We start from the raw sequence: 72,089 nt of genomic DNA on the forward strand, positions 1-72,089 counted from the left end.
AAAAGAAGAGAAAACTAATAATTATTATTATAATGTAACAAAATGTACCTGACTGGAATTGGAAAATAGTTCAAATATCAAAAAATATGCAAGTATAATAGCATTTTGAAATTTTAACATTATTCAACACGTAGAGACCATTATTAAGACTCTTACAAGATACCCGAATACTACAGTTCACAACTGTTTGATTTTATTTTTAAAGTTTTTTTTTTTCATTATTTTTATATTTCATTTCGTAAGTTTAATTTTTAAACACAAAATTAGTTGTTCGAAGACGTTAATTGCATTTTATTTTCGAGGCGCAATTGAACGTCTAATATGATTTATATATTTTCTGCAGATGAGTTTCTCGGAAGAAACAAATAAAACTTTTGGCATTTTTTTTTTCTTATCCAAATAGCAACTTTTTCGACGGAAACTCGTTTTGTCAGGAACGAAACGAACAAATAGTGCACTCGGAAGACGGACCGGGCAAACAATAATATAATTTATTCGTTCCGCGAAAACGTCTGCGGGAACCAATTATCACGGACGAAGTGTATTTGCCACGGCAGGTGCGTATCCAACGGCACGTGCATCTCGTGGGTTACCGGCTGTTAGGGAACAAATCAATGCAACGACGACGATGCGGAAATCGAAATTCGAGGGACAAGATTTAATTTCCCACTCGAACCGTTCCGCACAAGACATCTTCGATTGAGGAGATAGCAAGTACCCAGTGCTGGCCCGACGGTTTTCGGGGCCCGGTGCAGAATTTTGCGGAGCTCCATACAGGTACATTAATTTATTAATTTATTAATCGTTTATAGAAATCTATGTCTAAATCTATGTCTGTTCATCTTATTATATAACTAAAAATTTACTATAACTAAACTTCGAATCGTCGTCGATGATAAACAATTTTACAAGTGCATACAATACTTTAAAGTTATGCGTGATTGGGACCGTCTTAATATTCGTCGATAACAACCCGTTTCCTGAGAAAACCAAACGGATTGAGATTTGCGTACTGGGACTATATAGTTTTTTATTTATAGATAAAGTAATATTCGTATTACATAATTTGTGGAACCGGCACTGGTAATGACGATCGGTCGGGAGCGGTGTGTACACATTATTGCGTATTGTGCATAGAGGTGGAAATACGAGGAATTTTTACGCCCGGAGAAAATGTTGAAATTACGCCCTATCATAGACCAATAATCAAATACATTTTTCTAATAATTAATATACCTAAAATCATACTTAATCAGTTTTAACCTAATAACAGTTTTTAACAAAGATAATAATATCAAATTAGTTGTTAATAATTACACAAATTACACCCTCTAACTTTTTACGACCTGGGATGAATCCCCTTCTTCCACCTCTAGTTCCGCCCCTGATTGTGCACGTGCTGCACTCCACGCCAAGAAAAAATTTACGTTACGTAAGCACGCAATATACATACGCACGATGTAGTCCGGTTACACGGGATAAGTGTGTATCGAAAAAATGCCTTTATCCCTTAAATGCATTTCGTCGTGGCACGCGTATTCTATCATTCGGCTGGAGCCTTTGGCGACTACCCTCCTTTCCCAACCCCCTGACCCATCGCAAAGTCCGGACACTTATTCTGAAATGACCCGTGTGGTGCGTGTGTGTGCGTGTGCGAGTGTAGGGGTAAAGGCATAGGGATGCGTGCAGTGTATATAAGCCATCACGTTTCACCGCAATACTATTCCGCCTCCGCAGAAGGATTTTATAAGATTAATTGTTGTATTATGCCCCGTCCGCGTTTGTTGGACGAAAATCCTATTAATTCAGCACCGTTGCAAGGGGGGGCAGCGCTGCTCGTGGTATACATATACACGATCATCGTTTTAAGGAGTGTTTTTATTTCTCCTTCTCTCTCCCTTTATTTCTTGATGGACGGCGAGTGCGAAAAATGTTTTAATTAAAAACCCGGCAACGTACGGTACGTTGCTTGTGATATAGGTGTACACTTAACCCACGAGAGTGAAAAATACATATTGCGAAATAACCATGTGATTATACCTTATCGTGGGCGCCACGAAGAGAGTGCTCTTCCACATCCCCGATTTTTTTTAAAAAAAAAAATAACATTTAAAAATGTATGATAAAAGCTACTATTATCACTATCGGATTTTCTAGTAATCCGTAGTGTTTTGTAGCCGTCGAAAAAAACTTTAATAACTTAGCAATACCATACAATTTGAAAAAATATTCTTATGTACTTAACTTAAACAATTTAAGCATTAAATCAGCGAATATACACTATGCACCCCCCGAAAAAATTCCCAACGGCACCTATGTACTTATGGTAATACATGTAGGTATACGCCTTTAATTCGGCAACTAATATTATATCACTTTACTTATTAATATAGTACACGCTGGACTACTGCAACACGCTATATTTTCCAACGGAATATTGTATTATTATTATTTTTATTATTATGTTGTATTTTCTGCATCGCATTTGAATATATATTGCTTAATTTGCAGCCGCCAGCCATTTATCGAAAAATTTAAGTCTACGATACAGCCACTAAACATTTCTCTTAAACGCGTATATACCTGTATGTATAAAGGTGTACGTGTGTCATGTTAATAATTATCCTGAAAGTGTACTCGCGAAATATAATGACGTTGTTCGGTCCATTTCCGATGACAATCTCATGATAAATTATTTTTATTATTATTTGTTGACAACGGTCATATACTCGTATTTTTAATTAATAAATATCAGGTTTTTCGACAAACGATACAATTGTTAAAACTTTATTTTAAAAGCACGATGTTCTCGGCGTATACATTATATTATCGATGTCGTAAAACTAAACAAACTATCGTGTAGATATCCATATGCATACACGTACGTAGTTCGAATTAACTTGATACGCGACAGTACGATACTTCGAATAACAAAAACGGACGTATATGTATGAATTCATTTGTTGTTACGTCCCGTGGGGCGTGTTCGCTGATCGTCAGAACCCATAACCTCGTTAGTTTTTTTTGTTTTTCCAACAAGTATGATGTCTAGCAATGTTGCCACGCGTCTACAGCGGTGGTTGTCCACAATTTCCCGTGTATTTGTAATAATATGCTACATTAGTTTTTATTTTTGTCGAAAATAACTGCCATATAGACGCGGTTGATGGTCGAAAGAGTTCGGGACACAAACCTACGAGCGATTGTCAAGTTCGAGGTCAAAGGCAACACGCAACGTACATGGGCTAAGTCTTACAACCGCACAACCAAAGCGCTGATGAGCGAATCACGATATTTTATACTATACAAAAATTAGGCGATGTTGAACAAATTCGTGTAAAATATACAATAGAATACGTTTGGAATCGATGATAAAACGTAATAAAAAATGACTAAGAAAAGAGCCAGGTTAATGTTTGATGTTATTAATATCATCATAACTAATATAGATCAAAATTAAAAATGTTATTTTTCAAGACTAGTGTGCCCGTATACATTTCACAGTTTTTATTTTTTTCTTCCGCATACAGCTTTTGGAATGACTAGGACAATAAAAAATGAAGGTCAAACTCCAAAGTACAATCCGTGTTCGGTTTCTAATTTATCGATAGAACTATTTGTGGAACTGCCGAAATTGATTTTACTGTGGTCCAAAATGGTTTTTCGTAAAAAAAAAATAAAAAAAAATACATATTACGTAGCACATTGCCAATTGTTGTTCCCTCGCTTTGCCAACATCATAAATAGAATATTGTTAAAACTGAATACAGTGTTATTTTTATCAAATTTTTTTTCCGAAAAACAAAAGTAAAGTTCAAGCCGTTTTAGGGATGACTTCAACCCCTTGTAACACTCATTTTTAAAAAGTTGATATTTATTATAGGAACGCGATACATATTTTAATTAAACTAAAATAATAATTTGAGCTTTGATTTTATTTTGGACGCGTAAATCCAGATAAATTGTCATTAGAATTTGTTTCTTTATGAACACGTAAATTTAATAATACAATTAGATGAAAAAATTGTTTGCGAATTTCGATGAACATTAGTCATTATCACACAAATATTTTATAAATACAAACATGAATGTTGGTTTTTTTTCTATGAAAATACTATATTATTAATAAAATTTACGGAATTTCATTCAAAATAGCATTTTTTTTACGATCATTAATTCTTTCAGGCACGGTGGGATACCGTACGTCTTACCTCAAAAGTCTCATTTCCGTCACGGTGGAACAACAAATAACCCACTTTTTAAATTTTCTTTTTTTCCCCGGAAGTTAAAATGGATTTATACCAAAACTTAAAACATGTAGGTTTAATAGCCAATTACACATATTGTTTTCTCAATATAAAAATATATAACTTTTTTATTTTTATTTTTACATGCGAACAACAGATTTATGATTTTTTTTTAAGTCGATCTTCTTCCTCGAAAATACATACGAGAACAATCATAAAACAATCCTATTAACAACATCCGTGGTTGAAAGTTGGTGATAAACTAAATGTTTATTTGACTATATGCAGTCAACTGTACAAACAAAACTAGTAGTATTGGCGTGTAACAAAGGCAGAAGCAACTGAATGCAGCCATTAATGTAGTCGACTACAGAAACGAAACCAAAATAACGTAAAAATACATTTAAATTATATCGAGTATACTATTGTAATATATTATTCTAAACTGTAATAAATATTAATAAAAACTTATATTATAATATTAAATTCAATTGTATAATAGTAATATTGTGAAATTGTTTAATTGCAGAAACTGTAACATAGTTTTATAAAATATTATAAGATACCTATTCTCTTGGAGGGAGAGGGAATAGCCCCCTTGCCACGCTTTAAAGCCACCACTGATAACTATTTGAAAAATATCGAAGGAGAATATTATTATTTATAATTTACACATTAACCTACACATTTTATTATATAAATTAAAAATAATATACTTATACGTAAGACGGCGCACCGCATAGGCAATTCAGGGGCTTTGTGTTGGTTTTTATATTATTTCTGGTTAAATTTCGTGGGCGATTCTATACATGCACATAAATATATCAACGAGTACATTGTTATTTAATATTTATTATACATTTATTAGAGAGCTTTCTATAAGTTATTTTAAATTATATAAATATATAACCTATACTTAATAATTGAACAATAAAATAAATAAACAATAGAAAGACCAATTGAAGATCAAAGAACATTTACTAAATTAAAATTTTTTATGATCAAGTAAGTGCGTCTATTTTGGCAAAGTAACTAATATTACAATATATTCAACTATTTCGAATTGAAACGCGAATAACATCCAAAACGCTATTTCAGCAGGTCTGGATCTGGGTCGTTCGAGTTGAATTAAAAAAAACAACATATTATAAGTATCTTAAGGTTCGTTAAAAAAAAAAGTGAATCGTGAAGATGATCAGAAACACTAAAACAAATCATTATGAAAAAACATATATTCTTTAATAATTTGAAATTCATTAATAAAAAAAAATTAATAAATTAAAATTGTATTTAATAATATATTTTTCTTATCATCAAATAAAATTGAATCATATTATAATTTATATTATATTATGATTTATGATTTTATTGTTATACACAATAAAACCTACCACTTTCTGTACGATGGGACATATTTCATCTCACTTATGATGACTTTATTTTAAAACTATTTACATTTTTTTGAACATCAAGATTGTATTTTTATATTGTGTATATTTATATGCTCTAAATAATAGCTACATATGGTTAATACTCATTAGGATATAAATGTTCGTCAAAATGAAGGAAAACATATGGGTACTTTTTCAATCATATTAATCACATTTTTTATTATCGAATGTTACAGTCGCAGCTACCCAGGCGAAGTGCAGAAAAATCCCCGAATTCCCGAAGCACTTGAAATATTAACTAACATATATAATTTTACATAAAAAAAAAATATCTAGATAAATGAATAGTAGATAGTTAAAGTGTTTATCTAAGATAGATAAGTATATAAAGTTTATATTTCTATCTCGATTAAACGATGCATAATTAATATTAGTATCCAGACACTACTTATATGTTCATAAAAAAAAAAAAAATGCGTTAAAAAAATTTATTTTTTCACTAAATACCATAATGCGTATTTATGAAGAGGGTCTAAGGATTATGATAGGGCTCATATATTTCTAAAAAGTAAACAAAGTACTTGCACGCAGTACAACTGATATTGCTGTAAATTTAAACGCCAAATTATTGGTTTGTTCTTGTGCCGAAGTCGTACAATGAGGATCATTAACGGCAAAAAAGCACCCACCATGAAAAAATACTATATAAATATTAAGGAGATAAAACAATCAATAGGAGTGTGTCCCGACCGTGTGACGATGTGTCCGCACCATGGGCGTATCCAGAATTTTATTTCGGGAAAGGCTGATCAAAATTTATAAACATAGTCAAATATTAAAACAAGAAAATTGAATTTAATTACTTAAATGTATTACAATCTATACAATATATTAGCTATTAATTACTAAATAATAAATTTTAAACGTTGTTTAGAGCAAAATCATATATCATCAGTTAAAAAAATATTTCTATGAATATTTAACAATGCTAAACTAACAAAATGATTTTCTGAAGTTGAATTTCTCAAATATGTTTTTAACCTTTGCAGCGTTGAAAAACTGCGTTCAGCAGATGCAGTTGATACAGAAATTATGGCAAGTATAGTAAGTTGGTAGAGAATAGGGTACAATGTTTTATCACAAGAAATTAAAGCGTCTGTGGAAGTAGTAGGTCTTGATGATGGTATTACTGAGGTGTCAATTTAGAAATCTATAAATCGTGCCATTTTGTGCATTAAGCTGCAGCTTTTTACTGATCGGCGATTGTTATCGACAGGTTTGTAAATAGTATCTATGATTCTCAGTACATTTTGTTTATGAGCGGTGAGATAAGCTAACAAAATAAAAGTACGAATTTAAAATCAATTAAATGAAATTTAAGACTTTTGCAACGACTTCATAGACCATGAAAATATTTTTTAGATTTTCTTAAAATTTCTGGGGGAAGGCTGACGTTTACTCAGCCCTCTCATAAATATGCCTCTGGTCCGCACGTTCGCTATTTCTTCAAAATCTTTACCAGCGTCATTTGACACGCACGATTGTAAGTGCGCGTTGATGACATAAACTGAATAGGCAACGGTCGACTCGAAATTTGTTTGACCATCGTTCCCCGTGCAAAACGAACCCCTAGACTTTGGTGTAGACCGTACGCCCGCTAACAGCCCGAGAGGGGAGGGAGTGGATCGGTGAAATCAACAACGGCGTGCGGTCGAGTTCAACAAGAAACGCGTCCGTACGGCACCAACATCGTGCGGTGTGCTGTGCTCATACTTGTTCGGCGCCGCGACCATTGATTCGGACGACGACTTCGGGGGCAAGACAACTCCGTCCCTCCCCTGCCTGCCCCTCGCCGCCGTCGAGTACCGTTGCTGGTGGCAACCGGGACGGATGACTTGCACGACGCGCCTCAGCTGCCGCCGCCGCCACGTCGAGTCTTGCGCGCAGGTCCGTTTGATGGGGGGAGGGGGATCAGCAACGGGACCATTTTGCCCCAGGTTCCAATGTTGGAAAATTTTTTTTTAGGGGGCCCTCGTAAGGTTTTCATGTAAAATAATTAATAATAAGGCCTCGATCAACACTGAGCAATTTTACACGCTGCGTGTAGCGACTTGTCCCATTGCATTGAGCGATTAAATTATAAATAAATAAATATATAAATATAAATAAATATCTGAATGAGCTGGATTGGTTAAGGTTTGGAAAAATACGTTTGCAAGAATTTCGTTATTCTCAGGGAGTATTTTGTTTATCATATTTATTATTATGGTCGGAGGGCCTCCAAATTAATTTGCTCCTGACCCCGAAAAAACTTGGGACAGCCCTACTTGCGCGCGCCGACTATGAAAATCGGATCGGTTCCGTCGGCCAAGGTGCACCATGAGAACGGTCCACCGCATCGGCGCAACTAAGGGGGACGCAATAGGCTTTTTAGCACCCCTGAGTTCAAATGTAGCACCACTGTTTCTTTTTTCAGATCGAAATAATCTATAGTGATTACAGTTAAATACCATTTAATTTAATTTTCAGCAATTTCAGCACCACCAATATTTTGGTTCTAGTTGCGCCCATGTTCCTCTGTCCCCGTCACCCCCGCCCGCGCGCCACAGTGTGTCATTAATTCCAGAGGACTTCCGCGTCGTACGTTTTCAATTTGGTACGCGACATGCGGTACTACGCCGTTAGAGTGGACAGACATCAAAATTAACGCATTTCTTGTGGGGGGATCGATTTTCTTCAAGATTATAAGCACACGAATGATGTCGATCATTGGGGGAGGGGGGAGCAGTTGTCCCCCCTTGGAATTACGTACCGGACCGGAACATCGGGTGGAGCGTTGCGCCGGTAACGTTCCGAGATGTCTTCTACAATCAACGTTCGTTTTGTCCGTTTCATAACCGTCGACTACACTTACCTATGTACTGTCTTACACCGATCGCGCATGTACAGCGCTGTAAAGTATTTGAGTAAAAGTATTCAAATACTTTACGGTATTTTAAATACTATTGTTTCTATTAAATACTTATTTATATTGAATACCTACTTTTTTTTCGAATATTTTATTTTTATTCAAAATATTTGATTGAAAAAATATTATTGCCAACCAGTGGCGTAACTAGAAATTATTTAAGGGAGAGGGTCTAACAGTTTTACTTAATTTGTTCTCTAAATATAATCTTAGTAAAGGGTGATCACATGGGTAAGGTAATATTGTGCACTTGCTTCCCTCCCTTCTCTAGAAAAATAATATTAACATAAAATTAAATAAGTGTTACCTCTTTTAGAATATATAGCTCATAATTTGAAAAACAAAATTAGCTTCTTTTTAAAGTTTTACTTATGGGCATACTTATTTTACTTATGATCATATTTTAATTTATAACCAGCAGAATACTATAAAATATAAAATAAATAATGTTATAACTAAAGCTAGGATTTTAATGCCCTAAAATATCTCAAAAAATGCACTTCAAAAATGCATTTAAATTATATTTATTATAGCTTGAAAATTAGAAAAAAATTTAAAATCATACCACGTTGTGTATTTTTTTTTTTTTGTATTATACATTGTTACTAGTTTAGTTCTGTTATAATTCTGTTTTCTTTCATTCATTCTAAATCATACTTTAAAATATTTTTGCTAGTCATTATTACTAACCTGAACAAAATTGCTATTACATTGTACAATGATATGCTTTCTTATATTTTGAAACAAAAATGATTTTCGTTAGTTGAATAATATCCTTTTTTCGTAATTTTCATTCATTTTTATGAACAAATAGTTAAAAATGCACTAAAAACTAAGAAAACTCACTAAAATTGTCAAAAAATGCCCTGGAAATGCATTCAAGGTTAATTTTGTCAAAAAATGCAAAAAAATACAAAACTTTTGCAAAATGCCAAAGTTTTTCGAATTCATAATAAAATTAAAAATCTCCAAAAAAATATGAAAAACACGGGTCACAAAATCCCATAAACATCAATTGACATTTAACAACTGACAAGTTATGTGGGTATAGCTCCATTGGTCATTTTATCGTTTCTCATTATTGATTACAACTATGATAGCTGTTATTAATAATTTTTGTTTTAGATTTCAAAATACGTTTATAATATTAATACTATTTTATTTTTAGGTTTAATTTGAATCACGTTAAAAATGTTAACGTTGAAATTATATTGGGGGAAGAAGGTGGTCCGGACCCGAAATCTCCCTCTTGGGTATGCCTCTATTGGCAACTACAATAATAATTGAATAATAGTTTTATTGAATACTCTGTACTTCTGTATTGGCCGTATCTAGTGCAGAGACGTCATTTGGGGTGGGCCAAAGGCATATTTTATGGGGAGTTCGGGGCGATCACCCTCCCCCCCGCATCCATATTTAAGGAATCGATCATATGTGAGATAAACATTTCAAATTTTTTTTAATGTGGATTATTTTATAAAGATACTTAGTGTTCATACCAGGGAACCAAAACGTTTTTATACCGTTATAACTTACTCGTATATGTATAACGTTAAATTATTGAAAAAGCGATTGAAATCGATAACAGATAACGAAACAGAAACGAAAAACCATTAAAATTAATATCGAATAACATAACAGAAAAAGATTAACGATTAAAACATAAAAGAAATTGCCATGTAAAAATATTTATAACTATTAGTAAAAAAGATTTGGAACTTAGTTATTTTTGTAAAATTGACTTAAATTACTAGGTAATCTAAATAAAATATATATAAAAAGGATGTTTAAAACAACAATACATTTGTCAACTAATAATATATAAATATGCATTACCAATTATAATTTATAAATATGCTTTTTGAAAATACATCGGATATTGTCGCCGCGAAACCCATATGGCATACCCGTCAAAAATAATTTCGGTGAACTCCGATAAAATATTAGTTACACCATACACAAGTTATTTTTTCTTAAATTGATAATAAATACATATTTTACGTGGTATGCACATTTTATTGTTGTTATACAACAAATATTATTGCTTTATTTATAAGTTATGAGTTATGAGAATTACAAAAATAAAATATTGTTAAAGGCAGGGGTGTACGCGGGTACGCGGATATACGGCGTATTCACATCAACAGATTTTCGATTTTCGGCATATACCTAATGTAAAATGTTATTTTACTGGTATACGCTTCTAAAATAACTCAAAAACAAAAAAAACAATAATTAAAGAAAACATTTGAGTCGCCCCTCCCCTAGAAGTAAATTTAAATACTTCCCTGGGTGGGACTGTGTATACAACGGCACCTCTAACTTAAAATTGTTGACTATTGGCCCGATATTAATACTCCAAAGTGCTGTTATAATAAACTTATGTATTATTTTTTCATATTCATATAATATTATCTATATATTTTTTTTAAGTTTTTTTTTTGTTGAATTTTTGGTTTATCAACTTTTTTATCAAATGTGTACGGCGCGTGGAGTTGATTTAAGCGTATTGGTGAAGTATACTACACTAGTCGGTGCCTCCATAGATCAACTACCTATCGTGAATCTATTGGCTCCAAGCCTCCATGCGCTCGTCAACGATGTGTTGTAGAATCAATTCATGTGTGCGAATTTATGCGATTTCGTCTCTCAACTGTTGTGACTTGTAACGTGCATATTCGAATTTCGTTTCGTGTGCGAACCTTTTTTTTAAAACTAAAAAAACCATCTTGGAAATGGACCAAAAAAAATAAAAAAAAAAGCGGCGCTTCTCGTCTACGAGAAAGCAAAAAAAAAATGACTACTTGTAGCCGGTTCTGCTTGACATAATTTAGTCAGATTAATAATTTAGCCGAATTTAATCAAATGGAAATAACTGTAAGTTTTAATTTAATAATATGAATGCACAGTCCATTATTTTAAGGACCAGACCGGACTACAAATTTTACCAGGAGACCAAAGTCGGATTGGACCACACTTACACGTTAATCAAAGATCAAAATTGGACCAAACCGATGGCTACATATTATTTTTAGACCAGACCGGACCAGAATTAAATAACATTTAATAAAGTAGACCCTATACCGAACTATCGGTCCGATCTTAAAACATTTTGGATCTTTTATGGAACGGTCCGTAAGGTTCACTCTGTATTAGCCCAGACAGTACCATATAATACGTTTAGTATTACACTGGACTGGACTACCCGACTTTATAAATAAATATGTACCTAAAGTTGAAGGTTTTTTCTTTACTTTCTTAAAGTATTTGAGAAGTGTTTGAAATACTATACAGTAAAAGTATTCGAGTAGTATCTTTAGTACCTGAAAAAAAATATATTTGAATATTCACTCAAATATTTTTTAAAAGTATTCTTTATAGCACGGTGTATAGCATGTGGAGCGTTCAAGTATTACGTCACCAGACTCTGGCAGAGGGAGGAACCTGACAGTACCTAACAGGATGGAGGGAACTTAATCTCAAATCTGATGTCTATCATATCGTGTCTATCAAAACTCGAATTAACACCCCAAAAAAGCAAAATTATTTAAGGAATCACACAATGCATCCTACCTGTATATTCAAATAAATATGTGGAGGCTGGGCTAAAAATTCCAGTTGAGCGCTTTCTATTTTCACAAAAAATTATCACACATATTTATATGGACATATTTGAGTAAGATTCTATTACCGAGATAAAATTAAATAGCTTATACATATACACACAAAAATTATAAATAAAACTGAAATGAATTAAAAATTGTTTAATGATAATTTCAAGATGATATTCAGTAACAATTATAAAAGTATTAAATATTAATAAGACCTAATTCATTTAGTACTTATCAAAAAGATTACCGTTCAATACAATAATACATCTTAAGAAAATAATTAAAAGTATGAAATAACGTTTGAATACCTAATTAGATTAAATTTCAAACTTTATTTTCTATCCAAAAATGTACATAGCAAAACAACTATTCTGAAATTTAGTAAATCAGGTGATCATTAGGTATTTTCAAAATGGTACGCAAATTTTCAATGATTTTCTTAACACTTATAAAAAAGTATAATTTAATTTAACTTCAAAATCTAAATTTATATAATAATTTTAATTTTAATTAAAATCATTATAATTTATATAATTATAATTATAATCATTAAAATTAATTTTAATTAAATTAATAACATTAATTTTAATTTATCTAAATAATATATTAATAAAATATTTTATGGTAAACATTACAGGTAATACAAATATGTTATGAATGAATTATTTTTGTCAATTATAACTTAAAAGTTTAGAAATTCAACACTGATTATAGACTGTTCAATAGTTTATCTAATTCTTTATTTTAATATTTCAAACAAAACAACCATTATTTTTGACAATTACTGCATCATTCAATTATAGTTCTTACATAAATTTAATTTGTTATCGATCCATTATAATAAACAAAAAACTTTAACTAGAACAATTAAAAAGGTCAATTATTAAAATTATCAAATATTATTTCAATGAAGTAAGAAAAGATAAAACATTTTACATCTATACTAAAAAAAAAAAAAATATATTTAGAAATACTCAACAGATAATTAGTATATTTTGACTAGTTTTGACATAGGAAAGTATTGTCAAATTGCTTTAAATCTACTTTCAACAAATCAGCTTTATTTTTCAAATTCTTAGATACTTCTGTTGATTTGGCTAATATTTTAAGTTCATGGTCCAAATTTTTCAATTGATCACTGAGATTATCTGATGACTCATCAACTAACTGGCATAATTGTGAACAAGTAGTAGTAAGTTCTTGCTCTACTTGATGACTACAATTTGCTGACGTAATATCAACAATCATCCGTAGTTTACTAGTAACATACTCAACATACTGCCTTTTAAATTCTCGTTCTTTTGCTTTTGTTGTCCATGATAATCGCTCATATAGAAAAAGACAACCATAAACACCAATAGATAATCCAAGTAAACGCCATCCGACTACTTTAAAAGTCTAATAAACAGATAATAAAAGGATTCCATGTTATTATAAATTAAAAATCTTATAATGCACATCACAATACATACAAATCCAGCTGCACAGAGTCCTCCAATCATAGTAACTTCACTTCCACCTAGAAAACGACTCATGAAAGGTAAATTCTGTTCAACTATTGATTGATTATTATTAAACGATCCTTCAGCACTAGTTGATTGATTCTGAGACGGATACTAGAACAAATTATATTTTAATGAAAACAAAGTTTTAATAAATAGACATTACATTTACATAAGAAATTCTTGATTGTGTTTGTGACCATATTTTCAAAGAAGTCACACGCCTATATATTTTACTTAAGCCCCAAGAAAACTTGAACTCGAGATCTTCGTGAAAATCTGAACATAGGTTGTCACAATGTAAACGGTACAAAATTTCAAATGGTTTACATTTCGAATTTGATAAACTAATGTTTCTTTTGTTTTCTGGCAAAAGTGATGACATCTTAGCGACCATTTCTTTTTGACTTTGTTCCATAGTCATAGCAAAATCAGTAGAAAGTCTAGCTCTCAAGTTGCTACCAAGACCTGTTTCAACATAGCTATTAAGTTCTTTTTTGTAAACGTTCAAAACAAATGGATCTGAATTAAATGATGCATTAAACTCATCAACTAAAACATATAGCCGGCGAATCTCATCATTCAATGCTTTAGATACCTAAAATAAAATAAAAAATCTTAATGAAAATGGTTACTTAATAACTAATAGTTATTTAAATATTAATTGGTAAACACACTTTGTCCTCCACATCATCAGTCACATTCCTAATTTTTATTTTTAACATATTCGTTAAATTTTCAAGTTGCTGATTAGTAAAATTCAACTTTTCTTGATATTCTTTTTTCTGAGCCCCTTTTATCTTAGTTTGCTCTAGGCTTCTTTTGAAAATGGTTTCCATAATTTTACATATTTCACTAAAAAAAAATCATATAGTTTTTAAACATATACACAGATATAAACAACAGATTATTTTAAACATTCTTCTGCATAAAGCATCAATTATAATTAAATATATCTACTTTTATGGTTTCAAATAAAAAAATATTTTAAAAAGAAATAAGTATCTCACTCGATTAAATGCTTTCCTTGCTGTGAATGATTTAAAAATTTAGTCTTGATCGCAGATTTTGAGATACATTCCTCAAATTTATGTTCAAATTCTTCAAATTCCTTGTATCTCGTAATAAATCCTTCAGCTAGTGCTCCACTATTTGGAGCTAATCCTTTTCGCTCTTGAACACGAGCTTGTAAGACTTCTTTAGCAGAAATAAAAAATACTCGTGATGCTGCTTCTTCAGCTGTACAAACTTTCAATTCTTTTACAAGGAAATCTGTTGCACGTTCCATATGTTGTTTGCGCACCTAAAAGAGAAATGTAAAGTCATACACTAGTGTAAATTAATTTAGAATAATTGGAACAAGCATAATTATTTAATATAAATATTTATAAATATGTTTAAAATACATATAAAAAAAATATCAATGTGTTTGTGTGTATGAAAGCAATTTTTATTTTTAATAATCTACTAGTTACGATTTAATAAAAACAAGATTTTTTTTCTTACCTGTTCTTGGCTATTAAACTGAACGAAAAGATGGTAACAAAAAAGGATAGGTAGTTTAATTATAATATAGAAATAAATTAAATAAACTGAATAAATTACCTGGTCTAAAAATTCTGGTTCATTAGCAGATGCATCCCAGCGATTATTTAGTATAAATATATTTGGTTTTGACAATTTCGAAGAAACTTTATGAAAGAAATTTTTTTCCTAAAACAAATTAAGATAAATTTAATTGAATATTATATTTTCCATAATTGCATATTTTTCCAAACTAAATATATTTTCTGTTATTAGTACAGACATATAAGGAATAATTTGTAATGTCCTAAATACCCAGTAAATCTGCTCCTCATCAAGATTATTATTATTTCCAACAAGAAAGAAAAACTATGTATAAAACTATTAAAACTTTTTTACTCAGAATCTAATAATAAAAATAATAGAACATAAGATTAAAAAGATTAAACAAAATAATATTATTACTATTCCAATATCTAATTGCAGATATTAATTTACGATATATAATGGAAACATAAAAGTAAAGTATTTTATTATAATTTATAATTCAAAATGCAATAGGGGAAGATTCATTTTTAAATAAATAAAGTTTAAAAATGTAGAAATCACAATCATAAATTATTTAGATTTAATTATAACAATATTCAACATCTTAAATTAAAAACTTCAAGTTTTAAACTATAAAAAAATAGAACACAATAAAAATTTTACTCAAATTACCAACAAAACAATGAGAAACAAATGGGAAAGTTTAAAAAGTTTAACACAGAATGATTATAACTTAAAATTTAATTTCTTAATTTATACTTTACAAAATTAAAGTATTTAAGCCAGTAAAAATAATAATTTGAAGCGTATCAAAAACAAATTAAATTGAACTTGAGCATAAGTTAATTAATTGTGTTTTTTATTTTTTTAATGGTCTTGCAATTTTAGTCATTTCTACTTTAATTAATTGTTCATTAGAATTACATTTAAAAAAAATAAAAATAAAACAATACAGTTTAAATTAACTATTTAGTTAGTTGTGTACAATACAATTAATAGATATATTAAGTTTAGCATTTTGATTAATTTGAAAAATTCTGTTACTTTCTTTGTCTGGATTTGGGCCTATACTTGTTCAATAAGGCTTGTATTGAGTTCCTCTCTTTATATTTCATACTTTCTGCATTACTTGTAGATGGACTTAATTTTGAGCATGGTTCCACATGATTGGTGTATTGGTTGGTCAACTTTTACCATATAACAACCATAAGTAAGTCTTGTGAAACAAATTTTGGTCCGATTTATAATTTTTTTTTTTTTTGTTTGTTGTATTAATATTTGGGTTTCATTTCCATCTTTTTACTGATTACTTCATTTGGTTTAATTTGTTTATTTGGATGTCCCATTTATTTTGCCAAAGCAAGGTAGTGTTTTTTTTCATCTATTTTTTTACATCTGTGTATGTAGAAATGTTGATGAATTATGAATCTGGTAAGCGGATTACTAATTTGGTTTATTTATACGTTATTTCGTTACCAATTATTCCTATTTTTACAGACGTCCACTTTAAAATTATGTTATTAGTTTTTTTTTTATTTAGCTTATTCTAATCTATTTTAAATTTGTATTGCTATATCTCTCGTATTAAATTTATTTTGTATACTAATGAGGAGCTTAACAAATCACTTAACATGATATATTTTTGATCTTCATTTTTGTTTATATACTTTATGGTCAGTAGTAAAGCAATTTCTTCAGCTGTATTTATAGAACATGTTGATGGTAATTTAAACAATGTTTGTACATTCTCTTTTTTATGGATATTTCAACTCCTTTGTTGCTTTTGGATACATCAGTATACATTTCTTGTAATTATATTTTACAAAACTACATATACATTTTTTCCTTTACAATAATGATCTATCACAAAATCTACATGTTATTTATTATATTTTTAATTTAAGAATATTCAATTTATGAGTAATTTATAAGGTTTTTATTTAATTCCTAATAATAAAGTTTTATTATAAATATGCACATTAAATAATATTTTAGCCCATAAAGAAAATTAATGATCATGACATCAAATAAAAAAAATGCTTATTCTTTTAAAAATAATATAAAAATGTATAAAAATATACAATAGTATTAAATCTGTAGCTAAAACTACCAGCTACAGATTTAAGCTAATCTTATAGCTGAGTTAAAGCAGTCTTAAATCAACCTTACAAACTAACCTTTGATGTAAATCAAATAAATAGAAAAATAATAATAATATTTCCACCTAAGCTATATATACTATATATACTTTACATACAAAGATAAGAAATAATTTTTTATAAAGATTAAATATATTGAATATTTTTATGTATATAATATATGTATATTATAATATGTATATTTTATGTATGATTGTTTATATTTAATGTTTATAATTGTTTATAATTAATAATATTTATTTAAATTTATTAATTCCATGTTTTCTTCTTGAATAATACGCGAATTTAGTACCAGGACTCTATAAGACAGAAAGCGAATTGTACAATTAACGAGTAATAGAAAGAAAACAAAAAGTTATTAAATAAAAATATTCATGCATACATATCGAACCCTGGTACAAAAGTAAGGCAATCATCGGGTCACTTAAACACGATATAATTAACACATTTATAACTATGTAACTCTCATATACATGTACTCTATATATATATATATATATTATACATATTATTTACACTTATTATACACTTATTATTTGTTACTGTTGATTCTATTCGATATTTCGATATTTTTACTAAAAAAAAAAAAATAAATATTTAATGAATAATAAATAAATTTTAAATAATAACTTTTCGACTTTCATGCAATTCATAATTTCTTAATTATTTTTTTATATTACATATAATTAAATAAAAATAATTTAATTATTATATATTTGATAAATACCTTTTTTCTTTTTTTGTACATTTTAATTTTATTATTATATTATGGCAATTTAAGAAAAGTTAAAAAAAAACTTATCGAAATTTCTAGACATATATTACGGTTATTTATTTTTGTATTCATATACATAAATTATTATTAAATATGGACAAAATATTAAATGTTTACATATATTTTAAATATAAGTATAATATACATGATATCGCTACACAATGGAAAAAAAGAGTGGAGAAGAAAATTCCATGTGTTATTATTTCAGACAACTTCAGGAAATCTGTCGAAATTAACAATATTAAATTGAAAAGTGTGAGTAAAAGCTTTGAAATCAAATACATTTTAGTTCTTAGACATTGAGATCCTAATATATTATATATTATATAAAATAACAGGCCTTTTTTATGTTTCCATTTTGTGACGACACTATTTAATTTATTTTCAATTTTTTTTAGTGTGTCACCACATCACTCGATTTTTTTATTTCTATTTTTTTGTGATTTTGACTTAAGTAATTTTAGAAATGAGTAACTCAGTATAGAATCATTTATAAATATTTTAATTATAACTATAGAATCATTAAAATCATTTGTAAATATTATTATTACTATTATTATTTATATAATTTCAGCTACTGCTAATATTTAGCACTTGATCAAATTAAGTAAATTAAAACAATTAATTAAGAATTTAATTTAGAAAAAATAAAAACTAGACATGAGCGAAGCCTGATAATTCAGCTAGTAAATTATAAATATAGACTAAAATAAAATCAAAATTATTTTAAATCACTTCTTTTATCTTCATTTGTTAAATAATTACTTACTACTACTTCTTGATTTTAATCAAATAAAATTCAGTTCATTAATTATGGTTAAATATTTATAGTTCAATTTGGAATTAAATATTGACTTATAAATATCATATTATAAATAGTAATTAAAATTTTTAAACATATATTGACTAAAATGTTAATAAAAACTCTTTCATAGACAATAGACAATTTTTATACATTTTCAGAATTGGTAATAGTCAGTAAAAACTAAATGTGTATGGTGTATACTAAATTATAACATATAAAGTTTAATTAGTTTATAAAATGATAATATACCATTTTGTTTCTTCAAACCATTCTGATTGATTAAATAAACAAAACCTAAATTATATTATGTATAATAACACGGTTACTATAAGCACTAAATGCATAAAAATTATATGAGTGAAAACATAAAAAGAGTGAAATTTAAATTATCACAATCAAATCAATATTGAAATCAATTATCATTAAATTATCATATTTGCTATAAAATAAAAAAATAAAAAAAGAAGTTTACAATAAATTTCCTATTTTGTTTAACTCATGGACAAAGTTCAGACGTTTATATATTTTGAGATTTGTATAGTAAATATCATATAATATGCATTAACTGTGTTGTATACTTCACAAAATATACCAAAACTATTTAAAGTACATTACTAATGTACTATAAATATAAAAATTAAAAAAAATGCAAACCCAGTGTAGATTTTATTGTTGCATTTGATTTAATTTTAAAAATAAATAATATACACTATAATATTTGAAATAAGGGTATGAGTATTCAAATATTTTACTTTCAGTTATCATTAATGTAGATTCAGCATTAGCAACCAAAACAAAAACATCAGCATCAATACAATGAGCATCAATCCAATCATCCAAATGTGGTGTTACATCTACCCCTGGAGAATCAACTAATGCCACATCATCTCTTAATAAGCCACACTTATCTTTTGGCCAATATACATGTACTAGTTCTTTCTCATTCAATTGTTTTTCATAATTCAATGCATGTGCCAAATGACTAACAGACTAAAATTAACATAATAAATAATGACATTTATATAAAAGTATAGAAATCAATATCATCTTTATACAACTATGAACATTTTTATAACTTACTTCTACATTTTGTTTTTCTTTACTACCTTCGGTAACTAAATATGCCTCGCCAGTTTGAGAACCTTCAACTTGTAAAAAACAATTAGTTGTATGACCAATGCCACTGGGAAGAACTTTATCTCCCAACATAGCATTCACAACTGTGCTTTTTCCATTGCTCGTTCTGAATAATATTTAAAAAAATTGTATTTTTAATAATAGTAATTAATAATCAACATAAATATTGTAACATCAGCATTATAGACTGTTTATTTTTTATGATTACATTTATAATTAGAAACAAAGTAATTTATTATACTTCATAAAAACAAATTAGAAATATGAATTTGTTCTGCAATAATATTCCTCAAATAATTATAAGTAAATCATTTTAAACTACTACAGTAAATTTAATTAACAATCAAATAAAAATTGCATGGTGCTTAAAGCTATTTTTTAGATTGTAACAATATAAGAATTATAAAAAAAACATAACTTAATAATTTTTTTTTTTTTTTTATAAGAAATTTAAAATCTGTACAACACATAACAATAAGTAAATATAATAGAAATGATTATAATTTACATTAGTTACATTATTGGAGGATGAGGCTCATTAACAACACCCTCATAGTTTATTATTTAATTAAATTAATGATTAATAAATGAGTAAGGAAAAATAGTTTTTATAAAAGATCACGGGACCAGTTCCTCTTTAGGCATTAATCTAGGTTTTTTTGATAAGGTGTAAGAGGACATATTTTTTATAAGGGAGTTAGTGTGAAAGTAAGTTTGATAAGTAATTGTTTGTAGTATGCAGTAACTAGTTTTTTTAACATTTGGGATGTTGAGGTCTTTGTAAAGAAAAGCATTATTAATTTACCATGGTGCTCCTGTATTTAATCAAAGAATAATATTCTGGTGATAAATTTAAATGTTAAAAAAATGTTTATGCATTTGAATATATTAGATAGCATTTAATACATATTAAAAACTATTATACAGTGAACATATAATATTAAGCAGTTTAATCCTTTTGTTGAGATTCAAATGAAATACAATCGAGTAGCGATAATTCGAAGTTGAAAGAGGATAAAAATTCACTTCAAGATATGTATTATTTCGAGATATCTAACTAATTTATAAGGGAAAAATTTTCTAGGGGAATAAAACACAATTCAAGTTGTCAAGTTTTTCGAGTTATCGAGGACCGAGTTATCGTGACTCGACTGTATAAAAAAATTAATCTTTAACATTCACAGGTGCGGATTGCCCTACGGGAAATCGAGAATCTTGGCAGGTCCTTATTTGGACCGCTCTATATTATTATGTAACTCCCAAAAAAAAATTTTATTTTATAAAATAAATAAAAATAATTAAAAAAATTAATATATATTTAAAGATGCATTAAGACCAAACTTCAAGTTCAAGTTGGAACTGATTAATTATGTAACTTACCCAAAACTATAATAGCTATAATTATAGTAAAGTTATTGTAGATTTTACTAATTTAGGGGTGAAACTAAACAAATTTTGAAATTGATGCAAAATAAAGCATTTTTTTTTTTTTTGGGGGGGGGAGGGCTAAAATAGTTTAATTTGGAGTTCATGGGCCGGTTTGTTTCATATTTTCTGGACCAAAAATAATTGCCAATCCGCCCCAAAACATTTAGTTGATCATAAAATATTATAAAAGGTTTATTTTACATGAAATATTTGAAACTTATTATTAGAGCGCAGATTTCTATGCAATTGCATATTTATTTTCCTTTCAATATTTTTGGATTTTTGTCAGTTATCTCCACAAATCATCATAATTTGAAGCTAATGGTGAAATTTTTGCATATTTCTGCATATTTAGAGGTTATTGCATATTTTTGCATATTTTGGCAAAATTTAAAATTTATTGCATATTGAAGTGAAAATTTAAAAAAAATGTATAAAATAATATTTTGTCAAGTAGAAAAATTAAAACTAAATTTAATAGTTACTAAATAATAATTTATATATATATATTTAGTTATAAAATAAATAATCGATTACAACGTAAACTTAATCGCTCTTGCTGTGTCAGTCGGTTATCGACATACCACTTGCTTCAAATATGCCCCAATAATTTCGGTTGATGTCGAACGTTCATTTTCAGTCTTTAAAAATATGTTAACTGATAAACGACACAGCTTCACAGAAGATAAACTTGAAATGCATATGATTAATCATTTTAATAATAAATACAATTTTAAAAATAAATTAAGTTCAGAAAATTCCCTAAATTTTTTTTTATTAAGTATTAATGTAATTAATTATTATAAGTTGAATTATAAATTTTAATAGATAAAAAATTCTTTGTCTTTCTATTTTTGCATATTTTCATAATTTTTATTGCATATTATATGGCATATTTCGATACTTTTAAGCACATACAAATCCGCATTCTACTTATTATAAAAGAACTGTCTAAAAATTAATAATCATGTAATATACATCAACAATGTATTTATGGGAACTAAAATTAATAACCATAAGATTTATAATTTTAAATTCTTTATTAAACATGAATTGAAATAAAACAACAAACCTTCCAAAGAATGCAACTTTCATATGATCACGGGTCAATACTTCACAAATTCCTTTAACTTTAGATCTATAATCTAGTATAGACTTCAATTCTTTTTCATTAATCACATCAGGACATTCAATGTTCATATCTATAATACAATTTAGTTACATAAATAAACATTATTAATAAATATAATTCAGAACTATAATAATTGCAGTTTGGGATAGCAATTTTTTGTTTATACATTGTTTAATGATTAACTAATTTAATGATTGCCAAATATCCTATGTAGCATTTTATAAATTTACAGTAACAAATAAAACAAAAAATATACCTATTATAATTTCTTATAAATATTTGTAATGCCTATTTTTAATGGTTTAGCAAAATTATATCATATTTATACTAATAAAATGTTAAAAAAAAATAATGTGAAACCACTTAGTTTCACATTATTCCTGTCATTCCTTCAAATTTTCAACAGTTAAGTACCCAATTCAAAATTTTAGAAAAAAACTGAAGGTATTAGTAAAATGATTAGTGGTTCAAAAATATTTTAATACATTATTAAATATAATTCAATACACTTCTGAAATCATGAATATTTAAAAATAAATATTAATTAAATTATAAATAGATAAATTTAATACTATATGAAAACTGTTTTTAAAATTTGTATAAAATGTTTAATCAAATTAGTTAATATTAATAATAATTGCACCATGTTATGTAAAACAAAAATAAAATTATATGCATTTACAATTTGAAGAATAATGTATTTTAAACCTGGAGAGACACCAGAATAATCATTCCATCCATATTATTAATTTAAAGATAATTATAATTACCAGTCATACGTTCAGATGCATTGGCTACATAGTCTTGTATATTAACAAATATACCATTAATTTGTTTTTTAGCTTGCCCAAAGACCTGTAACGGAGAAGACAATTTTTCATCTAGAGCTGGTTTACGGCGAGAAATCATTGAATCGCCCAGTGCCATTGTACGATTTATGTAAGCAGCCATTTATGGACAAACTATAAGAAATGACGTAATAACATGCAAAGCTCAAATGCTGTCTGGAAAATAATATAGAATACAAAATCAATAATTAGAAATCATAAGACTAAAATAAAATGTACGCAAGTTAAGTACATACAATATTATAATGTGCAGTTTAAGTTAGTCAAACGTCCTACGTGCACAGATTAAAAAAAACATTTGTTCTTTTTTAACCTCTTGCTCACATGCATGTTAAATGACACGAAATGCATACCTGGTTATTCCAAGACATAAAAAGTGTACTAAATAACAATTGAAAGGGACTTATTAAACCAATAAAAAATCATAGAAAGACAATAGATTCTTACGTAAAGTATATGATTTCTACGCTACAATCTCTTTTCTTCTTTCCTAATAGTCGTAAGAATTATTGTTTTCAACAGCGTATATCGTTCAGAAGAAGACAATTGCGTCGTCGTACTTACGTTTATTTGATGTGAGCAAACGGCAATAGTAAAAACTATTATGACATACGTATATATTCAATTGCAATTAAACGATACGCAAAATAGATTATTTGAAAAACAAAGTCGATACTAAATGTTTTGAGTTGATAGATAGCCCAGAAGATAGCCCGACCTAAGTGATAAGCGAAATCACGATAAAGTCAAACGCCTTAACCGAGAGACATTACGTTGGTAGAACTGTCAACGACCGTTGTACATATAACGCGGGACTTCTGCCGAGGAGCGTCTAAACACAGGAATGCACCTTAAGCATTCTGCGCATGCGCGTAATTTATTCACCACTATCATAATGTTAGGCTGTTACATAGACGAGTGTCGAGAGACAGCGCCTCTTATCTGCACTATTATTATCAGTATTACATTATCACTACAGTTGCCTTATCACATAATCGGTTGATTACGTTTAAATATTATATTTAAACAAACAGCCATAGTATTATATTATTTAATAATTATATTAATTGTAATATATTAATTATTTAGTATAATTAATTTATATAGTACAAACTACAATATCATCAAATGAAGAATTAGAAATGTTATGTATGTCTTTCCTTGTTGTAATATTTATTTTTTTTTCAATATTATAATCAGTTTCATTTCGTAACTGATCAATTATTATATTTGGCGGGATTCCACTTTCAATTTTACCTATAATTATAATTATAAGCACATATAATATTAGTATAATTTCAAAATATAATTTAGTATTTTAGTTTCTCAAGTAATTGAATATAATACTTACAAGATTCACTCTACAGTAAATTTTAATTAAATATAGATATCTTACACAGTTTAGTTTTGTAGTCTTATGAAAAATATTTTTATTTTGTATTCAAATACTATCAGATTATTAGAATATAATATTTTTTGCTTCGCTAATATTTGTCAGTTTTGGATTGGGTGGTAATGAGTATATGAGAGAATATGTATTTAAATAATTTACAAATACTTAACAAACAAGACTGGTTTTACATATTATTATGAATTTTTTAAATCATTACCTTAAAGAGAACAAAATGTTAAATTTATTATTTCTTATTCTTCACTTGATGAAATTGTAATTTGTACTATATAAATTAATAATACTAAATAATTAATATATTACAATTCATATAATTATTAAATAATATAATATTATGGCTGTTTGTTTAACTATAATATTTAAATGTAATCAACCGATTATGTAATAAGGCAACTGTAGTGATAGTGTAATACTGATAATAATATTGCAAATAAGAGGCGCTGTCTCTAGACCAGTGTTTCCCAACTGGTGTTCCGCGGAACTTAAGGGTTCCGTGAGAAATTTAAGAAAATATAAATTAATTAGCAATATTTTGATTTGGACTATGATTTGAACATAGAACTCAACATAGAACTGGAATTGACACATTTCCCGATATGAGGTACATAGTTTGTAGCTTTTCGACATATACAAAGACGAAGAATAAATTTTGAAATCAACTGAACGCAGCTTCGGACTTAATGAAGTCGAACGACAGTTGAATTCCGCCGAGAATAAAACCACCAGTAAAACGCCGAACGAGGCCTTGCATGATTATCAACCACGTTTTCACACTGGTGTTTTGGGGTCATTGTCTCAGAATTCCAGTGAGTGGAAGGACCCGGCGGGAGTACAGCGAAAAGTCAGAAAGAATATCGTTACGGAACAGCACCGTATGGCCGATTGTTACAATCGAAAACACTATCAAGGTGATTCTCTCGATCCAGGAGAGGTAGTAGTTATGCTGAAGGCCCCAACTCAGGGTCAACCTTCGAAGTTGCAGTTCAAGTATCGCGAAAAACTCCTCCAAGTAATAGAAAAGCTACCCTACGATATATACCGAGTAGCCGAAATCGTGCCTGAGGGACAGTCAACGTAGGCCAAAACAGCGCATATATCCCAACTCAAGTCGTGGAAGGTGCTCAATGAGGATCCGACCGACGTGAGCAGTGACTCCGATAGCGATGAGGATACGACGCGGGGACACCAATCTACGACCAATGATGGTGAATCGGGGGACAACGACAACGGTACGACGGAAGAATTATGGGAAACCACATCAAACGCCTCGACGACAGAGCCAGTCAAAGGAAAACGAATGAAGAAAGCTCCCGAATATCTAAGAGACATTTTAACCCAGTGAGTGGCTACCTGCCCACCGCAACCAAAGGATGATTTATGGTCAAGAGTATTTATATTTTTTGTTTGCGATAGTTTTATTGTTTTTTTTTTTTTTTTTTTTTTTTTTTGTACGTAATTGTTAACTAATAACGTTCGTTAATTTTAGTTACTTTTTTTTATTATATAAAAGGCCCAAGGGCGGCCCTTACGGCAGGACGACCGAATGTAAGCGATGGCAACACTGTTCCGGGATCCGGGTATGGTGGGCGCAGTGTTGATCATACTACATTTATTTTATTTAATTAGTTTTAGTTTCCGCGGAGACCGTAGGAGTACCGGGGCTCTCGGTTCTTGCTCCGTGCGGTCGTCGACAAGTGTTCTTTATTTAATAAAGTTGTTCTTTTTGTTATTTTATATTGCCGCCTTTTGTTTTTCTTTTTTTTTCCTAACAAATAGTCGAAGCACAAAAAATAAATATAAAATACGTAGGGTACATTGTACAGTTATTGGCACTTTAGTGTACTTCCAATTTTTAATAATTCATAGAAAATAAAATAATCATGATACAATAATTAATTTGTGATGAATTGATTTAATATTATCTTATCTTTAGATTTATTTAATTATTTTGTACATGATCTATTATATATTATTTAATAATATATATTTTATGAAATTATGTCAAAAAATACAGTTATTGGCACTTGAATTATGTTATTGACACCCGATGATATAGTTATTAGTACTTAATTAGAAAGCATGGAAATTATTTAATTTTAATGAAATACAATTTAATTAATATAATTTATTTTACTTTTAATATCCATATAGGCAGTGGTCGAAGCGGATCAAAATAAGTGGGAGGACGATTCCTCAAGACTCGATTTTCAAAAATGTCGAGTGTTCGTAATATAATGAATTGGATTTCATTTTACGTGTTTTGATTATACAAATGATAATTATTGATATAAAAGCTTGATAGAAAACATAATTAGCAATATTAAATGTAATAGCTATAAATTATACAAACAACTCATTTTTCAAAATCCTTGAGGGATGGACAATTTTCAACAAAACAAGTAGGGGGATGAAAAATACCGAACAAAAGAAATAGAAGGATAGCATCCTTCCGTATCCTTCTTCGCTTCAACCACTACTATGTAGTATGTTCAAATTTTGAATAGTTTGATTCAACTCATATTATTATCGTATTATAGTGATTTGATATAATATATTGATAACAGCCTAACATTATGATAGTGGTGAATAAATTACGCACATGCGCAAAATGAGTAAGGTGCATTCCTGTGTTTAAACGCTCCTCTTCTGTCGTGGTTTCTATCCAGGGCTGCCAGATTGGGCGGTTTATCGCCAATTGAGCTATATTTGATGACCAAATATTGCCAAAATGTATAGTTTGACGGGCTACCGCCAATTGGGCGATTTAACAATTTCAAAGTTGGCGTGTTTTGGCGTTTAGTGTAAAAATTTATTTGCCGATTATTTTTTTTTATTTTCTACATTTAGACAAAATAATATATTGAAATAAAATTTTAAATATAAAACCACTACTACGGTTATTTATCGATTACAATATATAACATTATGTGATTAACATCACTGAAATATTTATAGCTGGTTATGTTTTACAATCATACGACAGATCAGTTATCAACCTATCAATACACCAGCTTGACTGTGATAATGATATTATATTAATCTTGAAATTTAAATTTATATTTATAATACAATGTGCAACGTAATAACCTAAATTTAGTTCAGTGGTGCAACGTCTTTATGTGTCTAATACGTATCTACGTCTTTATGCATCTATTACGTGTCTAGTTTTCAAATACGACAAAATACTCTAGAAAATATGTGAAAGAGTCAGAAAGCAAGTTAGAATTTAAACCTACCTTCAATCTACATACATTTTTCTATAGATTTTAAAACTTAATAAACTTAATATTAGGTACTTAAAAAAAATAACAACATTAGAAAATGTTGAAGAATACTTTGCGACAACATTAGATGAAGTATTGGACATTTTTATAAGTGAAGATGCCTAGAAAATTAATTTATAAGATTAAATTTGTTATTGTTTGTAATTGTTTTATTTTTTTTTTTTTTTGTAATAAGAATATTAAGTCGCGTTTACATGGTTCACTTTTGGTGATCATTTTGGATGAATCATCCAAAGCGAATAAATAATGAACAATGTAAACATTAAATCATCAGAATTTATCATCATCGTTGAACGAAGAACGAAGTTCGGTCAAGTCTAACATTCCTTCACTTTGAGTGAATCATCAACGTTGAATCATCATCAAAAGTGAATTGTGTAAACACTAGGTACTTTCATCTTCAATATCAGTGAATGTTCAAATATATGTTTTTATTTTTGATATCTTGCTCTGATAAGAGAATCGCAGTAAATGGTTATCACCTTATCACAACACTTAATACAAATAATTATTTATTATTAGTCGTAACCGTTGAAATTGTTTTAATAACACGTGTAAAGCAATTTTTATTAAATACAATGGGTTTTAAATGGAAAGATGACCATACTCCATTAATACTTAGTTTGATGGAGGATTGCCAATGTCTGTGGAATACAAAAGTACCAGAATATAAGACTAAAGTATGTATAATTTGTTTTTATTTTACAATGAAAATATTTTCATGCCTAAGGTTTGTATAAAAATTAGGTAGTAAGGGACAGACCTTTAAATGAAATAGTGGTAGAGCTAAATTTTGATGGATAGACAGTAAATGACTTAAAGTAACTAAACTAACAAAACTAACTAACTTACTAACTAACTATTTACTTAAATAAAAAAATAATAATAATAGAATGAAACTATTATCATTTGTATCTATAACTATAAATGATAATAATAATACCATTCCACAATAAAGGATGTGATCATCTAAAGTGAAGCATGTAAACTGTTTGTTTAAATTTTCAATGTTTCACTGTGGATGATTTATCCAAAATGATCACCAAAAGTGAACCATGTTAACGCGGCTTTACATATTTTATTTTATAAACTTACAGAGATTATTTTTTCATATTCATTGTTATATTTGCTATATAATTAAAGAAGAAAAATAATTTAAAACAGATTTGATATAATAATTATAATATTATGTTTTACCACACCATTTCCTTATCAGTATTTTTTATCATTGGTTATTTGGATTTAAAATCAAATTTCTTCCCAATATTTTTCATAGCTGTAATGTCATAACTGTAATTTTTCATTTTTTGGGCAATTCTAGGAGATGTCATACATTCGCTATTTTGGGCGATCTTAACGCTCTCTATCGGCGGTTCACCATATTTTCTATCTGGCAACCTGTTTCTGTCTGCGCGAATAATAAATTATTTCTATACCATGTGCAAACGTTTACTACACGAAAATGGTAGCGATAGACGAAACAGTTATTACAACGAATTACATACAATCGTTCGAAGAATATAGAAGACGGTGTGTAAATATTTAAACGGGATCCACCAAGTGATGGATTTGAGAGGGAACGAAGTGGCGTTTACCACCCTTTGGGCATTTTTTTTTTTTTTTTGTTACTTGAAAAAGCGCTTTACAACATAATGACTATATAAAATTTATAAGTCATAACTATAACTTCAAACTTAATAAATTATACGAAAAAGCGTATTCTTTTGAATATCTAATCAATTTTTTTTATTTGATAAATTTTGAATATTAATAAAAACTATCGGATTGAAATAAAAATATAGTATACTGTTGAAAATAAATTGGTTATAACCACAAATATTATTGCTGACAACGGTTATAGTTTTTAATTTAAGTTACGATAACAGATAAAATCATTTAATCGCCAAGCTTAAGTTTTATAATATATATATATATATATATTTTTATTTTGTATTTGTTTACTGTTTAAATAATTGATAATAATAACAAAAACAGTGTCCGATTTAGGGGGGTACCTGGGTGACTAGTCACCCGGTCCCAATTCGAGCGGCCCTCATATTTTTTGGTAGTTTGCAATATTTTTGAATATTTAAATTTTATAATTATTTCAATGCAACGTTAAGTATTTTTTTTTTTTATAGAATTATAAAATTTTTAAAAAAAGAATGATAAAATTTGTCATAATATTATATAATATTAAATATTATCTATGGTATTGACTTCGTAAATTATTAATGTTTAATAATGTAATGTAATGTGTTGATAGGTGTAAAGTTGATTCAAGCTCATTCACAAAAGGTGAATAATTGGATACTAATTAAAAAACTATTTGGTGCGTGTACAAGTTATTTATGAATAATTTTGTTCTTTATTTCTTAATACAAAATTATAAATAAATTATAACGAATATAAAAATGTATTGCATGTCTTTACTCACTAACATATTGGTTTTAACAAATAATTTATAATGTTTGTTCTTGTGTTAAATTTTTTTGCTATACATGTTTCAGATGCTCAAAATTGTCTAAAACTAGAAATATGTTTTATTTACTTGTGATTTCAATGTTGGTCAGATTATAAATATTTTTTTCATTTTTATATTATACTTTATTATTTGCATGTATATTTGTTTATTATGCCTTGTAAAATAGATTCGAATTTAACAAAAATTAATAATATATTTCATTGTAATTAACCACCTATATTTTTTTCTATGTTAATTAAATTATCTTATATTATTGTTATAATTTGTGAGAAAATTTACATTAAAATAATAATTATAGTAGGTAATAAATTTGTTGAAAATATTATAATTAATTAAACTGATAATATTTTTTCGGTTGTTATTAATAAAATTATGTTCTTATTAATATCATTAGGCTGTGAAAATGATGAAATAGACTACAGCAAGTCGAAGAAAAATGTTGCTTTATAGCTATTATAGATCTCAAATGAATTTCAAGAATTTTTTGTGATGAATCCCCTGATAAAAATATGGATAAAATTAAAAACTTAAGACAGATTTTTAATGGTCAAAACCCAAAATGGCACCAATAATTCCAAGAATTAAAAATGTCATTTTTTAGCGATGATAATACCTTTAATGACTTGATAGATGACCCTCAATACCAACTTAATATCTAAAATCGATGAATATAAAACATACATTTCCCAGTATTGAAACTATGTTACAAATCCATTTGATAATGCCTTGTACAAATTGTAGCAGTGAACGATCATTAAAACGTGTAAAAACTCGATTGAAAACATGTTTATCTCAAGATAGGTTTGATAATCTGACTCTGTTAACAGTAGAACACGAAATAATAAAACAATTATCATATGATGACACATTGATTTGTTTTCGAAAGACCCTAGAAAAATAAATGTAATTATATAAAATAAAATATATATTTTTGAATAAGATAATTAATAATTTTTGAATAATATTTGAAAAATTAAACGGAGAAATTTAAACCAATTCTTTAATAAGAAACCTAAAATTAATACAGGCAATGGTGAGTAAATTATCTACTGATATAAAAAAGTTATATTATAATTTTTTTTTATTATTTATGACCCCAACAGTATTAATCCGAATAATCTCATCCCAGTTTTGGCTGAATCAAAGTCAGATACAAATTTTTAGTTGGAGGTACTTTCAATTTGTATTTTTAGTAAAAAGGTTTTTTAAAACTTTAAATTTGTTCAATACCAACTCTGTATCGTTTTATTTTAACTATGCAAAACAAATGATTCACATGTACCTACTCATTTAAATTTCGAACCTTTGTAAATCAATGTTGTTTACACATATTAAAAAAAGTTTAAAATAAAAAAAAATGAGTTTAATTACACATTCTAAATTGTTATGAAACAAAACAAATTTAGTTTTTGGTTAGAACTGTATAGCACTTGATGAAAAAAAAAAAAAATGTAAAAGTCATCAAAGTCCTAGCTCTAATCATTACTTATCGTGTAGCGGTACCGCGCTTAATTACTGTAAACTTCTTTAAATTGCGTTGCCTTCGTTGCCTCAACTGTGGCATTGTCGGCCTTGAGAGTAGTTGCGTATTCGAGAGGTTGACGACGGTGAAATAAAGATACATTACCGCTAACAGTACGATTGAACTTGCTTTTATTAGTGATTAATAAAAGGTTTTATTTTGTGATAATACTTATATCGTACAAAGTACAAATGTAGAACAATTGTTCGGTAGGAATATTATGTCTAAAAGAACCGAGTAGCAATCGTTCCAATTCGTTTTTTTCTGGACTCGTTCCAAAGGAACGTTTAGTTTCATAAAAGACCCGTCACTAATTAATAGTTATTCACTGACGAGACGAGTTGTATGCGATTTCGAGATCTACCAAAAGATTTGAATGTATTTATACTTTATAGTGTCGTAATTTTATTTAGTTCATTTTTTACTTAGTGACTATACCTTCTAAAAGATCTCATAATATGTTGAAGAATGAATTTCCTCAAATTAATTGGAAAGTTCGATTTTTTGCTATTGCAGTGAATTTTTGCATAAAATTACGTAACATATGGTTACGACACTTAATTTTCTCGACCAAAAAATTAGGACCATAAAGTAAAATATCTTTTAATCGTTTGGTGACACTGCTGTCACCATCGCCTGTAACATGAGTCATATATATCATTTTAAATATTATTTATTGACACAACACAGTTGATAATTATTAATTACAGTAATCCCTCGTTATCCGCGTTTTTTTATCCGCGGTTGGGTCCACGATAACATATTTTTAATGCGATTGCGATAACGTTTTACCGTTATTACACGAACACTGTAGAAATTTATTTTTGACAATAATTGTAGATAATTGTTGCTATATCGCCTTAGGTCTAACATATATACATTAAAAATACTTATACTTATTGTAGATAAAACACAAAAGGTTACCTACACCTGCACGATTAATAATCGTCAATTGCTCAGTTGTAAGATAATATTTGTGCGTGACACTTGTACAGCAGTGTTTAATAAATTTAGTAGTGAAAATATTTTTAAATGGCTTCTCAATGTAAAATATCAATAAAAATGGAGAAGAAATGTTTTATTACTCGTTCAAAAAATTGAAATTTTGGACAAATTAAAAAGTGGTGATACTGTAGCGTCACTTATTAGAACGTACAAAATGAATGAACCTAGTGTTCGAGAAATATGTAAACATTAAGAAATAATACAATAAATAATAAATAAATTAGTTGTAGGGATTAAAAAATTATTAATTGATTAATAATTAATTTTTAAAATTAAAAAAAATTAAACCTAACCTCCCTTTTTACATTTTTACATACAGTCTCGTTATCCGCGGATTCGCTATCCGCGCAGGTTTGCTGGAATGTAACCTTCGCAGATAACGAGGGATTACTGTATTAATTAATTGCAATATTTTAATGCAATTTTTAGATACTAACATAGGTACTCACCAAGTAAATTACGATACGCAGTGGCGTACATACATGGGGGGGGGTCGGGTTCAAGCCCCTCCAAGACCAAAAAAAAGAAAAAAGAAAATTGTGATATAATTGATGACGGTAATATATTCGTAATTTCATTGTTACGCTTTGAACCTAAAATATACAACTATACAAATATTATAATAATTAAATAATTATATTGAAAAATTATATTTGAAAAGTTTTGTAAATTTAGTTGTTTTTGTATTTCTATAGTTACTATGATAATTTACTATAATGTAAAAGTAAACGGTAAATTGTTAAAACAGTTGTATAAAGTAATATCTATTTATCTGTGCAACGAAAAAAAAATATAACAATTATTTTTGTTACCCCCCCCCCCCCTCAAAGTAAAATTAAATGTACGTCACTGAAGATATGTTAAACGTTACTAAATACGTAATTACAATACCAATATAATCAATAGAAACCAATAATAACACTAACATAATAAAAATTACACACTGAATATGACTAGCATATTATATACATATATTTACATATACCTATTTAAAATAAAGTTTAATAGAAAAATCTACCAATAAACATACAGATGCTTTCACTGTTTTAGTTTTTGGGTAGAATATTTTTATAGATGCTAGTTTACTATACTATAGGTATTAGGAATTTACAAGGCTGGGCAAGTTAACTAATTATTTTAACTCGTTAAAAGTTAAAAGTTAATTTGAAAAAAAAGTAACTTAACTTAGTTAAAAATAAGTTAATTTTCTTTTTTTTATGTACAATATATTATCATACATTTTTATCAAAGCTTAACAAATAACACAATATAATGGAAGTCTAACTATTTTCAATAAACATATGTAATTGTATTAAATACAGTAGGTACTTAGTAAGTACTAAATATAATTTTAAATATATGAAATTTATATTAGGACAAATTAATAAATTAACTCGTTAAGTTAGAAGTTGTTTAAAAAAAAAAGAAACTCGTTAAGCTGGAAGTTACTTTTGAAAATAAAAGTAACTCGTTAAATAACTTAGTTAAAAGTAACTTAACTTTTTAACTTAACTTTAACTTTTTAACTCGTTAATGCCCAGCCTTGGGAATTTATATTACATTTCAACAAGTAAATTCAAATTCTAAAATACAGTCGATTCTGCTTTATTGGGACACATCAGTTGCATGTTATTTTGTCCCAATAAAGCGGTTGTCCCAAATAATCCGAAATGAAAAAAACCATATAAATTTATTGAAAAATTGATTTCTTATGTTTTTATTATTACTAATACTTATTACAATAACACAATTATAGAAATTATTTATTAGATATTATTATACAAACATTTTATATAAAATTAATAGATGCTTACCTTTCTGTACAGATGGACCACCGATTTTTAACACCTATTTTTTAATACCTAGTAATTGTTTTTCTGATAGTACGCTTTACCATCAATTTTTTATTTGCCATAGTTAAAAATTAAGCTCTCGTGTTTCTCATCGAACGGACAAACGATAAATAACGAGTTTTAATTTTGGATAAGGTACAATTATTAGAAATTTAAAATATATGTTTTGTACTTCATAAATATTATACATACAGTATATTTGTATAGTATACATTGTATACGTATAAATATTTTTTTATATGATTAATATATAAATCACATAAGTGATTTGGTTTACTCGTTGAAAATGGTAAATATTTATAATAATATTATCCTTCACTAGTTAGATTAAGGCACTATAAAAGGTGGATATGATCGTTCGCTATTTTGCGACAGTTGATACATAGTGATAACAGATTCAGCCCATTCAGCTGAACATCTTATAATATGTTTTTAATTTATATATTATGTGTGAAACTATAAAATTCTACAAGACATGGGTGGTTGTACAGCGGTATACTGTTCCAATACACGTAGTGAAGGTTTTCGTCTTTTTCGGTTTCCAAGAGACCTTAAAAGACGAAAAACTTGGTTACAAAATTGTCGCCGTGACAAATAGCAACCTACAAATTCTTCTGAGTTATATGAAGAAGTATTAGATTAAACTAAAGAATCCTTATTCATAATGTATTTATACAATTTAGTCATGTTAATATTTTGTCAATTGTTTCCTTGTCGGGTGAAAATTGATTTGATACTTCATCCCTCTGCAGCAACGCGAATATTTTACTGCAAATATCTTCTTTTCGTTTTAAAAGCATTTGGTTTGTGTCCATATTTATATTTATATTCGACCTATGATTAAAAATCATAGTATCAATTATGGACATTTCCATGTCGTCGAGAAAACCACAATCGGTTTCTCATCTGAATTTATTTGATATTTTGGTCTTGAGGACCTCTTTGACACTGCTCAAAACGCACTTTAATTTTTTTTTCTCCGCGGACATGTTATAAACAGTTTTTTGTTCTTCATTGCACATATCTTTCAAGTTTTTTTTTTTTTTTTTTAGTGAAGCAACAATTACAAATAAATATAATCATAATGATAGTAATAAAAATAATAATAAAATTAATGATATTTATGGGTTGAATAATTAGTATTTTTCAGACTACAGTTCTATGACCTGTATACATTTAAGAATAATTTACTAAAACTATGCAAAACACGTGATTCGACGCTAAAATACAAACTCTTTTCTTACGGTAAAGGCTTTGTCTAACAGCTGAACAGGAAAATCGGACGGGGTCATTATTTTTGGATCGTTCAGTTCATGGTTTATCAATGTAACGTCCAAGTTGAACTGTTTATAATCACGTGTCACGCTCATTTTCCGTTCTCTCAGATAAACAACCATTTCGTTGAAAGCTGATATCGAGTTATCTATCTATTTATCATCAAATGAAAAACATAAGCAATCAGCACAACATCAACTGTACGTTCAAAACAATTCAAGCCACGGACCTTGTCTATGACGCGCATGTGCGCTTCAAATATATCTTCTATCGAAATCGTTTGTTCGCCAGGCAGATCGGAAGATTTCTCATGGTTCTTCAACGCGGGCTCGTCGTCGGTAACAAAACTAGTGAGTTTTCTTGACGTATGTTTTCGATATTCGTTGTTATATTTTTTTTGAAATTCACACGGTTTTTTAATTTGTCTATGGCACGTTGAATCGCCGGAGGTAAGGACGAGTATATTTTATCCACTCTTCGGAGAAACATTTCGATTTCGTTCGGTTATTGAACCACGTCGGCTTCCATATTTGTGATCGACGATTTCTGTTGCTTGAAAAATAAAGTTATAGACACGTAACGGCTGCCGCTGTATTTGTTGCTTTCTCTTCCGCGGTGGATTTATGTAAATCTGCACTTATACATTTCACGAATCGTCGCGTTGAACACGACATGATCGCATTTGGCATTATAATGCGGTTGTCACCTTATTGTGATTGTTATTAAATACTCACTGTGGTTTCGGATGCTTTTTAGACAATAATTCGTCCAATAAATCACGAAATATGCTCCGATGCGATTCACGGTTAACCAATGTTTTCACAAATTTGTCTTCTCTACGAACGAAACATTTTAGACTTGTTTACCATTTATGTTATCGTTATTTTTTAATTATTTATAAACTTATGTACTACCTATACACGTATCGAAATTATACTTACAAAATTCCCTTGACTTTCAATTTCGGTATTATGCCTCGATCAACAAAATAATTGACTTGTTGTAAATCTAACAGGCTATTTTCGTGTTCCAGCTCCAAATTCAAACGTAACTTTTTGGCTTCAGACTGTGTTTCTTTTACGGGTAAAACGCTGAACTTCTCGTTGAGCTGAAAATAATCTCTATGAAACGGTTGTGTTAATAACTTACTATCAGCTACTAATTGCTTGAATTTTTCCTTTATATTGGACAATAAACATCTGAATTTCTCCTTTTTTTTACAAGCGATTTCTAACGCTTTACGTTCAACCATTTTTCTCTCTTCCAAACTAAATTTCAGGTTAATCAATAAAAAAAACAGCTTACTTGAAAAATGTACGAAGAAGCAGCAAATCTTTTGCGTGCGGACGGCAACAATATCCGTCACTGACTTTATTTGGTATTTATAATATATACTTATATTTGTGTAAAGATACCCGATTGGAAAGTAAAGATGCAACTGGATTGGATAATAAATTGAACGCCGGATAATAATAACTACATGTAGTAATATTTGCACATAATACAAAATATTTACAAAAAACTAACTATGTGTAACTATGTTACAAAAAATAAACAACTTAATGTTTGCAGCCTTTATTTTAAATTGTTTATTTTGTTTAAAATTAAGTACAATATAAACAAGATTAGGTGTATGTTTAATATGTCGAGTACATACGTTTTTAATGAAAACATTCATACATTATACTACAACCATATTCGTATAGTATCAATAATACAAATAGATAATCGTATTAATGGCACAATAAAAAAATAAAAAATTGGTAAAGGCCAAATTTAAAAAATAATTATTTCATTTAATTAAATACCTACTACTTATTTCAAATATTTACCCTCCCTCCATCGGCTTCACCTATTTCAACCAACTTAATTTATATTGACTAGAAAAAAGAACCTAAATTAGTTGAAAAGTATATTTATCATCTTAATTTTTTTAGGTTAGGTTTACAGGTTTCATTATCCTAACCATTTCACCTCCACAGTTCGGTGCATCCCAAACGGTTTCCAACCATTGTTTGCTTATTCACAAACATCTACCGTCAAAAAAAGTTATCGAACAGATAAATTTCCAAACGGCTTAGATAGTTGACAAGAAATGAAAATAATTAAATACTTTAAAATCTACATTCTAAAGCCGATATCATACGAATGTGTACTTAGCAAGTATCATAATGGTCGATGTAGTTGTGTGTATTCTGTCGTTCTTACATGACTCATATATTATCAATATCTAATCGATAGCGTGTGTTCTGTCAATGACTAATTAACATTATTGACAATAATAAGAGCTTCAAATAGATACATAAAGATCTACATTAAAATCGATAACAATTTTGATGTTTATATAAACATACATTTTTTTAAAACATATTCTATTTGTTAACGCTAAAATTTAATATTATTTTAATACAATTAAATTCACAATATCAAATAAATTATTTTTTATGTAATTTTTATAATTTATTAAGAATATAGCCTTATAAAATATCAACACATTTTTAATTGTACCTATTTTGAGACAGCCCTAAGTCTGTATGAAGGGGAAGGAATTTGTGTTGTGAAAAACTGTAGCCTTTTGGAAATTTTCTTTTTTATAAAACGGAAGCCTTTAGTAATCCATATTTTTGAAAAATGAGTGTCATTTACGAAAATCGGGAGCCGAATGAGCTACGTTCTTACAGTTTACATCTGATTTTTATTAAAAAAAAGTTTGAACTAAAAAAAATATTATTTAATATTATTCCATTGAATTTGAAAATATTATATCCTTCCATTATTTAAATATTTAAAAAATATATCTGGAGGGAAGCAAGTGCTTTTTTTAATACAAAATTATGCCACTAAATCGTATTAATAAAATGTATGGTGACAGATGATGCACGATTATAGATTAAATCAATTATCATAGATGCATTGTATATTTCTATGAGTAACCTTCATACTATGGGTTCAATCTCTTTTGAGTCCTTTTGTTCCACGTTATTCCATTTTTGTAATTTTGAACTGCCGAAAATCAAAAATGCAAGTCCTGTTGTTGAACAAACCGCTGCTGATACGATGAAAACTTTTTTCCATTGTTCAATGGTTTGCTATAGAAACATAACTTTTCTTAAAATAGACATCATCGTATCAATAATTATTATATGTATAATATATAATTATGTTTGATGGTCAAATAAGTTAAATTAATGAAACATGAAAGGCTATACAAATAAAAATATATAGTGTGATTGATAACAGAAATTTATGTTGACAGTGTCAAATTAATAAACGGCTTTTATTTTTACAGTAAGGTATGTATATTTTATATTTAAATATCTTGCACTAAGTCGAACTTAACAAAAAAACATGTGCATTATAGTAAATTTGTGAACATATTTTGTTGCATATTACTTACATTGTTTTTAGTTTTTAATAGTTCTTGAAACAATAAACGTATAAAGCAAAAACTGAAGAAATAATTCCCCTGATAACTTTTTTAATGAGATATTAACAGTGAAACGTCAATATTACAGAATCAAAAAAAAAAAAAAAAATGATAAATTTCAATCTCTACTCGTATATCTTTTCATAATAGTATGAGTACTGTAAATCAGGGGTGGTCTGGGCCGGTGGCTTACTGTCTTATAGGACAATGGGCCGCTTCCCGTATATATATATATTACGGGCCGATGCCCGCTGGCTGGTATCTACGGGTTACGCTTACGCCTAACTAAATTACAAAAATAATTAAGCAAAATATCAACTAGAAATTAAACAGTATGATGGAACGGTATAATCAATATTCATAAGCACGTTCTATTACCTACTACAAACGTCGTGGCATCCAGACCATAGAGCTGGAGTGTAGTTATCATGTGCTAAGATAATAAACGACTAGAAACGAACAAACTGGAGGGTGTGGGAGAAATTGCTACAAAAGTATATAGAATTTGATGGCACAGCCAATATGCGTGGTGAATTTAACGATCTTCAAGCGTATATCAGAAGAGAAAATCCTAAAAGTGTATATATCTAGTGCTATGTACATACATTGAATTTATGTACTTGTGACTCGTGTTTGAATATTCGTCGAAATTTGTCAACACTGTTATTAAAATTATTATCTTAAATTATTTAGACTTTTACGTGTATACTTCTAGCGAGTAGACTTACAGTACTCAGTGACCTGCCTTTCTAAGCCATTAAGAGAATCAATATTAAGGTGGTATAGAGATCTCTTTTATTAAAATTATTCCTCTCTAGTATTCAAAGTAGGTAGCTTCATTGGAAGCCCTCCTACATCATGTAAATTTCAATGTTAAAAAGAAAAATCTTTTATTCATGATAACTTGTTATACTTAATTGTATAATTCATATTTAATTCAAAATATAATATAAAAAAAAAAAATTAAAAAATTAATATTTTACTTATTTACTTATATATTTTTAGTTTTATTTTGTTAATACCTATAAAAATAGACTAAAGCCTTAATATATTATCTAATAACTAATTACAATATATTATTTTCCTTACATTTGGAAAAAATTGTAAAATTAATTAATTTTTTTGGCTAAGTCCTATAGCCTGCCAAATTGTGCTAATGGAAGGAGATTTAAACCCTACAGACTCCCTTATATTTAAAAAAATGTATGTATAAATAATTAAGAATATATATTACTAGGTGGTCTATCATTATAATATGTTATTATTATAACAGGAACATGAGCTGTAGGTAATGAAATGTAAATTATTTTTAAGTTTGTATTGAAAAAAAATTAGTTCCCCCTCCATGACCACAACTCAAATACGCCCTTGGGGTTGCTATTATTTCGAGGACAGTGAGCCGGGCTCTACCCAGTTTGCCCCTGCCGATGTCATAGGTGACCTACATTGCTAAGTGTTTATGGGTAGTATCATAACTACTTATCTTTAGTTAAATACTTGCAAATATATATATATTTAGACTATGAACATACAGTATTGAAAATATTTATTTTCACCGTTCTGCAGGTTAATTTCCTTAAATATCCAGCGATTAGTAATACTTAATAAGTTGAACAAAAAATATCCGCATTTTACCCACCCAAAAAATTTTCTATGTATATAGCTTACCTGTTGAAATGTGATCAGTCCTACGATATAGGGTGAGATGCTGATGCAGCAAAACACAATTGTTCCGTTTATACCTTGCAATACGCCTGCGTGATTGGGTGCTAGATCCACGATGCCGGGAAGAGCTCCGGAAGAAATTGCACCACTTACGACTACGGCGGATACCAAATTGAAAATGGCGAATGTCTCGTTATTGCCGGAAAACGAAAACAACAGCATGAACAGGCCGTGAATGATGTTGCTGAAAACGCATGCCATTTTCCGAACGTTCGTGATGGACATGATTTTGATTTTGATCAGGTAATCGCAACCACATCCGAAAACGAATGAAAACGGCCACAGTAACAGATGCGGTATGCCCGACCAAATCCCCGTCTATACATTACGGAAACAGGAAAAAATTTTCAAATTAATCGTGGTATAAGCGCACAAGTTATGTGGTCGGACATGTTGAAAAAAAATATTTTGCGTTGAACAGGTTATAGGATCGTTTACATAAGCAACACAAACTGTTGTTTAATCGGTCAACTTACACGGACAAAACGCTTCGCTAAATGAAACGCTACTTATGATACGACTTCAAAATGATACGCAAAATTATCGACCGCCAAACAATGCGTGTTGCTCGTGAAAATCATCTCCTATCCCTTTCGCGATACATGCGTAAGTGGTATACAGTTTCATACCTGTTTCAAATTGAAACCCAATACGAATTTGAAATACGTCGGCACTTGCAATGATATCGTGTACATTCCCCAGTTATAACCAATTTGCGATATGATGTTCACTATGAGCGGCACAGACGTGATGATCGATTTCCATGGCGTCGAGGACTGCGGAAAACGTGTACCGATCATTAACAACAATAATAATTATTGGCGCAGTAGGAAACACTGAAAAAACATCCAAGCCGGTGACCGTAACTGTTTTACAGTTCAATAACTGTACGTGCGAGTGTTCGTTTAATTTAACGGTGGACACTTGATAAATAACACATATATTAATACGATTTCGTTATGGTCGCTTACGGATATGTTTTTCACTATGCAGTTGCCGAGGCTGTCTTCGATGTACTTTCGTTCCTTCTCGCTTATGGTCGGGTGCGTGTTCGGCGAATCGTATATGAGATAAGTCCAGCATGCGTGCCACAGCAGACCAATCAGTCCTGTAACGTAAAATATGCTCTCCCAGCCCATCCAATCCATCAGGTAGCCGCACAGTATGTACGTCAGTGCAGTTCCAACGGACGTGCCTATAATATAATAAAATTATGATATTTGCGACACATGAGATGTAACTTTTTAAGGCTTAAGTCTTTCGAAACTCGCAGATTTTGACGGGCAAAAAATGTGCGATTTTATCAAAACATTTACGACACCGTACGACACGCTGTATATGTAATATGTAAATTTAGATATTGAGCATGTCTTAAGCATCTTAAACGAAAGAAAACATTGGCTAGCCGAATTCGGTTAAGGAAATAGAATATTTTTATGTAGGATTAGAATATTATACCCACGTAGACTATTCAACTACGAAATTTACTCTAACACTTCAAACACTAATCACGTCACTTACACAGAAAATGAACCACTAATGTCGTTAATTCGCAATATTTCAAGATCAGTGGTACCACATTAAAACTCGCTTAAAACGCTTTTCAAGGGATCAGATCATTAGAGCGTCTTAAATGGAAAAGCGTCTTATACGAGAATTGAAAAAAAATATTGTGATTCAAATATCGAGTTTATTTTTTTTATTATTGTATATAACTAAACAGGTAAGACATTTATAAACTATAATTATATATATTTATTATTATTAAATTTATTACATAATATGTAAACATATTATATTTATTATTTATTTGTACATTGATACATATGTATTTTTATACTATTATTTTTCTATTCCATTACATATTAAATAAATTATCTATTTTTGTTTGTTTAAGATTCTGAAAGTAGGTTTCAGCAATAAAGTTTTCGATTTTGTTGACATAACCAAACATTTCTTCGTCATTTTTTACAGAGGACAATACTTTTCTAATTTCTGATAGATATTGTAAACCAGAAATAACTGTAGGAGTAGGTATTGAATTGTCTAGCTCTTCTTAATCGTCGCATAATACAACGAAATACGTATCCAATCATTAGGATACTGTATGTAGTATGATAAAATAAAACGATAAATATATGAGTAAAATTTTTATTTTTATTTTCACATAATTACTGAATTTAATCATAATCTATTGAACAACAGAGCTTCTTATCCTATAAGATAGTGAAAAACTGTGCGTCTTAACAAGTAGTTTTCACATGACTAGTACAGGATAGTATTGACTAGTATAGGAAATGTCCAGGGACCGACGGAAAACAGCGTTTTAAGCGAGTCTTACTGTATTAATATCTAGAGTACTTTTCCACTTATAATTTTATATTATTCGTAAACATTTTTACTGTATAAATTGCATACATCTAATGATTTATTCTTCAATGTGACTTCCCAAAAATAATCAAATCCTTGATTATGGCATTTAAAATTTAAGAATAATACTAAAACGTTTGCTAATGTTTAAATTTTGTTATTTCGATTGACTTGCCACTTGCTTTCTATTTTAATACATTTTGTATTATGCTAATAATAGCAGACAACCGGTGACGTGATTTAATTTGATTTGCGGAAAATAATTAATTTTATCATCTTACACCGTGTCCTCCCACACCACTACCTACGCAACTATATACACCTATTGCAAACGCTGAAACACATTACAGTGATGAAGATTACTTATCCTGAACTCGTCGAACTCAGATGACTACGCAATTACCTACACAATTATAATGTATATCGTTTTCGATAAGTAATGTAGCGTACATTTATTTTACGAAGTTTGATATCAAATATCCACGTGGGTGAAATTAATAAATATCATATTTGGTATTATAAATAATATAAGAGATAATCAAAAGCGTAGGTTTCTAAAAGGGAGTAGTAACAAATTATAATCAAATTTTAATTTTCGATATTTATAATTTTCTAATTTTAAATTTAAAAATAAATAGGTAATTTCATATTTTTAATACCCATTATATTATGAGGCACAAAAGAAAACATATTATTATAGTTTACTGATTTTCCATACTTGAAAAAAAAATTACGAGGCTAGAATTTGAATACACTAAACATTATTAAAGACAGTGCTTGACTTGACAAAATTAAAGAAGGGGGATTCCATTTGCTTAAAAAAAATTGCGTTCCCAAAACGCGTTATAATTATAACGTAATAATAGTAGGGAAGACACTAACATTTCTAAAAATTAGAAGTGGTACTCCACCCTTCTGCGTCCCTCCACAAGTCGAGCACTGATTAAAGATATATCATTATGTTTTGTTTTTATTTTTATTTTAATATAAAATAAAAGGGTTAGACATTTAAAATTACTCTTAAAAGCCAGCATTTGTTTCATATCTGAAAAATAATGTAATAATATACAAGCAACAAATCGTATGTTTTTGTTCAGTAAAAAATAATAAAATTAAAATCGAAAAGCTAGACTTTGGATAGTTTTAAATAAAGGTCGATGATGATAACCTAAATATAAATGGTCTAAAACGGCTAAGGTTTATAATGTTCCCGAAGAATGAAAATATTTCGTGATTATAGAACAGTGCGTAATTAAACCACATTTTATGATTAAGCACTACGACGAACACTATAAAAAACTTATTTAGGTACATTTATTGAAATCCTAGGTCGAACGGTCAGAATATTAAAATATCAAAAGAGAACGAAATTAGTGGACTATTCATAGAATATTATTTTATGCGTTGTGCGCACCCATTCACGTTTAGCAAAAGAAAAAATTCGGTCCATACGGGATGACTAATGGGAATCAGAGGGACGGGGAGAGGTTAGTGTAATAGATCGTTATTAATGCCAAACGAATTACAATAATACATATTTACTGTGCACACGTCTGTGTAAAAAATGATCGCCACCTGTGCACTGTGCGCAGCCATAGATTTGACCCACGCGGTGCAGGTAAACGATTGTGTGAAACCCGTTGACACGATTCACTCGGGCCGAGATGTTTGGCTCTACGACCTGTGCGATGAACGGACAGTTGTACAGAGTGCGACCGAGCTACAGTGTGATTGACGCGTGTACGCAATACGTTCCATCGCAACTCGCACACGAACCTAAATGACCGATCCGACCAACGTTGGTGGGAGATTTTACGGGACCCGGGGCAGATTTTGTTATGGGGCCCTAGAAATTTTTTTCGTGAAACCAAAATATATTTCATTAATCGCTCTAGTACTCGTAGGCCATATTTTTCTTATATACATAAGTTATGTAAAAATGGATGTTATATCTTATCGTCAAAGCGTCAACAATATACTATCATTTATTAATTTATTATTATTATACTAATTGCACTACAATAAAGGTACCTACTAAACATAATATTGAATTTAGGGATTAAAATACCATGTACATTTTCATGTGCCAGGAGGGACTTGTTATTTGATTTTAAAAACGATATTACATGGTAGGCTTACAAATTGTTAAATTCCATGTAAGGCGCGGGCCCCTGGGCAGCTGCCCCTTCTGCCCTTCCACCGGCACTGGATCCGACGCGTTCTTGTACCTCTACAGCCGACCGCGCGAATTCATCATCGTTTACCCCGCCCGTCTAAACCCTATAACTCATCCATGATACATCACACGGTGCGCGCGCGTCATTGCCGCACGAGCAAAAACAACAGTGTCCATAATACGCAACTTTCGTTTCATGCAATCATACCGTAGCGATCGAATCCGTGGATATATCGTGGAGATTATTTTCAGACATTTATTAGGAAAGCGTTCGCACTAATGCTACAATTGGTTAAGAAAAGGTTTATAAACGACTATTGAATAGGAATTTAACTCAAATTAATTAATTAATTGATTTTAATTACAATACATTACTTTAGTGATGGCAATATTTGTAATCAACGCAATTGTAAATCTACCAAAGAAGTGACAAGAATTAGTTATCAGGGTATTATGTAGGATAAAAATTTAAAGTGGAACTTAGATGTTCATAACTTCGTTGGAAAATTACGTGGTGTAACTTATATATTTATATTAAACAATCAACACGTAGGTATAGTATACTTTGTTTTATATCAGTCAATTCTTCAATTTGAACTATCAGTGTGGAGTGGTTTGAATGTTAGTGTACTAAAAAACTTCAAGCCAATCAAAATAATATTTTTAGAATCTGTTTGAATAAAAGTACTCTATTGAAGGATCGACAAATCAAAACGACAAAAATCTGAGTGTATTACCAATTAAATACCTTTATAAAAAAACTGGTAATAAAAGTAATTCACTTGTGAATAAAGAGAGCATTTATTGTATATTATTTCAATGAATATGGAAACAAATTTTTTGGTCAATCATATTTAGACCCTACGTATTTCAATTTAATTCCTATTCAGAATAAAAAAAACATACATAGTATTCAAAGAAACATTAAAAATATTATACTTATATATAAATAGTTATTTTTAGATTTGAGCTAAAACTTTTTAGTTTCATATTGGTAATATATTTAAGTTCTATATAGTTAATATCAGTTTTAATTATATTTATAATAAACTATATCTTTAATATACCTTATATTTTCTAAATCTATTTTAATGTATCTGTAATTGTTCTTAATAATTTGTTGTAAATTAATTAAAAACGTATTAGTCTCCGTTTATAGCTCAAGCATTGCTTAAAAAAGACAGATAATCATAAAAATTATTTACAAACGATGTACTATCTATTGATGATTTAAGGGCAAATAAATCGTATGTTAACGTAACCTGACTAAACATGTTATGTTATTTTTCGGTGTTCTTACACTTAGTATTATATACAATATTGTCGATGATTCGCGCGTTCGAATATGACTGTGGATGTGGACGAGTGCACGTCGTCACGAATTGTGAAAAAACTGCAGCGTGTTACGCGGTGTGCCGACGCACGTGTCCGAGTTTTTCCCGAGCGCCCGATTCAGCGTGGACATCTGCATCACAATATTGCAGTGGCTCCGAACACGTACTCGAGGCGGTGCATCTGCACCATCATAAGATTTCCTGATGGGCACCGGGTCCGTACGTTTTTGAAAAACTTGCACTCGGTCGGTAGTATGGATAGTAGGTATCTCATTGAATATTTTTCAATATTATTCATCGAATATGAACACGGTGTCTAGGCAGAGATAGTTAGGTTAATGCGTGTTTGCACCACCAACTAAAATGTGGATGGATGCCCGCCACTGCAATGCTGTGGTTCATTTTTCAATAAATCCTAATCGTACGACGCACGTTTTCCTTCCAGCGGAAAGTGGAATGCAGATCGCGGGTATTGAAATTATTCGGTACCCACGACTATTGCATGTGGTGCCGTAGCAACCAATAATATTGCGCCCTTATGTATTTTCAGTTAAAAAAAAAAAATTATAATTGTTAGGTATTGTTTTTAACGTGTGCTTCGATTGATGTAAACGACGTTAAAGTTGTTGCAAATAAAATACTAGTATATAACATCGATTGTTGTAATTTTTAACATAGAACGCAAATTTTCCATTTTCGTCCCTTCCCAAGAATCCCGCCCGGGGCGCAGGAACTTCCCGCCGCTTCCCCTCTCCCAACTAGCTTTTGTCCGGATCACGTGTGATCTGGGCGCATTGGATACGTACCGAAATATGCTGACACGAAACGGCTGCGCTCGTGCGGCGGAATCCATTTTCCCGTCATCGCCTGCATCGACGGCCACGCTACCCCGGCGATGAGCCCTTGGACGATTCGCAGAAGTAGCAGTGCCTCAAAGTTCAATTTCGCCATGAACGGGATGGCGCAGGTGAGAAGCGCGACCAAACCGTTGCTGAAGCCGAATATGGATTTGGCACCGAACTTTTGAGCCAGCAAGCCACCGGGAATTTGTAGTACCATGTGCAACCAGAAGAACGCTCCTTTGACTGTGTTTTGCTGCCGTTCGTCCCAGTCGAAAACATTTTCCTACAATCGAACAAATCATTTGTAGCGTCAGTTAACACATTGCGCAAGTCGATCGATACAAACGCAGCGTGACACATTTCATCCGATCGCGATCCGATCCCGGTCAAAGATAAAAGCTTATTTGATTCATATTTTAATTTTTATGCGGTTCACACGGTTGCGATATGAAGTATTAATTGCGAATTTCTATGAAAAATTTAATCATTCGTAATGTTATAACTTATAAAACTACTTTAAACTATTAAACATTTTCTATTACTAATGATTTATAAGTAATAGTAAATTTTCAATAGTTTTTTTTTAATTTTTAAAATATTTATTAGAGTTTCTTTCTTTTTTTACTAACACTGAACTAGTATTCTGAAAGTATTAGAAAACTTACTTAACATTACGTTATCATAGAGCTCATAATATAATCAACTGTTAAAAATATATTACAAAATTAAACAGAGTAAAAAAATGTATATAAAAAAATTTATTTTTACTTATTCTGTATAATAGTGTCGAAAGTTTGATTTACGATGGTTAAATATATCAAATTGTATTTGAATTAAAAGAAAGTTAAGCTTTTCCGTTAAAATACAAGGTATTTATTTTAAGGATTTAAGATATTTTTTGATATAGTAATAATTTTCAAAAACATTTTAGTGTATACCGTGGGTTCAATGACATTTTTAAAAGGGATCACGAGGAATGATATCTTCTCTCAAGTTCAGATTAATCTATGTATACTATTAATACGTATAAATTATATGATACACGCAATGTATATTATATGATGTATGTTAATAAATATTGGCATAGTTAAAATAAAAATGTTATCTAAAGCGCTTGTTAATAAAATCGAATATTCTTATATAATGGTTTATTGTTTTAAATTTAAAAACAGCAATGCGACGCAACAGAGCTTTTACTAGAATGTGAAAAAACGAGACAAATCAATAATTTTGTAAATATTTGTTTCTCTCGTACATAATGTTTTTCGTCTCCACTTTGTTGAGCGCCTAGGCTTGGTTACGGAAGAAAGAAAACATTTAGATAACTTCGCGTCTCTCTGAATACTTATTTTATTAAATAATTCATTCCCGAAATTGTCAAAAGATTAATGCTTGTGTATATTTTATTTTAAAAATGCATATGTATGCGTAAATAGATTATGATCGCCCTACATCGCCGCAGGTTATAAAAATGTTCGTGCTAACAGTGAGAAACCGCGCTTTTATAATTCAATATAAAAATTTTTCATTTACCAACGAAACGTTTAAATTGTAGTAAACAAATAAAGATTTTATTCCTTCAAAAACGCATTAAATGCAACTAATATAATGATACCAACTTTTAATAATTAATTTTCAAAGCACCGGATAAAAACGACGGGACACGTAATTAATTTTTAACAAATAGTTCTCACCTGGTTTAATATGTTATTGAATGATGATGATGCATTCGGTGAACTGTGGTGTTCGTAAGATTCATTTTGTAACTCGTAATACTTAAGTTTTGTGGTTTGTCGGACCATCGATACTATTGCTATATTGAGATTCATTCGAAGCATGAAGTTCATTGCAAAACCCCAAAAGGTCATGTACCATAATATTGTTCGTTCTGAAATCGCACAGCAAACAATAATATGCTACGTACATAATCACGCGTTCATAACAAATAATTAATTTATCGATCGACCGTAAGGAATAAGTCTTTGGTAAAGTATGAACGTCTGCGACGGACGGTTACAAACTGTTATTGACGCGGACGGTTAGACTGAAATGTATTTATGATTAAATATATATATATATATTTTAACACTTAAAATTAATTAGACTTAGTCCTTATATCGAATCGTATAAACGACGATTATTTTTGACATTTTACCGACTCTGCATTTTTCAACCTCCAATGTATTGTCTCCTCGTGTCTTCGATCACAAAGTACGTACCCGTAAGCAGGTACAACTTGCCACTATATTGTAATATTATGTAGAGGAATAAAACTGTTGTTGATAGGTTACGTACTGCAAATATGATAATAAATGCAATCTTAAAATTTATGACTTGATTATGCGTGCAATATTTAAAGAGCAGAAATAAGCTAAAACATCTGCATATCATTAATCTTAACTTTTAAATGTATATAACGTATTAATCCTCGGAAATCCATCAGTTCTCAACAAGGATTTATTAACTAATGCCAATAATGGTTGCGATATAAAAAATAAATACTTATTTTATACGTATATTTACATCCCAAAATCAGCAACTTCGTTTCGAACCGATTTCATCGTACTATCAGCGTGATTTCGTGCGCATGCCACTTTGAAGTTTCTAAGCACGTCCGTGCGTTGATCTTACTGCGCGTCCGTACTTAACGTTACACAATAACGTGTTTCAGAAGCAATGACGACAGTTATCATTTCACCAATTGTTGTTGAATAGTATAAAGAGAATATTAAACCGGTACAAAGAGTGTGTACAACAATTGAATTATAACACCCGCAGCCATATATATACAGTTGATAAAATATTATTATTATTGTGAGTGACCTATGGTATAGCTATTGTGCGTTAGTGTTATATTGGCAACGATTTGATAGCGAGAATGTTAGTGATTTTTATCAAGGTGATACACATGATAATAATAAATAGTAATACAATAGCGTAAATATGTTAAATTGTAAATGCTGTAGGATTGCCAACAATTGATTTTTTTTGTTTTCCGCTTTTAACGAAAAATCTTGTCGACACTATAGTAGCTCAATACGCTTTGTTGGTATACATAATACAACATATCGTATTCTTTCGGGCTTGTAGTTTAGCTAGTGTTGACGAAGAGATTTCCAATAAGCAATAACATTAACAATTCACCGACTATCGATTTTAGATTTTGTGCTACAATGATGTTAAGAAGTAAAATCACCTGTCAAATGTTGATATAATTATTTGTTGTGTAACAATAAAATTGCGTCCCTATAAATAATGTTTAAAGCTTCTACTTGATTATTTGATTTTGTTTCAGAACTTTTTAAATTTGAACTACGTTAATGAATAAAAATATAGTCCAAACGGATTTTGACCGAATTCGAACAACGAACATCTTGCAGCATATTCTATGGAAATGTACATATTCGACTTTTTTTCTCGCAAAATCATCGGGACTTACAGAGTTAGTGAACACATCACGGCTGCCCGTGTTTAATATAGTGCACAATAATGCGTAACTTATCTGAAATTCCACTCCATTATCGGCTATCAGATATCGTATATTTATTGCTTTTACCTTACCTAATAAATTACTTACAGTTTTATTTATTAATGCATTCAGTATTTTCGTAACTCTTTAGCAATCCAAACACGTTGCTTTGTTGTAACACCGAGTAAATAGCATGTATGAGAATCAAAAACATTGTCTCAATCTGAAAACCACAAAATTATATTGCTGAGTACGAAAAAATTTAAAAATACACTTCAAGAGTTTATAATTTAAATAGCTTTTTCACTGAATACCTGAATGTAACGCTCGTGACTTGATGTAACTTAAAGGGCATTTTACACGGAAAAAGGTAATTAAAAACTATTAATACCTCGTGATATATATTTAAAATTTTCATATAACACTTGAAGCACATTTTTTGTGCAATTTTTCCGCTATTGTTTGGTTACATGTACATGAACAGAAATTTCATATTTTTCGTTTTTAAGTTTTTGGGAAAATCTCGTCCAACCGATTCGCTCGTATGATTTTTAATCTATCATCAAACACCAGGTACTACAAAATTATTTGAAAAAAAAAACAAAATCATGTTTCTCAGTAATTCATTTATTTGGTCTACTTTTATCTTTAAGATTTTAAAACATAAATTGTACCTATACGAAAATACTTAAATAAAATGTATATACATAGTATACAACTAAAATAGGGTACAAAAAGGTTTAAAATTTTAATTTTAAATGTTGAACCACGAAGAAATAAATTGTTTTCGTGTTCGATTTAACCGGACCATTCATTGATTTTTTGGTGCAGTTAGAATAATGATTCATTTTTTCGCTTTTTGTAATCTATTTATTTAAAATTGTACAGTTTACCCTAATATTAGCAAAGCATTTTCTGTAATTGAATCAACTGCAGTTGAATTTCTTAGTAAACGATAATTGAGTGTCAATAAAATTATAGAACTCTGAACATTATCTGAATGCTCTTATACTAATAGTGCTGGTGTGAAAATCGCTTCGATCAAGTATGAATTTTTCATACCTGATATTTTTTCTGGAAGATTTCTGTTGAATAAGAACGAAATAAATTGTACGTAGAAAACGATGAACCCATTTGCAATGTTACAATATTATAATTGTTATACTCGTACATGTACGGTATGTCACAATATTATGGATAAGCGTTTAATTTTTTCCAAGTAGTGTATTGTTATACCTCAGATATTATAAGCCAGGGACTACCCTAACACTCGGTCACGCGAATACTTTAAAAAAGTTGTATTTACACTGCATGCGTCAGAGAAAAGATTATACGAAATTATTACATTTTATATCGTGACTTTTTTGCAAAAATGTTAGTTTTATCGATCTAAGCAGCACATTTAATTGGTATTTCGTGTAATATACGTAATAAGATATTATCTAATTTTTATTATATTATAAATTTCTAAAACAATATGAGTAATAAAATATAACTAATATTGATATGTTTCGAAAATATCTGTACGCCATATGAAACGTGTTCGCATACATAAGTACCTATGCCTTAAAAGTTATCGAAAACACTCGTAAAGATAACTATACTGCAAATGTTACAATCTTTGATTGGGTACGGAGATAATATATTTATAAATTAAGTATTTAGAGTCTTGAAACACCGTTAACGAGGCTGAATCAAGGGCGATAAGGGGCACTGTAACCCCTGGTAGCGAGTTGAAAGGGGCTAAAATGTGTTTTATAATCGTTGGCCAGCAAATATAAAGTATTGTTTTAAAAATTATTTGTAACTATACTGCAATATATAAATATAGTATACATATTTATAAATTACGAAATATGAATAAAAAAACTAAATTGTTTTGGGTGAAAGGATCTCACCATAAGTAACAGCTCCTATTATATTATGACCATAATCCGATCTTGGCAGTTAGCCACATACGAACAACAGTTAGTACATTTTTAATTTAAATATATTTTTATTTTTCAATAATTTTCTAAGGTTTATTTAATCAAAAATATATTATGCTGGGTGAGCTTGCAGGATGCGCTCGTTACAAAGTATATAAACTTAACGTAGTTTTATACGATTAACAAACGTAACCGTGCCGTGCTCGTTCCGGGATTCTACCGTCTATAATTTCTGTTCACAATGGTTAGTGGTTCACCCGTTGTTGAGTATTGTACATTATATCTGCTAAGATGACTTTGTTTTCAGACAATGATCTTTTGATGATTGCTTTGATTTTGGACAAAGATGAGGAAGAAGATGTAGTAAAAAAAAAGCGTTTATGGGTTCATCAGGCATTAAAGAAGAGGTCAACAGAAGGGGAATTTTATACTCTATATAAGGATTTGATGGATGATGGAACAAAGTTTTTTGAACACTTTAGAATGTCGGAAAATTCATTCAACATAAAAAAACAAGACACATACTGGAGAAAAGCTATTGCACCAAGAGAACGGCTTGCAGTTTGTTTGAGGTTACAAATACAAATAAAATTACAAATATAAATATTATTTAATATAATACACACTGATTTATTTTTAACACACAAAAAAAGAATATAAAGTTTTTGACATTAATATTTTTGAAAATATGCAATAAAGTCTTGGTTTTAATCACTTAATGAATTAGTGAAAGAAGAAGTTATTGAAGTAGGAGAATCATTTGATGAAGAAAGGTCTGCAGGGCAGTGTTGTTCAGAGTATAATGAAGTACAATACGTTGAAATAGGAGATGGCTGCGCAAATTGTTCCTAGTCCATAATAATTTTCAACTCATAGTTTTGAACGGCAGCAAATATATCGGACTTGGCGTAATGCCAGTAGCGTGGGGTTAATTTTTTCAAAGCTGGAGCTATTCCTGCTAAAAAAGCGTCAACAGGATGTTGTGGTTCCAATGGTAGCTTACTTTCATTTTTTTTTACGAGGTACTGCATAACAGTAGCAGCGGCTGTCTTTGAAGGAGGAACGTCTGGTACCGAGTGTTGTGGTTTCTTCCTTGGAGTAGAAAATTGAGAAGAACCTGATGATTTTGAACTCGACAAAAGACGACATTTTTGTGACTCTACAATCACAGGATTATCAACTTCATCTGTTGTATAGTTTTGAGAGTATTCTTCATTTTTGTTAGGTTCTGATTTATTAACATCATCATCAACATTATTATTTTCATTTAAGACTTTGTCATCAATGTTTGACATTGTGTCCCTCTCATCAAAGAATTTTATCATAAAACTTAACTGCTGTGCATATTTGTACTGCTTTATTATTTTCGCCTTTTGACCACTCACAGTTTTATTTTTCTTCATAGATTTTCTGAAGTTGTCTCTTATATTTCCCCACCTAGTTTTTGCCGAAGGCCCTGAAATTATATTCGTACAATTTATTCACATAACATATAATATTATGTACTTTATATATATTCTTAAAGCATATTACAAAATTTAAAATGATAACTACTGCTAAAAAAAAAAAAAACTCATTATCCCACTGTGATTTTTTTTAAATATGTAATGAAATAGTATTGTACTCAAAAAGTGATTTTAAGAAACTTAATCAAGCATTTTAGATCTTAAAACCAAAAAATTAAAAATTGTATGGAATAAAACAAGTATAAAAATCTGAAATTTTACATAAAATAGTTTATTTAAAATACATATAAAAAATTTTATCGAGTACAGTATATAAATTGGACTGTAATTAGCAGGGCTAGGATTTGTATGCAATAAAAAATTGTAAAATATGCATTTTATTTACCAAAATATACAAAATGCATCAGTGGTTGGCTGTTTGTCTTAATATATTATAATTGAGAAATAAAATAAAATAAAATAATTTAAAATAAAATTTATGTTTGACAAGAAAACCAAGTTTTATACTTTAATTATTCTAGCAGGGCTAGAATTAAATACGAAATATGAATATTAAATTATAAACAGAGGCAGATTTCCCATTATGCACTGTAGGCAGCTGCCTAGGGAGGCAACATTTGGGGGCGGCTAATTTTGTTATGTTTTATTAAAAAATATCAAACGTATGGAAAAAAATTGGTAAATTAATTACTTTAAATATACGAAAAATAATTGTATAATAATACATGCATTTTGTTAATATGTTATCGTCGAAATTCCTGGAAAATATAAATACACTCACTGCCACACTATATTACTATTTCGACTGTATATTAATAATCCTATGCTGTTATTATGAAAATCTGTTTTAGTTAAAATTTAGTGGACATCCATTGACATTATTTCAAAGTAGACTAATTAATAAAAGCGAAAAAAATAGTCTAAAAATTCAAATGGATGTAGATACATACTTTTATATATTTAATATTTAGATTAGGTATTTTGGAAGGGGTGATATAACTTCTTCACCTATTATAGAGGTGGCATATTGTTGGTGCCTATAGCCATAAAAAAGATAAATTCGCCTCTGATTATAAATATTAATTACGAAATATACTATAAAACATTAATTTTTCATATTCTTATATTCGAAATATGCAATAATATTAATTTTATTCAATTTATACAATAATATGCATTTTGTCCAAAATATGCAATAACATGCAAAATAAAAATATCATAATTTATGTTATCACGAGGTGGTTCGTGGACATTACTGACAAAATCAATAAATCAATATCAGAAGTCGCAAAAAAACAGGCTGTTGCATCCTAGCCCTGGTAATTAGAGAAATATGTGGCAAATATTTTTTTTAGTGCTTTTAAAAAATCATACGTGTTAGATAATATTTAATTTTGCAACTTTTTACCAGAAAATTAATATTAAAAACAATTATATTCATACGAAAAAAAACATAAAAAAACAAATTTGTAAAACCAATCCAGTAGAAAATAATTCTTTTGAGTGAAAATAAATTGAAATGTTTTAAGAATATTAATGTTTTCCAATATTTTGATTGTTCATTTCTAATGTAATTTTTTATAGATATTTGGCCACGGGTGATTCGCTTAAAACAATTTCGTTTAGCTATCGCATGGGGGCATGGTACAGTTTACAAGATCGTTCGAGAAACCTGTCAAATAATTTCTGAAAATCTTATGGATGATTTGATGCCAAACACCGACCGAATAAATGTGGAAGAACATTACTAATGATTTTTTTCTTATGTTGAATTTTTCGGAATGTATAGGTGCTCTGGATGGAAAACACGTTACTATTCAAGCCCCTCCAAATACAGGAACAACATTTTTTAATTATAAAAAGGCATTCTCTGTAGTTTTGTTGTCTCTTTTGAATGCTCATTGTAATTGTATTGCTGTTAATGTAGGGGCATACGGCAAGAGTAGTGATGGAGGAGTGTTTGCGAATTCAAATTTAGGCAAAGTACTTTATCGTGGGTCATTGAATATTCCAGGTAATTCTACCATACCCAACACGGATACACAAGTCCCATATCTTATTGTAGGTGATGAGACATTTCCTCTAAAACCTTATTTGATGCGACCTTATTCCGGGGACAAATTTGATGACCAGAAGTGCAACTTCAATTACCGTTTGAATCGTGCCAGGAGGACATCAGAAAACACATTCAGTATACTTACACAAACATTTAGACTCTACAATAGACGAATTCAGGCATTTCCAAAACATGTAGATTACATAATTTTGACCACTTGTTTACTCCATAATTTCATTAAAAAATACGATTCGTATACTTACAATTACGTAGGTAACTCAACAAGACGATTTTAGAAGTAACGGTAATACACTACAAAATTTAAATTTGCAAGGAGGGAACGCAATGACAGACGCATTTCGTGTTAGAGAAATATTTACAGATTACTTTAATTCGGAGATTGGGTCTTTACCTTGGATATAAAATACTTAAATTTAAGATAATATGAGAAATAAACGGACGATTTAAAAATATTATTCGTATTATTATAAAAATATGTTATAAGTTTATAACCTAAGACCATATGGTATTTTATATTCAGTATTAATAATAATAACAACATAATGAATAATATATTTGATGTATTTCTTATTATACAATACGTATTTCTTACCAGCTGTTTCGATTTTTTCTGCTATTTTACTCCAAATAGTATTCTTGTAATCTGTATCCATATATTTTGCATGAGATAAATCATACAATACAGGATACTTCCGTACTAACTCTATAAGTTTTTTGTCGTTCATTTTTTCAAAAAGTCAGAGTCGATAAAATACAACAAAAATCACGACCGCAAAATATGAAAAATATCGTCGGCAATTAATCGCAAATTCACTGTACGATGACTGTGACAACACTGCATCGGCACGATCACGCACCGAACGAATGAGAACAAAAAAATCTGAAATTATACATTATACCATTAGAAATTCCCAACATAATATTTTTATCTTGTCGGTGGAATCACGGGTCGGTGACGACACTGTCACGGTACTGTCACGTCACTGCTGTATGTAAATATACCTTAACTGTACATTTTACTGAAATAAATATTTAATGTAATCTAACTCAAGAAAATTGTTATGCGGTATGAGCGCTATGATTACAGCTGTATTGTCGCAGATATTATCAATATTATTCAGCTGTGTTTGGAAAGCGCGTTCGTTGCGTTCACGCTCGCGTTTTGTGAACAACACGTGAACGCCATTCATTCCTTTCAAGTAAAACGTATAGTAAATGTAAGCGGTTTTCAGACTGTTTAAATTAAATATATGTTAATCATAATTATTCGTTTTTATAGTTTTCCGTTATTTTCACAATGAATAATTAAGACTATGAGAACAAAAGTAACCAAACCTATTAAATTATTTTCCATCCTTATTATTCAACATTTTGCTGGTGTACTATTTTGATACAATAAAATCTGTAATTATAGTTGTTTACTTATAACCACATTTCTAAAATATAGTATATATTTGTGGAAAAAAATATTGTTGAAAATTCAAATATTAAAAAAATCCATGTAACTCCTGTGTAACATCTAACATAATTGTGGGTTAGTTGAGCTCTCATAGCTTCAATTTATAACAAAATTATAGTTTTAGATGTACGAATACGTATATCGGTGTAGGTTCGGATTTTCGAGTGTTTATGAAATCCTCATTCATAGAAAATTGATTAGATATTCGAAGTTAGGTTAGTTATATATTTCCATAGTACTATCATTTCATGAAATCATATTTCTATTGTTTTTCGAGCCAAAAAAATTCACTACGAGTGCTAATACATATACTTACGTAACTGTATCTAAATAATTTTAAAATTTATATCATTTTTATAAAATAGTTTCTTTATGGTCAATAATTAAGAGAGCAACTTATTTCGCCAAAAAGAATAATCAAGTATACACAAATAAATAAAACATAATTGTAAAATTAATAAGTTCTTATTGCCGTACTACTTTGAATTTAAGATTAACGACCAAGCAAATGCATTAAACGTGAACATAAATGTGCATGCATTTTCAGTAATAAATTTTTACTTGAATCATATAATTATATAAATACCCAATATTTAATCAACATTTTAAATCCTGATAAAATAAAATAATTTAATTGTCTTTATCTCATCTTTTTTTTATCAAATAATATCATTGTAAATATTTTTAAATAAATAATTGTGATCATAGGTTCATAATTCTTAAAGACCGGTAAGGTAGGATCGTGGAGTTCAGTTTTTTTTTCAACGTTATATTTATTTTACACTGTTCGGACCGATCTGTAAGACTGGCCTTTTGAAGGTGATGTTATATTTACCAAAAAAATTAAGAAATTGGGCAAAACTGTGCTCCGTGTTATGTTAATTTTAGGTTTTCTTTATTTTATAATATCTACAGTGTTGGAGTTTTTTCCTCGGTATATATTTGCGATACTAATGAATTTGTTTCTAATATTTGTAACTTCAAGGAATATCTGTTGCGTAATATTTATTTTTAATGTTATAAATACACGAATAAAATTTAAATTTTCGGAAGAAAATTAAAAAAATAATGAAAAAACTCTTTTCGGTCTGTAAGGGATAATACTTCATCATTTTTTTTTTTTTTTTATAGTGTAATACAAAAATATAAAAATATCTTTCAAAATTATCCAAACATTTTAAACAAAATAATAGTTGACATAAAGTAATAAACGGGCACAGTACTAACAAATAATTTTTTCTATTGTGGATAAACAATATAGTTAGATAATATATATATAATTTTTGTTTTCGTGAATCTAAGCTATGACATTTTCAAAATAGAACTAACATTAGTCGGAGAGTGAAAGAAAAATGATCAAAACTTTATAAAAGAGTTCTAGTATTTGTTTGGACTTTATTATTAAGTATATAAATAAATATAGGTATGTATATTAAGTGTACACTATGCACTTGAAAATCATATAAGCTCTTCAGTTAAATAATGTAAAACACTATAGATTAAAGATGAACAACACGATCGATAATCCATCTTTAATTAAATTTAAAAAATGCAGTAAATAATATCTACATTGAAGTGATGTAATAATTACGTAATTTGAACTTAACCCGTCCCGTCATTCTCTGGTAAGAAACCGGATGCCGCAGTACCGAAAAGTAAAAAAAAAAAAACGTCTTTTAAGTACAGGTATAATTCGTAACGGTCAACGGTCGTTTGTCTCGGGTACATATTTTAAGATATGTACGTCGAGTGGCGGTGCCAATCCGATCACTCCAAGTTTAAAATAACCATATGGTTGACAGTCCGCCAATTTTAAATAATATATCAACTTATTTGTGTCGCTTTATCGCCTACATATCAGTGTATAGACTGGAATAACACGCGCATTGAACCCGCAATAATAACCCAATAATAACGGCGTTTACTCTGATGGTACACGGAACGAAACGACTCCCTCGAGTGCGTGATAAATTTCCGGTAAAATTAGATCGTATCCGTAAACATTTCTTTTTCAACGAAAATTCATGAAAAAAATGTAAAAAAAAATTTAAAATTTTCAATATAAATACTGTATAGAACTTTACAAAGTGTTAAGACCTAAACATTTCTACGTTCTATCAATAATATTTTACAACCCGAATGTCTCGTATTAATTATAACACAAATGTACGCATTCACAAATATATACCTACTTAACACAATCTGATGTACGTCACAAATGTTTAACTTTAAAGATTCTCGTCCTATTACTTTAGAATTATTTTTTACTAACGTTCAACTCACCAATTTTCAGAAAATGCAATTAACGAACATTAGGTTCATCACTACGCGTTCGATTTTAAAAGCCATCATACAATTGTAGGTACAATCAAAATAGGTCTTTCGACTTGGCTAATTAGGCTTTAAGAAAGCTAATGCATTTTTGGCTTCGATAACATAAATGTGGTTTTTATTTCACATCTTGGAGATGTACTCGTATGTTATAGTATATAAATTATAATAAATTACCTATATTACACAAATATATTATTGCTTACACGTGGTCATGAACGTTTCGGTCGTATGCACGTGTTTGTAACCATTTTTTTTATAATATATCTTTCTCTACGATTGCAACGAGAATCATCTATAAAATAGTTTTTAATAATATTTAATCCTACGACATGAAGTATTTTGGCATCACGACGAGCTAATGAATTTGATAAGATATAATTCTAACAATACACCGGGCAAATGTCGTGCAAACATTTCTGGTGATCAAATAAAATTACACAACTATCAACATAATGATATCTAATCAGTCGTAACAAAAATATTAAAAAAAACTTGAAAAGTCCCAAGTGACACAATACTATCACTTGACTAACTCGTTAAGCTTACTTAACGATTGAAAAATAAAAAGTAAACCAATCGTCACAACAAATCGCTACTATTTCTTATTAACTGCTGACGATGTTAGATAATATTCGTACAAATTAATAAAATATACATCAGTTTACAATATTATTCTAATAATTATATTATTAAAAAATATTTTGTTTCCCGTAAACTGTAGAAGACTTTACAATGCAATTAGATTATGAGATAATTATTTCGATGTACTAACTAAAAGTATTTTCAAATATTACTGGCACAAAAAAGTTGCAATGAAAAAAACTTTAGCCATAAGAACCATAACAACCCAACAGTTACAGAATAAGGTTATTAAAAAATTCAATGATATTTATATTAATAACTTATTAATATGAATATCATTGAATTTTTCGAATTGTTAAATCGTACGGTTTCTTTTGGTGCCTTTGCATAAACACTACTCTGTTCCAAAGTAACACGCTATTTCACATGGGCTCAAGCAAAAAAATTGTTGGGTATACAATTCAGTGTTGAATTTGGCGTGGTTGTATGCGATACGCGTATGTCGCAAGGTTGTCACCCTGCTGTTCCACTGCCGAAAATTAAGCGAGCGAACTCTGTACTCCCGGGGAGGAGACAGTCTTCGACACAGGCCGCCATTGTTTTTTTTTTGGTTCGTTCGTTTTTTTCGGCCGTCTAGGCAACTGGTCATGAGAATCGCATGCCTTTTTTTATCGTCGCGAACCGGTGCGCCGTCGCCATTAACATACCATTCATACGTTTATGTACACCTGAGTCTCGCTGCTCCTAAACGCTCGCTCGTTTGTACACGCAGTGCGGTTGTACCGTGTTTCCCACGTGTTTGTCCGTCGTTTTCGCCCATCGAATCCGTCGGCTCCTTCGTTGGACGTCGCGTTTACGCCGCGTCGCCACCGAAGTATTGGTGCGTTCTCTTTTTCGACCATATCATTGTGACCGTTTCTCGTCAGCTCGCCTAGCTGCGCAGTACGAGCCAGTCAACCACGTGACAGCGGGCGTCCATACGCGTCGGTCCGCACCATTACGCGACCGCAATCGCCTTTCGAATCCCAACTTCGATATCAAAATCTTCAACCTTGCCGTTTCATTACACGGTAAATCCACGGGGTGTTGATTCGTCGCCGAAGTCGCCCTAGTCGACCTTTTAGTGAATCGTCACAATCCGGTTCAACCCCCCCGTTCGCGGATTGTCGTTCCGGGTCAATCATACCAGCCCGGTCTTATCATCTTTTATCAACCCGGTATCAGGTCGTACACAGTAAACAGTTTATTGTTTATTTTGCTCGCAACACGCGAAACATTATTATTATTATCATGTACTAACTAACTCTAGCTGTTAAATCCTAATTATTGCAGAACCTTATAATAAATAGTCTGTACCTTTTATTTCATCAAACCTTGTTGTCAATAGTACCTCATCCTAACGCATAAATTCAAATACCTGAATCTATCCTAATTATACAGTTCTCTCTCTCTCCTTCCTACAAAGTCACTAACAGGTACGACGTAAGTAATCACACGCCTGATGCGTATCGCCTACACCGCCTTCAGTGCGGATACACATACACGCACATACGCGTTATCCGGCTAATTTTGCAGCCGCATCGCACAAAAATGAATGCCACGCAAGCAAGAAATACCAGTTGATGCATGCCCAGATTTATTCAAATCAAATACTTTTGGCCGAGTATACACAGTCAATCTAAGGCAGACTGAGTACTTCTATCTGCGACTGTTATTGGTTGATTTTACCGGTTTGTTTGTGTTGGCGAAAGATGGGATATTGTACACTCTGTTGCATTAAGGGATTGATATTGTTTTTTACTAATATTGTCATAATTAGCGATATATATAATTTTAATGGATCAATTTTAATGAATTATTAAAAAAATACAAGTGTTGATGTTTTTTTATTTTTTATATTTTGTCACCATTCACAGCACTACATACCTCTCTCACTTATATACCACAATGTAGGCATGTAAGGATGTGGTATTACCACATCCTTATATGCCTATATTAAACTAGTTATTTTTTTCTAGCGAAATATTCTCTAGAAATAATTTATATGACAAAACAACGTTTGTCGGGTTAGCTAGTATATATATAAATGTAAATATAATAAAAATACAATTTGTTTAAATATAATTTAAAAAGATATTTTAAATGTTTTTAAATCTATTGATCAGAAAGATAATTGTGTTTGGTAATTCAAAACAAATTTTTTTACGTTTGGTTCAAAGTTTGTGAGATAAAGGCGTAAGTCTACTTTTTTAACGATGAGGAGTCAATTTCTTTTTTTCGTTATTAGAACCGTCACCACACTGAATCCTCGCTTAACGAGGTAAAAAGAAGAGAAGGCAATAAATAATTTTTCAACGCACTGCCTCTGGTATATGGTATTTATATTTCATTCATAATCACGAATTTATTTTAGATATCGATATACGGGAAACAATTACAGATAAATCTTGGTGTATTGCTTTGAACGGAAATAAAAAGTTCACCATCTTTGTCCATTATAGACAAATACCTTTTTCAAAAGTGTTTCAAAATACGTATTTGAGTACCTAAAAAGTATTTGAATACTTTAACTCAAGTACTGTACAAGACTGCATGTTACAATATTTCAATAACACAACATGCAAATCTGTATAGTTTAATACTTTTTAATAATTTAGAGAAGACCAAATCCTTGTCCGAACAATTATAATTTTTTAAATAATATACATTTATTATAGATAAATAACATCAAACTTGATATGGAAATCTAAAATAAAATTTATAAGTACAATATTAGTTATATGTTGGAACATTTAAGTAATACAATATACAAAACTATATTGTTTCATACCTTTTTATAATATTAATAAAAAAAAAAAATCCTTTTATGAACAGTTACATTTTTTTAAATAATTAATAACAATTAGGAACATTTTTTTCGTTTTTATTTTTATAGAATTTTCTGTAATATACCAAAGAACAAGTATAAAAATATACCATCTACGATCAACTAAAAAAAATGTATACTTTCTAATAAATTACTTTCTAGAAATTGTGTACACAATTATTTGACAATTTTTAGCAGTAAACTTTTGTCTTAGAATTCTTGCTGTAGAGCATCCATCATCTTATTTTTCCTAGCTCTTAGTAGTTTCCTTTCAACAAATTGCAACGTAATACCTAACTGCTTTGAGGTTTTTTGATATAGGAGGAATGAGATTAATTAGACCTCGAAGATAACATAATTTATCTTGAACTGAAAGTATCTTAGAAATACCATTAAGGATTACAGAAATATCCAGGTCCTGTCTTGTTTCTTGTTATTTTTTATAGTGAAATACGGCTCAATAAATAGATGGATCTCAAACTCATAAGTATATTCGATATTATATATTTTACATACATCACACATTTTTTATTGTTTTTGTAAAATTAAAGATAGAACATCGTTTAAAAAAAATCTGAACTTTCTGTCGGTAAGTTAACAGAGATTGTAATATTGTTTCTCTTCTTATTATATAAATTATGGTTACTTGGATTATTTGTAAATATTTTACATATTTTACGTTCAACTGTGTTCGAACAGTTTCTATTTTTAAGTCCGCTAGCAAGTTCAGTCCATGGTTGCAATTCATATATTTTTTTATTTTAGTAAAATAGCTCTTTTATGATAATTTTAGGCGTTAATTCCATTAATAAAATTATCAAGATCATTCAATGATCAATAAATGTAAATTAAGGAAAATATAATGTCATCAGCTTTAATTATAACATGTATAGAATTGCAGTTTAATAATATCTGTTTATAAATTGGCACAATATTTAGATAATCTGTAATAAAGATATTCACACAATCCCTTTCATTAAAAATACCTTTAGAGTTGATAGTTTTATAAACATTTAATTTTTAATCAAATTCATAAAGTAGCCATGCTTCACATAGAAAAATAATAATAAAAACATATTTAACTGAACTTAGTAATGCTATAACATAATTTATGCTACTAATATTTATATGAAAGATAGAATGATTATTATTTAATATTGATACGTCGACTATAGAATCTATATAGATGAAATTCAAATTATTAGTATTTAGATAATTATCAAAATTATATGTATAATTTTCCGATTGATTTCATACTACACTTTTCTTTCATCGATATTAATTAAATTTCAAGTATTAACCAACTTAAAAAAAATAATAAAAAAAAAATCGTTTGTTTTTTTATAGATAATGCTTCAAATTAACTTTGATATATAAGCATAATTATTTTTAATTTAAGACTTAGTAAGTAGAGTCATAGTAAATTTAAAATAAAAAAAAATAACGTTTAAATATAATTTATAAAAAATCGACACTACCATATCAACAGTTTTAGAAGTTTCGGCTTAATGAGTCTTCTATAACAAACATTATTATTTTTACGAACAAAATGTCTCAAGCAAGACAATTTAAAAACACTAATAAGCCTACAACCTCTGTTTGAATAATCGTTTTTTTATCACAGTGATTTATTGCTGCTATAAAATTTAAAACACCTTCTTCTTTTTTCCACACAATTCTTATACATGATTAAACAGATTTCTAATTTTGAACCGATCGATGCAAAAATCGTTTGTTTTTTTAGATTGTACTGATACACGCAATAAATGTGACGATTATAAACCACTAAACTGTGTAGAATTTATATTTCGTAACATTAGAAAAATAAAATTACAAGCTGCATTTCATTACATGCACTGTTTTGTACAAAACATTAATTAATTCAATATATTCTTTTAAATCTATTTTATATACAATTATAAATACTTATAATTTTCGTACAAGCCAAATCACGTCACTAAACATACAATGTGTCAATGATTTAAAAATAAATACTTTTTCATACACACCAAATATAGTAAACAACTGTACTTGGCTATCACTGACAAATAAATCAACTTCACTTATTAAAACGATTATTTATAAAAAAAATTAACCGGTTTAAAAATATAAATACAATTTAAAAAAGTTTTAGTATTTACATATTATTAAATAACCGATATTATGTACAGTTAAAATTATTTTACGAAAAAAAAAAGTAATAATAAAAATAACAAAATAAAATGAAAATAAGAATAATTTACGAGCAGCCTAATTTTTTATCCGCGGATGTCTCTTAAATAACAAAATCCATACGGTTGTACCGATTCAAGTACTCAAAGTTTTAACACCGTTAAGTTTGTTACCGATTAATTTCATTTCCTTTTCGTCCGCCTTCGCCGGCGACTCTCCGCTCGAATTCCATATCTGCACCTTCGACGTTCCGAAAAATATGTAAAGAAAACCGGAGCTAATGGACAGCGCTGCCGATATGTAAAACACTTTGTTCCATTGGGCCAGTGTTTGCTGAAAAAGGAAAACGTAAAACGTGAGAACTACTTTTACATGATTTACCGCACACGGTGCACCGGGGGTGAAGATGGAAGATTTAACGGTGACCTAAGACTTTGCGTAATATTAACAAAACGTTTTGTTTCGCGTGCCTTTCCGACCGCGATTCCGAACCCCATATTTTATTCGGCGAATCACACGGTCGGTGCGCCCCCGTAAGTTGTCATCTGTTTCCGGCGCACACGCGTTATAAACCAGCGGTACGAGGGGGTTCTGTTTGCCGTATTATATTTTCGCCGCGACGTAGCCGAACGCGCGACCACCGGATCATATGGGCCGGATGGTCTGGGACGTTTCCAGATGACATGGACATTTTCATCGTTGATGTATTTGTTAATAGTACAATTTTTATCTCCTACTGCTGTCCAAAACGTTTAAAATATTATTTTCCATTCATCATAAAAGTTAAATTTGATTTTTAATGTTGAAGAAAAACTGTATCGCTTAGGTATGATGAATACACTGATGTAATAATTAATAAGTAACACAAAACAGTGTTTAATTATTACAGTTTCAACTAAAATCATTTCGATAGCTTTAAACATTTTTACGGATAAATTGAAGTTAAATGCTAAAATAATCAAGACCATCTGGACCACGTAAGATCGGTTGATCGAAACATATAAGATCAGGGCTGCATTTAGAGGGAGGAACTGGCTACAACTGCCCCGGGTGCCAGTTTTTTGGGGCGCCAAAATTTTGCGATCGGAAATTTGCTCACTTGTGAATTATTGAACTTTTAAAATTATTTTGAAATTATTATTTTTTTTGTTTTTAATAACATTATCATAAACAGTGTTGGGATTATCTAGATAAAAATGTTTGTTATCTTTATCTTATCTAGATAATAAAAAAAGAACCGTTGCAAATTATTGAAAAAATTATTAGAAAAAAAAAATCACTCATCTAGATAATTAGATAAATTATTCGTGATCGTAAAGATATTTTTCAGTTTTCCAAAAATTGTCCATACTAGTGCTAAAGAGTAGACATATTTATTCGTTATTATTACATTTGTTTTATACAGTTATCACTATTCGCTAATCGGTATAATTCGTCTTATATAATTTAATATTATCAAAAAATAGTGTTTATTTCAGTACCTATTTTCATTTATCATTGATGTATTTACTATTACATGTTCAGAAGAATAGCTTATCGATAGTTGGCCATTGTTGTTCTAAAAATAAAATATTTGTTCCAATAAAAAATGAAAATAATCAAATAACACCGTATTACGAAATATGATACTGATATAATACCCCCATGGCCACTGCACTACTGAAGTCTAAAGTACTATCTGCAGTCCCATGGACTATAGTCTATTCGGAATAAGAGTGCCCAGTCACTTGGACGAAAACTGGTTTTTACTGCGCATGTGTCTTTTCCACTAGGAACGTTGGAGTATGCCGACGCGTTACGACGCTGTTATACGTAGTGAACTGTATTACCACACTCTTCTCGTAACGCCAAGCTATAGTTCTATTTTGAATAATAAGGTTTTTTTTTAATAATAATCTGTATACAAGGCATCAGTTACCTACTTTGATAAACAACGACGGCGGTCAAACAATGGCAACGAATTATCGAGCGTCTAGATATCGATGGGTGTCCGACCGTTATCGGCTTCTCAGAAGGCATGCGCGAGTTAGGGCACTCTCAATCTGAACAGACTATAACCACTCAATTTGATGAATTATTCGATAAAAGACTATATTACAATATACATGGCGGAGCAATAATACAATTAGAGAAACATAATAAATATTAGTCCTCAAAATTGAACACGTTGATGGACAGTTGCTAAATATTACTGCTATAGCAGTAATATGAATAGTTGATGTCGGGGGTCATTTTTCAATATTACTGCTATAACAGTAGCATACAAACCATCCAAAGTGTGTCATTACTGCTATAGCAGTGATATTTTCAATGGTCTCTTAAGAAAGAGGGAGTTGTTCTGACCCCGGACATCTTATCGGGCCATTGGGCACTCTATTTTTTAGCCTGTTTATACACGTCTTTGTAATCTACACACGTATTTTCCATTTTTATTCTTTTATCGATTATTTATAATTTATATAACTGGTATGTTTTTCTTATTTGAAAAAACAACATAGTACATATTCTATAGGTTATATTTATTATATTAGTACGTACACGATCGCCATTGAAGTATGATGGTAATTTCGAAGAACCCATACCGTACCACCAAATTATAAAAGAAAAAAAATTTAAAAATTGTGTATAGTGTTATAAACAAAAAACCAGAAAATAAACTTCCATTCAATGTCAAAAATGTAAAGTACCTCTGTGTCCACTATGTTTTAAAGATTACCATGCTGCTCAACCAGAAGGATGAATATAAAGTTAAAATTAATTAATTAATAAAAAATAAGTTTAAAATAATGATCTAAGTATTGTATAAGTATAATTTTTCAATAATATAATAAAGTTTTTTTTATTGCATTTTGTTTTATTTCATTAAATAAAAATAACTTCTCTATCTTTTTATGCATTCCTTAAAATAAATTGTAGTTTCCAACATAATAATTATTAAATAATTAACCAATAAAATGTAATACTGGTATAGCAGTAATTTTGTAATCAAAAATGTGATGTCGGGGATCAGTACTGTTATAGCAGTACTAAAAATATTACTGCTATAGCAATAATGAAAAGTGACGTTTTAAGGGTGGTGTTTTTGAAAAAATAATTAAATCAACTGTCCATCAACGTGTTAATAAATATACAGGTATAACAACGTGTATACACCTCAGGGGCGTGTTTAGGGGGTGATTGGGTATTAGAACACCCCCCATCGACCATATTCTATGATATTTCATTAAATTACAAACTTACAGTATAATTTCAATAAACGTTGTATACAACTTGTCGATTTTACATCCACTATCTTAATATAATCATTTTCATTAGTATAATAATTAATATAAATACATGGTATTTATTAAATAAATTATATAAATTTTATATAATATAGGAGGGGGGGGTAGAGCCTCCCATTTACTATACGTCTATTAAATTTTAAAACACCCCCGTTAAATGAATCCTGGATACGCCACTGATACACTATCTATGGAAATTAACTGTGACTTTATCTTACAATATATTTTGGCATTTTGTTAATACTAAGAACACGTCTATATAATATAATTGATGTTCACAAATTTAATGAAGTGGTATTAATGCTTAAACATTTAAGTTGGTAGAACTAGTTTCAAAATGAAATAAATGAAATAATTGTTATTATTAAATGACGCAATAGTGCTAACTGCTAAGTTATAGCTTTTCAGCATCAAGTACCAACATTGTTTCAATTTTCGAATTGCGTTGAATGTTGATATGGACAAGTTTCTCGTAAAATATGATGCAAGTGCTCGTAAACGTCATATTGTAACCAATTAGGACTAGGAATTGTGGTAGTACTCCCTTCTCATCTTCTATTTCTCTTTCTACTGCATGGGTATTATTTAGAGAATGCAAAGAAGATATCATGTACACTGGTTTGTTATCCAACCATTTGAATAGTTCTACGTTATTATTACTAATATAATAATTTATTTATTTATAATTTCAGTAAAATAATTATTAAATATAGGTAGTATCAATAGTTTCTTGTTATTATATTCACTATTTATTGTATTATTGTACAAGTTGTTGAAATAATAATTTACACTAATTAATTGATTATTACAGTAACCTATTCAATCTGTAATACTTCTACTGTAATCTGTTGTAACTACGTCGATTTTTAAAATATCAAAACCATATTGCTGATTGATTATGGTAATAAATATAAAATTTATCTCGAATTTATCTAGATAAAAAGTTAACTTTATTATCTTTATCTTCACCTAGATAAAATATTTTTCATCTTTATCTAGATAAGATTTGATTTATCTGGACTCAACACTGATCATAAATTAATGTTAATGTATTTAAGTTATTAATATATATTATTAATGTATTTATAGCAATATAGCTATAAGCGATCCAGAATATTATTAATATACCTAATATTAATTCCCAAATTTGTGAATGTCAATAAACACAAGTTATTTATAATACGGCGTATTATGTTATCGCGTGCGGTGTGCGGTGACATGCCTACTACATAAAAATAGCATTGATTTTAGAATATCTAAAAGGTTCATGAGGATCTATCTCCTATATTTTCCGTGGGCAGGCCCCTTAGAGGGGCACCAATTTTTTTTTTTTTGCACCAGGGCGCAAAATGTCTAAATACGGCACTGTATAAGGTGCAAAAGTACACACACACACACACACACACACACACACACACACACACACACATTTACAAGGTGACACAAATCGTATCAAAATGTTATCATATTGTTCAAGTCAAATTAAGACACGGAGACAAATCGTTATAGATCCGTGACAGTTATGAAATCAAAAACGATTAGATATACTGAGATGACCGTGAAACGCGATGGTAAAATATTGAAGTCATGACATAGTACTGCGAAGTGTGTTTTAGAGTTCACGCAGAGGCGTAACTGGGAAAAAATGTAGATGTAGGGGGGCAGTATAATATATTTATTATTACCAAAACCCTGACACCCCTTCCTCTCATCGATTAAAACATTTTTTTATTGTATGCATTTTATACACTATATCTAATTGTTTGATTTTACATAATTCTTTTAACTCATTTTATGGTTTAGATAAACATAAATTGTAGGTAGCAGGTACTAGGTACCAATATTGTTAAATAATACCCATAAGAGTTCATTAATAAAAGGTGCTATTTGTACTGTTGGATTATCTGGGGGAGGGGGATTATACCTTTATCTCTCAAAAAAATGTCAGAGGGGGCACTTGCACCCCCTTGTTCCCCCAAAATTACGCCACTGGGTTCACAGAAATAGAGCCGGATAAAAAATGGGGTAAAATAAATCGATTTCTACCGCTAAGAAAGAATTATTATTGACCAAAATGGATACGCTCCAGTAACCTTCTTTCTATACAAACATGTATATTTTATTAATAGTATTTAGATGAATAATAGCAATTGATAGGAATTAATCTT

The 72,089-nt window shown here is 29.6% G+C and overlaps 6 protein-coding genes across 23 annotated transcripts in view; 1 reads left to right on the forward strand and 5 right to left on the reverse strand.

Annotated features, from left to right (window-relative positions):
* Positions 1-12,925: 12,925 nt before the first annotated feature.
* Positions 12,926-24,278, reverse strand: LOC112685941 (transmembrane GTPase Marf). Of its 10 annotated transcripts, none has more exons than XM_025558007.1 (13): positions 24,023-24,278; positions 23,812-23,928; positions 23,498-23,731; positions 22,668-22,797; positions 20,111-20,273; positions 19,787-20,020; positions 15,325-15,432; positions 15,226-15,243; positions 14,730-15,022; positions 14,397-14,574; positions 13,892-14,317; positions 13,690-13,833; positions 12,926-13,615 (listed from the first exon to the last, which is right to left on the reverse strand). In XM_025558007.1, exons 3-13 carry the CDS (start codon positions 23,676-23,678, stop codon positions 13,217-13,219), a joined length of 2,274 nt encoding a protein of 757 aa, XP_025413792.1. In that variant the 5' UTR covers positions 23,679-23,731; positions 23,812-23,928; positions 24,023-24,278; the 3' UTR covers positions 12,926-13,216. The 10 variants fall into 10 exon arrangements, with proteins under 10 accessions (XP_025413792.1, XP_025413799.1, XP_025413794.1 ...); XM_025558014.1 differs by lacking the exon at positions 23,812-23,928 and adding an exon at positions 23,929-23,956 and having other exon boundaries at positions 23,498-23,582; XM_025558009.1 differs by lacking the exon at positions 23,812-23,928 and adding an exon at positions 23,929-23,956.
* Positions 24,279-36,753: 12,475 nt separating this feature from the next.
* LOC112685945 lies at positions 36,754-37,683 on the reverse strand. Its single transcript, XM_025558019.1, has 3 exons — positions 37,352-37,683; positions 37,145-37,246; positions 36,754-37,041 (listed from the first exon to the last, which is right to left on the reverse strand). The coding sequence occupies exons 1-3, from the start codon at positions 37,660-37,662 to the stop codon at positions 37,032-37,034; spliced, it is 423 nt and encodes a 140-aa protein (XP_025413804.1). The 5' UTR covers positions 37,663-37,683; the 3' UTR covers positions 36,754-37,031.
* Positions 37,684-39,204: 1,521 nt separating this feature from the next.
* On the reverse strand, positions 39,205-51,037 carry LOC112685926 (vesicular glutamate transporter 1-like). 3 transcript variants are annotated; one of them, XM_025557981.1, is made up of 8 exons: positions 50,808-51,037; positions 50,444-50,578; positions 49,979-50,172; positions 48,249-48,567; positions 42,534-42,757; positions 42,192-42,338; positions 41,506-41,880; positions 39,205-39,499 (listed from the first exon to the last, which is right to left on the reverse strand). In XM_025557981.1, the coding sequence occupies exons 2-8, from the start codon at positions 50,448-50,450 to the stop codon at positions 39,347-39,349; spliced, it is 1,419 nt and encodes a 472-aa protein (XP_025413766.1). In that variant the 5' UTR covers positions 50,451-50,578; positions 50,808-51,037; the 3' UTR covers positions 39,205-39,346. The 3 variants fall into 3 exon arrangements, with proteins under 3 accessions (XP_025413766.1, XP_025413767.1, XP_025413765.1); XM_025557982.1 differs by having other exon boundaries at positions 50,440-50,578; XM_025557980.1 differs by lacking the exon at positions 50,808-51,037 and adding an exon at positions 50,686-50,774 and having other exon boundaries at positions 39,347-39,499.
* An 867-nt stretch (positions 51,038-51,904) lies between these two features.
* LOC112685931 (protein ALP1-like) lies at positions 51,905-57,654 on the forward strand. Of its 4 annotated transcripts, none has more exons than XM_025557988.1 (3): positions 51,905-52,123; positions 53,989-54,253; positions 56,732-57,654. In XM_025557988.1, the coding sequence occupies exon 3, from the start codon at positions 56,879-56,881 to the stop codon at positions 57,497-57,499; it is 621 nt and encodes a 206-aa protein (XP_025413773.1). In that variant the 5' UTR covers positions 51,905-52,123; positions 53,989-54,253; positions 56,732-56,878; the 3' UTR covers positions 57,500-57,654. The 4 variants fall into 3 exon arrangements, with proteins under 4 accessions (XP_025413775.1, XP_025413773.1, XP_025413776.1 ...); XM_025557990.1 differs by having other exon boundaries at positions 53,773-54,253; XM_025557989.1 differs by lacking the exon at positions 53,989-54,253.
* LOC112685930 (transcription factor Adf-1-like) lies at positions 54,309-58,287 on the reverse strand. The gene is made up of 2 exons (XM_025557985.1): positions 57,817-58,287; positions 54,309-55,137 (listed from the first exon to the last, which is right to left on the reverse strand). The coding sequence occupies exons 1-2, from the start codon at positions 57,947-57,949 to the stop codon at positions 54,530-54,532; spliced, it is 741 nt and encodes a 246-aa protein (XP_025413770.1). The 5' UTR covers positions 57,950-58,287; the 3' UTR covers positions 54,309-54,529.
* An 8,342-nt stretch (positions 58,288-66,629) lies between these two features.
* The window catches only part of LOC112685978 (putative inorganic phosphate cotransporter), a 15,375-nt gene continuing 9,915 nt past the window's right edge, over positions 66,630-72,089 (reverse strand). The window contains exons 10-13 of one of the 4 annotated variants that reach the window (XR_003148850.1): positions 68,560-68,688; positions 68,278-68,497; positions 68,119-68,195; positions 66,887-66,970 (exon numbers count right to left, since the gene is read on the reverse strand). Coding sequence is in view for 2 of the 4 variants with exons in the window: in XM_025558053.1 (XP_025413838.1) it covers positions 66,773-66,970 (198 nt within the window). In the remaining 2 variants the exon portion in view is untranslated. Of the gene's footprint in view, positions 66,971-68,118; positions 68,498-68,548; positions 68,689-72,089 lie in introns of those variants that run through there. The other 3 variants (XR_003148849.1, XM_025558053.1, XM_025558054.1) reach the window with 3 other exon arrangements.

Source organism: Sipha flava, unplaced genomic scaffold, assembly GCF_003268045.1.
Source record: "Sipha flava isolate LNK unplaced genomic scaffold, YSA_version1 299_pilon_pilon, whole genome shotgun sequence".
Taxonomy (NCBI): Eukaryota; Metazoa; Arthropoda; class Insecta; order Hemiptera; family Aphididae; genus Sipha; species Sipha flava.

Bases quoted from the DNA above. Each gene is read 5' to 3' on its own strand.
- LOC112685941 (XM_025558012.1), bottom strand. From the start codon at position 23,678: ATGGCTGCTTACATAAATCGTACAATGGCACTGGGCGATTCAATGATT. The intron at 22,798-23,497 runs GTAATTATAATT...ATTGTATTATAG, and splicing joins TGCATCTGAACGTATGACTG to ATATGAACATTGAATGTCCT. The intron at 14,575-14,729 runs GTGAGATACTTA...ATTTTTTTTTAG, and splicing joins CAAGGAAAGCATTTAATCGA to TGAAATATGTAAAATTATGG.
- LOC112685945 (XM_025558019.1), bottom strand. From the start codon at position 37,662: ATGGTTGAACGTAAAGCGTTAGAAATCGCTTGTAAAAAAAAGGAGAAA. The intron at 37,247-37,351 runs GTAAGTATAATT...TTTCGTTCGTAG, and splicing joins TTGAAAGTCAAGGGAATTTT to AGAAGACAAATTTGTGAAAA.
- LOC112685930 (XM_025557985.1), bottom strand. From the start codon at position 57,949: ATGAACGACAAAAAACTTATAGAGTTAGTACGGAAGTATCCTGTATTG. The intron at 55,138-57,816 runs GTAAGAAATACG...ATATAATTTCAG, and splicing joins AGAAAAAATCGAAACAGCTG to GGCCTTCGGCAAAAACTAGG.
- LOC112685926 (XM_025557981.1), bottom strand. The intron at 42,758-48,248 runs GTACGTATCCAA...ATTATATTATAG, and splicing joins TTTCGTGTCAGCATATTTCG to GCACGTCCGTTGGAACTGCA. The intron at 41,881-42,191 runs GTATGAAACTGT...CGTAATGTATAG, and splicing joins TGGGTTTCAATTTGAAACAG to ACGGGGATTTGGTCGGGCAT.
- LOC112685931 (XM_025557988.1), top strand. From the start codon at position 56,879: ATGTGGAAGAACATTACTAATGATTTTTTTCTTATGTTGAATTTTTCG.